Raw genomic sequence first — 72,089 nt, forward strand, 5'->3', positions numbered from 1 at the left:
CTACACTAAACATGAGTCAATCTTTCCCTTAGGAGTGTTTGATAGTATTAATAGTACTAATAGAGTGTCTGATAGTATTAGTAGTATTAGCCCAAGTATCTCGAACAAATTTGAAATCCTTAGTCAAATTAGATGAAGAGTTAAATGATTGAGTCCAGCCAAAATAGGAGCCGTTTTGTTGCACAACCCTACATCTATACAACCCATTAGTGGTTCCATTCCTTCCAAGCAAGTTAGCAATGTGTTCCTTGCCCAAGTCATGGTTAGTACTAGAAGTACTCGTCCAGTACACGTCCTAGCACTTGGAACAATATCTCCGGTGTTTTTTGAGTTATCAACAGGACTGTTGGGCCGAGATTCTCCATTTTGCGGAGTTTGCATATAATAATGTTGTTCACTCCTCGACTCGGGTCTCCCCATTTTACGCTTATACAGGTTCTCACCCTCGCTGGTCAGTGATCGACACCACGACGCTACCTACCAATCCTCGTGCCGAGGATCATTTGGAAAGGTTACGCAAGATCCAGATGGATCTCTCTACTGATCTTCATCATGCTCAAGACACACAGAAGACTTATTCGGATCGTCATCAGCTTCCCTCCTCTTTTGCCATCGGAGATCGAGTATGGCTCTTACGTCGATGAGTACGCACGCCGACAACAAGATGCTGTACACGGAGGGAGATAGGCCCCGTGGTCGTGGAGGACGAGGCAGATCTACGCATAATGGAGGCAACCGAAAAGAGTAGAATGGATAGCATAATCGAAATTTCGGGAACAATTCCGAACCCTTCGGAAGTAGGGGGAGTCATGGCGGCGCCAAAAGCTGGCAAGAGAAGGCCGCGAAAGAATGCTGGTATTGTGGCAAGAAAGGCCACAAGGAGAGCGAGTGTTGGATAAAGAAAGCCGATTTGGACAAAGCCGGATCGAGCGGAAGAGACGCAAGAAGGCGTCAAAAGTCGCACTACGCCGAGGACTCTGAATGAGCTGGAAATGGATCGGGCCCTGCCTTCGTAATGAAGTACAAGGCCAATTCAATGGCCGTGAACACCTCAAAATCAAGCGAGGTGTGGTATGTTGATTCCGGAGCGTCAAATCATATGACGAGTCACAAGGAATGGTTCTCATACTTGGAGAAGCCGGAAAAGCAAGAGGTAGTCGAAACGGGAGATGACGCCCCGCATACCATTGAACATGTCGGTGAAGTTCCCCTCAACCATGTTGGGCAGAAAGGGAAAGTCTTGAATGTGCTACACGTCCTGACAATAACAAAGAACTTGGTGTCAGTCGGTCAAATCGTTGACCAAGGGATTCAGGTTCGATTCACACATTTAGGGTGCTTCATAGAATTGGAGGGCACAGTAATCGTGCAAGGGCGCCGTGAAGGGAGGATGTTTATCCTCCAAAACAACAATGTGGGCACCGGTATGTTTGCGAAAGGGCAGAAGGTCGAGTTGGACATCGACCTGTGGCATAAGCGGTTCGGCCATATTAACTTCCCGCGGCTTCGTGAAATGCAGACGAAGAACATTGTGTTCGGCTTGCTGAAATTTCGAGGCCGGAATGGCCAAGTCTACAAAACCTGCTAGATGGGAAAACAACACCAACTTCCATTCCCCAACGAGCGTAATCGTAGTAGAATCCATTGGATTTGATCCATTCGGATGTGTGGGGTCCGGCACAGAACGTGAGTCTCGGTGGAAGCTGTTACTTTGTAACCTTCATTGACGACTTCACTCGGCACACATGGGTATGCACGATCACGAAGAAGAGCGAAGTCTTCGCATGTTTCCTGAAGGTGAAGAGCCTTGCGGAAAGGGAAACATGGCATAAGATCAGATGCCTATGGTCTGATGCCGGGAAAGAGTACTTCTCCAACCAGTTCACAAGCTATCTACAGAAGGAGGGAATTCAACGCGAATTCTTGTGTAGATACATGCCACAACAGAACAACGTGGCCGAGCGGAAGAATCGGACAATCGAAGAAGCGGCCAGGGCAATCTTGAAGAGAAGCATATGCTGAAATTCTATTGGGCTGAAGTCGTGAGGACGGTTGTCTACCTGTAGAGTCGGACTTCTGCTAATGGAGGAGTGTCGCCACATGAATTGTATTTCGGGAAGAAGCCAAACTTGGCACACTTGAGGATTTTCGGTAGCATTGCATATGTGCATGTGCCGAAGGAAAAGAGGAGGAAGTTGGACACCAAAGCCGAAAAGTGCATCTTAGTCGGCTATTCAAATGAGCAAAAGGGGTATAAGTGTTATCACCCCTAAACAAAGGAAGTACGCATAAGTCGAGATGTCGTGTTCGACGAGTCTGCTTCGTGGTACTTGCCTTCCCCTCCAGTACCTCATGAATCCATTCCGAATTCTGAAGAAGAAGTCAGCGAGGCTAAGATGCTTCCGCATGATGAGGACATCAAAGCTCAGAGAGAGAGTCCGATCTCATTTTGACTGAGTGGGCCGAATGAGGGTTTGGACCGAAATGGCCAACCAAATGAAGAGACGGCAAGTAGTGAAGACTCAACCGTGATGTCCCCGCGTAAAGAATCGAGGAGACGGTTTACGCGCAAGGAGAAAGGGAAGAAAAAGATGTCGGAGTACGATTTCGACAATGCTGAGTCAGATCGGAGCGAGTTTGACTACGGGCAATTTGAAACGGAACCTCCATGGAAGAGGTCGACATTAGCTGAAAAGGTCGTGAAATCGGGTAATCACGAATTACGCCGATCTACTTGCCTAAAGAACCCCATAAAGAGATTCGGGTATAATGAGTACATGCTGCACCGTTACGCGTACATGACACGAGTGGCGGAAGTGCGTGATTCGGAGAGCTACGCAGAAGCGGCGAAAGACGCAAACTGGCGTGCCGCGATGGAGGAAGAGATGTACTCTTTGACTAATAATGAGACTTGGGACCTGGTTGACACACCGAAGGGTATAAAGCCGATCGGATGTAGGTGGGTGTCTAACGTGAAATACAACACTGATGGCTTAGTCAATCGATACAAGGCCCGTTTAGTTGCGAAAGGCTACGTGCAAAAGCACGGCGTGGACTACGATGAGACCTTTGCGCCTGTTGCGAAGATGACTACCGTGCGTATTCGGCTAGCCGTAGCTGCGGCAAAGGGGTGGCACTTAGATCAGATGGATGTAAAGAACGTGTTCCTACAAGGTGATCTTGAGGAACATGTGTACATGGTACAACCTCCCGGATTTCTATCCGAAGAAAACACCTCGGCAATTTGCCGACTGAAGAAGTCACTCTACGGACTTAAGCAATCCATGTGAACCTGGAATGCGAAGGTTAAGCAACAGTTGCGTAGGATGGGGTTTACGACGTCGAAATCAGACTCTTCACTATTTGTTCGGCAAGGTCAATATGGACCGGTAAGTCTTCTACTTTTATGTTGATGATTTAGTCATCGCCGGTGCCAACCTGAACGAAATCCGTCGCATAAAGTCTCAACTTGCGATATCATTCGAAATGAAGGATCTTGGAGACCTTCACTACTTCCTCGGGATATAAGTGATCCGCACCCCCAAAGGCATATTGATCAGCTAACGTCATTACGTGCTGAATATGCTCTTCAAGTTCGGGATGGCAGACTGTAAGCCCATCTCGACCCCTCTTGATCGGAACGCAAAGCTTCGTTGAGAGTTGGGAAAGGCATGCTGTCCGGCACGGTTCCGACAGATTGTCAAAAGCCTCATCTATTTGACAATCACCAGGCCATACCTCAGTTACCCAGTCGGACTGATCATTCAATTCATGTCGCAGCCTACAGTCGAACACTTTCAGTGCGTGCAAAGGATATTACGATAAGTCAGTAGCACTAAAGACATGGCGTTGCTATATCAAGCAGGTGTAACCGAACAATTAGTCGGTTACACGGATGTCGATTGGGCCGGAAATGCCCACGATCGAAGATCCACGTCTGGATACGCCTTCTCATTAGGAAGTGCGACGATCGCGTGGAGCAGTAAGAAGCAACCGACAATAGCATTGTCGAGCACGGAGGCCAAATATCGAGGGGCAACTGTCGCTACGTGCGAAGTCATTTGGCTGAAGCGGCTATTACAGGATTTGTATGTGGAGGTGTCCGATCCGACGACGATCTATTGCGACAACCTCAACAATGTCCACCTTGCGAAAAACCCCGTATTTCATGCTCGGACCAAGCACATTGAGATGCACTATCACTTTGTCCGCGAGCGGGTCCTTTTAGGTGAAGTTGAACTGGTGTATGTTCCAACGGATCGGCAGGTTGCCGACATCTTCACCAAGACCCTTGGTTTCAACAAGTTACGACATTTCTAGGGTGATCTTGGGTTGCGTCACCTCGACATGCCGAACTTGAGGGGGAGAAAGGAAGAACAGGAACAAGAGCGTGGAAGGAGCGGAATTGACCGCGACGTGGAGTCAGATGAAGAATTCCATTTCGGGCCGGTTGAAAAAGCCGAAGACGGAAGCAAGGGCCGTAATCTTAGGGAAGAGCCGAAGACAGCTGAATAAGGAGTAAGTAAGGCCAAGATCAAAACGTGGTCCGACATTGTCAAAGGCCTGAAGACAGAAGAAGAATTGGAGACAACCAATTCAGATGAGAGTGGAATTGAATTGGAAGAGTTCGGTTCAATCGGAATGTTCGATTCGGACATCATGAATCGACTAAGGGCCAAGCAGAGAAAAGGGCAACGGAAGAGGAGCCAACACCACGACAACGAAGGAGCTGAGAAGGGCCAAACGAGCAGACAAGCCGACCGAAAGGGTCGAGGAGCGCTAATAAGGCGTGAAGCTAGAAGAGGCCGGAGCGAAGATCCGGAAGAGTAGGTGGAACCTTAAGTTAAGCTTGAGGGGGAGTGTTGAGTGACAAGCTCAACATTATGTGTGCAATCGGGTGCGTAAAACAGTTACACACAACATGGCCGTAACGGTGCGGACACTGAGAGGCCGTAAGTATGGTATTCCTCATAAGGAATAATTTTGGAGTTAGTGTAGTAGGCTCATTTATGAGCAGTCAAGTACTGTCAGTACTTGTGTCGGCCCGATTTAAGGGCGTGTATAAGAAGTGCTCACTGAGCACGAAATATGTACAAAGCGTTATTATTTTTGAAATAGAACAGAGTTGTCTCATGGGCCAATTTTGGCCTTAGAAGACGTTAATATATCTTTCTTTCTTTCTCTCTCTCTCTCTCTCTCTCTCTCTCTCTCTCTCTCTCTCTCTCTCTCTCTCTCTCCCTCTCCATCTCTGTGTTTTCTGTGTTTTACCGAACTGTCGTTTTCCGAACTGTGTACTTTGTGTTTCACATACGCTTCCACACAAATATTCTTTTACAAAGACTTAAGACAAATGGAGAAATCCTAAAACTAAAAAAAAAACCTCTAAAATTGTCAAAGACCTATCCTATTTTTATAGATAAAAGGTAGCACTAACCAAATTTTATGCTCACCCATTTTCTTTATAAAAAGCATCCCTTGACATAGCAACTTTAGTCTCTAAGTATGTTGACCTCATTCGACACAATTTATAACCTTACCATTTCAATATTCACATTAAGCAAAAGAAGATGAAGAAAGAAAGATATATTAACATCTTTTAAGAGGCCAAATGGCCTATAAGACCAAATAAGAGATTACATCTTGAGTGTTGTCTCGTCTTTGAGAGAAGAAAAATAGAAAAACCTTAAAACTCAAAAAATACGACTTCCAAAATCGCAAACCCCTTCCTTGACACATCAACTAAGGCTTGATTTGTACACCTCATTCTACATAATTTGTGACCTTATTACCATTTCAATATTTGCATATTATTATTGTTGTTATTATTTTCTTCATATAGAATTATGTATATTTATGTGGTTGTCCCCTTTTCCTTTCGCCTTTGGACATGTTACATCATGACATTCCACTACTACAACAATTGATCCTACTTTTGAGATCATTACCATTGTGTTATTATTATTGAACCAATAAATCATTAGGGAATGGGTTAATGGTTTGGTTTGGTTTGAGCCGAACTAGGGCCCATAGGTAGCCACAAATATGGAGCTTGGTCGAGTAATTCTTGCATTGAATAATAATGCCACAAACATCAACATTATTGCATGGGCAAGTAATATTCATCTGGTGCATTACTAGATGTCGGAAATATTAAATTTTTAATATCGAAATTTTCAAGTTCAGTAATTTAATTATTTTGGTTGTTTAAATGTACCAACTAGTAAAATTTTCACACTTCATTTATGTTGCAATTTTCTAGTAATGAAATGATTGATAATAAGGAAGTCCATTCTAAAACAAAAATCCAGCAAAATCGTATGTGACTTTAAACTATTGATGAAAATGTTATTACTAATTTTGAAAGTGGTTCAATCTGTAGTAGTGAATGTACAAGCACTTATTAAAGACCAAAAGAAAGCCATGAAGATATTGATAGAATTCTAAATATACAGATTCGAGTGAATAAACATTTCAATATTGAGATTCAAACACATTTTGATGCTACAAACTTTGAACAATATTCCATACAACTCATTTCAATGAGTTTGTGATAATACAAATGTTTTGTGAAAATAATATATCTATGATGCATGAAGGCAAACCTATTTATATTGAAACTATATGGACACCAATGTTCATAAGCTTCTCAAGGGTATGCACACATGGAAACATGAAATTGTTTGTATGACACATATACGAAGAATGACACTTGTACACATCAACCCTACTCTCAAACAATACGCGAGTGTGGGACTATTTAACAATAATATCCTAGAAAAAAGACCTTCATAGGAGAGAATGTCAAAATTACTCATTATGAGTATATAAAAGAAGAGACATGTTGAAGGAGTGTAATACTAGTTGTAACTTGTAGTAATGCAGGATTGCAAGGTTATATTGTAAAATCTCAATTTTGAGGCCCTAAATTCTTTAGATGTCACATTCATAGCTCATCCATAATTGCACATGTAATCCATAAGATAGGATTTCTATCCCTACCTGATCTCACATAGACCAATGCCAATATTGGAATGTTATCATCGATAGTTTTATCTTGTATGTAATCATTTGTTTATTTCCATTCTTTCTATGTTGTTCCTTCTCATCACATCTTTGAAGGGTTGGGTTACACAATGGCTCCAAGCCACCTCTTATCCTCCTCCTCTTTCCCCTATTTGTAACATGTGTCATCATCTGATTTCACCCTTTCATCAATCTATTGTCCATTCTCTTGTGATCCTTTTCGTGCCTACTTTTAGCTCTTGGGTGATACCTAGGTTCCTTATCACCTCCAAATTTTGTTCATCTAATAGTAAACTCTCATCCTTGAGTAATTCTCTCTCACCCCCATCCTAAACGTCATCCTTGTCCCTTAATCCAATCCTCACATCCACTCATCATTCTCTTTGTTATCACCCTTTTATCTGACCTATTGCCCTCTTCATCCAATTAGCCACTCATCTCGCTTTCAGATGTTCGTGGGATATGACATCAAGAAACGATAAAGATCTATATAAGACAATACAACTCATGCATGAATTTTTACGTGCATTTATCTTCACCATAAAATAAAATTATGCTACAAGATTGGCTTCAAACTAGAAATTAAGCATCAATGTTTATTTAAAATGGAAAACAACCACCCTTTTATTGAATTTCTAGGATGAAGTTTGCAAAGAGAGGTACAAAGCACAAATAGAAATTGTATTTAAAATCATGGTAGTTATTAATGAACCGTTATTTGCCATGATCTCATATGACTTGCAATCAACCCTTTATTTGAAGAAACGTTGTAACTATAAACCAATTACGAGTGGTACTAATCTCAAAGCCATTTCCTATAGAAACATAACAAGGACATGGATTATTAGATGTAAACAATGTATAGAAAACGTGAAAGAGAGTAGATAATGTAGCTTATGACAATGATTTTATTTTATTTTCCAAAAACACAGGACAATGAAATTAACTTGTGAAGCATATTGTGGTGTGCACACATTTCACAATATGTATATAAATTTTGTCAGTGGTCACATATGCACATATATGTTGTTCCATAGATATGAAATTAACTTGTGAAGCATATTATTGAGTTGTTTGCCCATATTTGTTCATGAAATACATACCCATATTATTGAGTTGTTTGCCTCATTGCCTTCTAAATGATGTGCCCAATGAAACAAGATAGCCCAATTATTCAAGGCTCTCTGTGACACTCTTTCTCTTGCTTTCTTGATTAAGAATAGATGTATTGACATCGAATCTTTTATTATCTGTGGAAAAACAATTAAAACATGTAAATCATGTCTGTTATATCTTTATGTCAGCATAAAAATAACATACTTGCATATATGTCCATAAGCCTTTTGGCACAACTTATTTTTAGGGGTATCTAATAGAAGGAGATTGAATTGGTACAACTTTGTGACAACTTGTCCAACTTATGTGAGATGGAGATAGAGAGTGATTGTGTCCATCAATGCATCAACTATATGGAGGTCAATTGTGTTCATATCATTGTAGCTTATGGCTTTCAACCTTATCTTACAAGAGGCCAATGTAGTGCATTGCATACAAATAGTGTGTTCTATTGTAACCAAGAACCCTATGCATGTAACTATGTTTTACATCATTTGCCCAGAAAATCATATGAGTTTAATGATAATGATTTTAGATATATAATGAGCATAGGGAGCATACCTCAAATTTGGTGTCCCAACTAATCTGATTTACAATCGATAAAGCAAAGTATATAATGTGAAATATTTTTCAATATGTCTTTATATTAGTTCGATTCTCAAGAGTGAGCTTTACAATTTTCTAAATGATCTAATATGATGTTTCCTAATAATCTACCAAAATTCTTAGTTGAAATTTGAAGGGATTGTACCAAAGGTTGGTCTTGCATAACATGTCACAAATGAAACAACTCATATTTAAATATATCTACAACTTATTTAATATAGAATCGCCCCACAAACAAGAATATGGTGCTTCAAGTAAATATATTTTGTAATAACTTTTTAGTTAAAAGTAGTTTATTACTGTGCCATACCGGTTTTTCCCTGGCAAACTCATAGTTTGGTCCCAATGCTTCGACCAAGGAATCTAAGTTTTTGAGCAGCATTTCATTAGGGAAACGATCTTTGGCATAGTCAAAGTCTTCAGTGCAATCAAAGAGGAAAAAAATGTGGTGCTTAAGATGGGGTGACATTCCCAAAGTTAGCAAATGGGTCGTTTTTGTGGTGATGTCATCCATTTGGGTGTAGGAGATGAGTTGTTTTCTTTCATCTAGATTCTTCTTGACATTGTAAAGCATTCGACTAATCGCGAACCCAAAATTCATAAGATGTTTTGGATTAGATGCTAAATGAAATCTTGGCTCTTGAGTTGTTAGGGAGTTGCTAGGGTTGTCATCCTCCTCACGCATTCTATTCATATCTTCTACTTGTGATAGTTGACGTTGTTGATGCGCCCAACTTGGGAAATGAAGAAGTTGTTGATATGCTATATAATTCATATAAATCCCTTAAAGCACATATTAGGGGATTGACTCTGTATGATCAGAAAAGGAAGCATGCATCACATTTTTTATTAGTAATATTTACTTCCATTATTCATAATGCCCTTCATCCTCCTCCCTTGACCTCTTCGACAACTCATTTCCTAAGCATTCGAAATATGTCTTACATTTTTTAATCAATATTGCCTAGTTTAAAAAGGTCCTCAATCCATTCATTATCATGTGAATCAATAAAAAAAAATTCAAGTATGATCATCATAACAATAATAATGGGCTTTTTTTTGTTGATGGCGTCTACATGGCTTGATCTTATTCGAGTAGAATTTATAATAAACTTAGCCCCCATCTCTAAGGTTTTTATTTAAATGCCTTTAGGTTTATCAATTCATATCAATATTTCCTATTTTGAAGAGGTCATTATTCTATTTATTATCATATTAAGGGGTTTGGCTTTTTATAGTCAGAAAAGGAGGCATGCATCACATTTTCTATTAGTAATATTTACAACATGTTGGCGCTCACAAGTGGAAGGATCGCGCATTCCACTTGTAGAATCTTCTTTTCCGACATGGACAGTCATGGCAACAATTCTACGAGCGTGTTATGTTAAGGTAAAGTTTGACTAAAATCAGCCTTAATTTAAACTAATTCATGTTTCTCCATATTGGTAGTCAGTAATGCACGTGATGAAACCAATGTCATAAGTCTACTAACCAAGTATATAGAAATAGAATTGAAACATATAGAAGATTATAAAGAATAGAATACACCAAGTAAAACCCAAAATTTGTATTAGTAATGTGAATTTCAAACAATACATTTTGTGAACAAAAGAGTCTATTACATAGCAAGCAAATCGTCAATGTCCTTTTCTTCTTCATCCTTTATAGAAGTCTCTTCGGCTATACGAGCATTGTCTTTCCCTGTTAGCAAAACCAACGAAATATCTTCTATAAGCTCATCATCAAGCTCTATTAGCTCCCCCGGTTCCCCGGCTAACGGAGGAATAGGATCTCGTGAAGCAGGTTGAAACTTTTCGGTATCAGCGAGGTTCTTTGCACGGACCTCCTCGTCCTCGTCTGGGCGCTCCCACAAAGCCTTAATCCTCATGTTTATAAATATAACTCCAATGCAAATGTGTTTCTAAAGAGCTTCAATGCACATGCAGACGTCGTCTCTGTGAAGAAAGTAACAAGAAGAATTAGTTTTCTAACCAAAAAGATTCAGTATTGGTTATCTCAAGATCGTTAACCTAGTTCGACGAATACCTATGCCAGAAAAGAGGTCTAATATCCAATCTCCTTCTACAGAAAACATCTCGATCCAGTGCATCATAATTCGTTGAGGAAAAACAATTAAAACATTGAATCTTTCTTTATCTATGGAAAAATAATTAAAACATGTAAATCATATCTGTTATATCTTTATGTGAGCATAAAAATAACTTGCTTGCAAGCATTTTGGCACAACTTATTTTTAGGGGTATCTAATAGAAGGAGATTGAATTGGTACAACTTTGTGATAACTTGTCCAACTTATGTGAGAGGGAGATAGACAATGATTGTGTACATTGATGCATCAACTATAGGGAGGTCAATTGTGTTCATATCATTGTAGCTTATGGCTTCCAAACCTATCTTACAAGAGGTCAATATAGTGCATTGCATTCAAATAGTGTGTTCTATTGTAGCCAAGAACCTATGCATGTAACTATGTTTTACATCATTTGCCCAGAAAATCATATGAGTTTAATGATAATGATTCTAGATATATAATGAGCATGGGGAGCATACCTCAAATTTGGTGTCCCAACTAATATGATTTACAATCAACAAATCAAAGTATATAGTGCAAGAGGCCAATATAGTGCATTGCATACAAATAGTGTGTTCTATTGTAACCAAAAACCTATGCATGTAACTATGTTTTACTTCATTTGCCTAGAAAATCATATGAGTTTAATGATAATGTTTCTAGATATATAATGAGCATAGGGTGCATACCTCAAATTTGATGTCCCCACTAATCTGATTTACAATCGACAAAGCAAAGTATATAATGTAAAGTATTTTTCAATACGTTGTCATAAAGATTAAATTGGCAATAGTGTGAAACTTGTAAGGAACATACGAATTCGAGTGTGGTTCTTCTCATGAAATATAAAACAATAATAGTGAAGATACTATTTTAATTAAGTTTAATATCTTGGTACAAAAGGATGGAGGTAGTTTATTACTATGCCATACCCGTTTTTCCATGGCAAACTCATAGTTTGGTCCCAATGCTTCGATCAAGGAATCTAAGTTTTTGAGCATGGCTTCATTAGGAAAACAGTCATTGTCATAGTGAAAGTCTTCAGCGCAATCAAAGAGGAAAAACATGTGGTGCTTACAATGGGGCGACATTCCTAGAGTTAGCAAATGGGTCGCTTTTGTGGTGATGTCATTCATTTGAGTGTAGGAGATCAACAATTTTCTTTCATCCGGATTCTTCTTGCCATTGTAAAGCATTCGACTAATCACGAACCCAAAAGTCATGAGTTGTTTTGGATTAGATACTAAATGAAATCTTGGCTCCTGAGTTGTCAGGGAGTTGCTAGGTTGTCATCTTCCTCACATTTTCTATTCATATCTTCTACTTGTGATAGTTGACGTTGTTGATGTGCCCAACCTGAGAAATGAAGAAGAAGTTGTTGATATGCTATATAGTTCATATAAATCCCTTAAAGCACATATTAGGGGATTGACTCTTTATAATCGGAAAAGGAGGCATGCATCACATTTTCTATTAGTAATATTTACTCCCATTATTTATAGTGCCCTTCATCCTCCTCCATTGACCTCTTCGACAACTCATTTCCTAAGTATTCGAAATATGTCTTACATTTTTTAACCAATATGGCCTAGTTTAAAAAGGTCCTCAATCTATTCATTATCATGTGAAGCAATAAAAAAAATTCAAGTATGATCATCATAACAATAATAATGGGTTTTTTTTGTTGTTGTTGGCATCTACATGGCTTGATCTTATTCGAGTAGAATTTATAATAAACTTAGCCCACATCTGTAAGGTTTTTATTTAAATGCCTTTAGGTTTATCAATTCATATCAATATTTCCTACTTTGAAGAGGTCATTATTTTATTTATTATCATTTTAAGGGGTTTGGCTTTTTATAGTCGGAAAAGGAGGCATGGATCACATTTTCTATTAGTAATATTTACAACACGTTGGCGCTCACAAGAGGAAGGATCGCGCATTCCACTTGTAGAATCTTCTTTTCCGACATGGACAATCATGGCAACAATTCTACGAGCATGTTATGTTAAGGTAAAGTTTGACTAAAATCAGCCTTAATTTAAACTAATTCATGTTTCTCCATATTGGTAGTCAGTAATGTACTTGGTGAATCCAATGTCATAAGTTTACTAACCAAGTATATAGAAATAGAATTGAAACATATAGAAGATTATAAAGAATAGAATATACCAAGTAAAACCCAAAATAGAATTGAAACATATAGAAGATTATAAAGAATAGAATATACCAAGTAAAACCCAAAATTTACAATAAGCCATAACCATTCAATCGAATAATAAGTCTGGTAAAGCCGTCTACTCAGGATTAGCTCTTTCATCAGGATTGTCCTCATTGGCTTCGTCAGTACGCTAAGTTGAATTGTTAGTATGTTTAGACTCTGAAACGTCTTCTAATTCAACAAGTTGCCCTGCGTCTTCATCTATAGTTCCACAAGTTTTCTAAAAGTCATCTGGAACATCTAAGTTTTATTGATATGCTTTGCCCCAACTTCTTGGTCTTGATCAGGACAACCCCAGATACCTTGGATCCTCATTTTGATGACATTAACTTGCTCAAGGTCCTTCTCTAATGCAACAGAGTTCCTGATAATCTTTAAGGCGTATGTTTTAGTAGTACATGACAGTAGAATGAAATTGCACAGGTAACATCAAACTGAAGAATAGAATATAACGTTAATCTAAATTGATGTAAGTTTTATATTATATACCTGTGTCAGAAAACTAATCTAAAACCCATTGAAAATTTGAAATAATAAAATTTGAAAAAATAAAAAATCTTGGATTTTTAATTGGAATCCAATGCGATGCACTAGATTTCAGTTGAAAATCCAAGTTCTTTTTTTTTGTAATTTTTAAAATTTTTTCCATTAAAAAATAAAAAATGGATTTTCAGCTAAAATACTATGCACTACATTATATTTTTGTATATATAGCTAGAATCTAATGCAATGCGTTGGATTAGAGTCGAAAATCCTTTTTTCTTTTTTCTTTTTCCAATGTTATTTATTTATTTATTTTCCATATAAAAAAATAATAAACGGCTTTTCAACTGAAATCCGATACACTACATCAGATCGTAGTCTATACAGCTAGACATTGATGCATTGCATCAGATTTTAGCTGCCAATCCTCTTTCTTTTCAATTGTTTTTCATTTTTTCAAAAAATAAATAAAAATATATTAAAAAAGTGGATTTCCAACTGAAATCTAATGCACTACATCGAATTTCAATTAAAAATCCAAATTTCTTTTAGGTTTTTCATAAAACAATGAGATAATAAAAAAATATTACATTTTCAACAAAATCTGAAACATTGAGTCTGATTTCAATTGCAAATTAATGTTTTATGAAAAAACATAAGAAAAATATTGGACTTTCAACGGAAATCCGATGCACTGCATCGGATTTCTGTTGAAACTCAGTGATTTTGAACGGAAATCCGATGCACTGCATCGGATTTCCATTGAAAATCCTATTGAAAATGATCTGTTTTCAACGGGAATCCGATGCAGTGTATCGGATTCCCGTTGAAAACACATCATTTTAAATGGAAAAAAATCACAATTTGTTTATTTTTAACACTTTTTTAGAGAAAAATATAAACAAATAAGAAAATTTGTAAACAAACAAGAAAAAGTGGACTTTCAATGGAAATCCGATGTAGTGCATCGGATTTCCGTTGAAAATCCATTTTTTTCAATTCCTATATATTTATTTATGATAAAAACAAAAACAATTCAAAACAAATACAAAAACAAATTCAAAATATCTGAAAAATTGGAAACAAATAAGACAAAATGGATTTTCAATAGAAATCCGATGTAGTGCATCGGATTTCTGTTAAAAACACATTTTTTGAAATTTTTATTTATTTATTTATGGGAAAAAATGAAAAAAAATTTTAAAATACAAAAAAAATATTTTAAAATATGAAAATTTGGTAACAAATAGCAAAAAGTGGACTTTCAATAGAAATCTGATGCAATGCATCGGATTTCCTTTGAAAATTCATTTTTTCAATTTCTATATAGTTATTTATGAGAAAATAGACAAACAAAATACCAAAAAAATTCTAAAAACTATGAAAATTTGGATTGAAAATATATTTTTTCAATATTTATTTATTTTTTATAGAAAAAATTCCATTGAAAATCTATTTTTTCAATATTTATTTATTTATTATAGAAAAAATTCAAAAAAATTCAAAAATATAAAGAAAATTTGGAAAAAAATACGTAAAAGTGGACTTTCAACCAAAATCCATTAAAAACCCATTTTTTCAATTTTTATTTATTTTTTTATGGGAAAAATTCAAAACAATTCAAAAAAATTCAAAAAAAAAGAAAATTTGGAAAAAAATACGTAAAAATGGACTTTCAACCAAAATCCGATGCAGTGCATCGGATTTCAGTTGAAAATCCATTTTTTCAATTTTTATTTATTTTTTTATGGGAAAAATAAAAACAAATTAAAAAACAATTCAAAAAATAAGAAAATTTTCAAAAAAATAAGAGAAATTGGATTTTCAATTGAATCCGATGCATGGAATTGGATTTCCATTGAAATCTAATTTTTCAATTTTTATTTATTTATTTACGAGTAAAATAAAAAATGTTTATTTATTTATTTATGGGAAAATGTTTTATTTTTTCAATTTGTATTTATTTATGTGTTTTCGGGAAATCCATGCAATGTATCATATTTTAGTCTATGTAGCTAGAATTCAATGCAATGCATTAAAATGCAAGAATATTTTTTTAATGGAAATTTTTAAAAAAATTCCAAGACTTACAGGAATCTGATGCATTATATCCAATTCTAGATGTATAGAGTAAAATTCGACATGTTGCGTCAAATCTAGATGGAATGAATCGGATTTCTATACGACATCAAAGGCTTACTATGAGAATCTAAGAAAAATGGAAAACATCTTTAAGACATTTTTTAGATTCTAATGATTTTGGTAGAAAGCTTCTCTCACATAATCTAATCTTGTAAATGGAAAGTACATAATGAAATATCATAACCAAAAAGTGAGGAGGAAAGATGCATCAAACACATCTACTCTTACATTGGATAATGTTTATATATTAGTGTATGACTTATCTTTGACCAAAACAAGTTATCTGTGACAGACTACAATGAAGATACTAAAAGAGGATCTGGAATGTGGCTTCAGACACAACACAAAGACAAACAAGAAGCATGACTCATAAACTCGATGAGGTTGGATTGCAATTGGATCAACATAATGCATTAGTTGCCATTGATGATGAGGATGAGACCTCATAAACTCGTACTAGTTCATCTAATGGGTATGAAGATGATGACATAAACTTGAAAAATGATTGTCCTGATACGTTAACTATAAATATTGTATTGCACATCAAGATTTGGATTCAGAATTTCTATAAATATTGGGGTTAGTCATTTTGGACATTCATTTGTAAGTTTGGCATGTCCATTATTTAGGCATTTTTTTGAACACCTAAATTTCCGTACATGTTAAAAATCAATATATTTTTGGGTCATTTTTAAAATTCCTTTACACATGCGGCACCCCTTTTTGTGAATCACCCTAATTTGTGTCATTTTTTTATGGACAGTTCTCAAAATGCGACATATTACCTGTTTCAAATGTCTCGGTGTTTTATGCATGTCTTGTACCCCACATGCATCATATGCATGATGGCATCTATAAAAGAGTGGATGAAAAAGAAAAAGGGGGCTAGGTATTAATCAAGCAAGCTTTGTACTTTATATCAAAATCAATATTAAGAAAATAAAATTGTTATCCAATTGATGATATATCTTGTTCCTCAAATCTAAAGTAAAGGTTTCAATCTTAATCTCTCTCTCCATTTCAATCTTTCTGAATTTAAAGTCAAGCGTTCTATCTTATCTCAATCTCTCTCTCTTTTAATCTATCTTAAATACTTTCTCACTAAAGCTAGTGCAAACTTTGAATCCTTTCGGTCCAAGACCCCAGCGGTTCCGCCTCACGATCCACACGTAGTGACAGATCTTCACGACAACGTCTTTATATTAGCTTTATTCTCAAGTGTGAGCTTTAAAATTTTCTATATGATCTAATATGATGTTTCCTAATAATCTACCAAAATTCTTAGTTCTTGAAATTTGTAGGGATTCTACTGAAGGTTGGTCTTGCATAACTTGTTACAAATGAAACAACTCATGTTTCAATATATCTACAACTTATTTACCATAGAATCACCCCACAAACAAGAATATGGTGCTTCAAGTAAAGGTATTTTTTAATTAATTTTTAGATAAAGTAGTTTATTACTATGCCATACCCGTTTTTCCATGGCAAACTCATAGTTTGGTCCCAATGCTTCAATCAAGGAATCTAAGTTTTTGAGCATGGCTTCATTAGGAAAACAGTCATTGGCATAGTGAAAGTCTTCAGCGCAATCAAAGAGGAAAAACATGTGGTGCTTACAATGGGGCGACATTCCTAGAGTTAGCAAATGGGTCGCTTTTGTGGTGATGTCATTCATTTGAGTGTAGGAGATCAACAATTTTATTTCATCCGGATTCTTCTTGACATTGTAAAACATTCGACTAATCACGAACCCAAAAGTCATGAGTTGTTTTGGATTAGATGTTAAATGAAATCTTGGCTCTTGAGTTGTCAGGGAGTTGCTAAGGTTGTCATCTTCCTCACATTTTCTATTCATATCTTCTACTTGTGATAGTTGACGTTGTTGATGTGCCCAACTTAGGAAATGAAGAAGTTGTTGATATGCTATATAGTTCATATAAATCCCTTAAAGCACATATTAGGGGATTGACTCTTTATAATCGGAAAAGGAGGCATGCATCACATTTTCTATTAGTAATATTTACTTCCATTATTCATAGTGCCCTTCATCCTCCTCCCTTGATCTCTTCAACAACTCATTTCCTAAGCATTCAAAATATGTCTTACATTTTTTAATCAATATTGCGTAGTTTGAAAAGGTTCTCATTCCATTCATTATCATGTGAAGCAATCAGAATTTATCAAGTATGGTCATCATAACAATAATAATGGCCTTTTCTTTCGTTTTTGGCATGTACATGGCTTGATCCTATTCAAGTAGAATTTATAATAAACTTACCCCACATCTCTAAGGTTTTTGTTTAAATGCCTTTAGGTTATCAAATCATATCAATATTTCCTAGTTTGAAAAGGTCATTGTACTATATATTATCATGTCAAGCAATCAAAGAAGATAATTTTCAACTAGGATCATGGTAACAATAATAATATGCCTTTTTGTTTCTTTGTTGTCACTTGCATGCCTTGATGCTTTTCCAAGTAGAATTTTATTGTAATAATATTCCACAATTTCCATTTAAATGCTTTTAATCTCATAGAGTCAATTTGAGATGAAGCAATCAACTAAGGTACTTTTCAATTAGGATCATGGTAACAATAATAATGCCTTCTTTTCCAAGTAGAATTTTATTATAATAATGTTCTGCAATTTCCATTTAAATGCTTTTACTCTCATAGAGTCAATTTGAGATGAGATTCAATCAATTTACCAGACAAAATGGTTTTTGAAGCCATTTATATCTATAAGTCCACTAAAACATAGACATCATTGCTCTAAAACAAGTTATACCTAACACACATTAACTCAACTCAAATAGTTTTCTCCTAGCTATATAAGAATAGTAGTCGCATAAAAGAAAAACTATTATGTCATTGTTCCCTTTTGCATTAGGTCAATGTAAGATTTTCTTTTCTCTACCTCGAAATCACACTCTATAACTTTGTAGTGGAACAACTAGTAGACTCTAGTAGTTCCTTCAAAAGCTTGTGAGGAAGATGCAAAAATGTGTTTCAACAAATAAAGTGGTATCATGTTCATTGTGTGAACGAAAGTTGGTCTATGCCTATTTAAATTTTAAAAGGTCAATATGACTCCTTCAGTAGTAATGAAGATACCATTTTTCTTCAACAAAGGTCCTTTAAATGCAAGTGGAAGGATTTGTTCGTCTTTGTGGAGAGAAATGACAAAATGGTTTGGCAATATCTACCCCCTCGATTGTTGTTTCCTCCATAGGTGGAGTTTGTTTTACCTTATGATATGATATATTGGGGGCTCTACTTTTTCTCTACTATCTTACCATCCACTAGATTGTATCATTATATGCTTTGTATACACTTACTGGATTGAATTGGAAACTATGGTGTAGTTTTGGAAGCCGGGTGGTTGTATCATGTACACATCCTCTTCTAATTCGCCTTGAAGAAAGGCGTTCTTGACGTCCATCTGGTGGAGGTGCCACCCTTTCGCTACTCCAAGTGCGATCACGGTCCGCACAGTCGTCATCTTTGCCACTGGGGCATTTAGGTCTCTTCATAATCGACTCCATGTGTTTCTGCGTAGGCCTTTGCTATGAGTCGAGGTTTGTAGTGGTTGACGGAACCGTCAGCATTATACTTCAGTTTGTATATCCATCTGCAGCCGATTGCCTTCTTCTAGTGTGATTGTGGGAGAAGATCCCATGTCTCGTTCTTGCTGAGATCTTGCATCTCCTCGTTCATCGCTTCAACCCATCGTGGAGTAAGTTTGTGCACACCCGATGTCGTACACCGATTCATGAGGTATACGGCCGTGTTAGCCGCTTCTGCCCAGTACGACTTCGGCACATGTTTCTCGTTCATCATGACTTGTGCTACTTCAAGGATGTGCCGATTCTTTCGTTCGGCCACTCCATTTTGTTGCGGTGTGTGTCGGCAACTGAATTCTCGCCGAATTCCTTCTTTTCGAAGATATGTTGTGAACGCATTGGAGAAGTATTCCTTTCCTCTATCTGACCGAAGACGTCGTACATGACGCCCAGTTGTCTTTACGACTTCGCTTTTGAATTTTTGGAAGTGTGTAAACACTTCGCTCTTCATCCTCATGGGAAGGATCCGTGTGTATCTAGAGAAGTCATCGATGAAGGTAACATAGTACCGACATCCTCCGAACATAACCGTCTGTGCCGGTCCCCACACATCCGAGTGGACTACGTCCAATAGGCCTTTGCTCATGTTCCTCTCCTTCGGGAACGGGTGCCAATGTTGCTTGCCGAATTGGCATGCTTCACATACTCCTTCAATCTCTTTCTCTTTGAAGGTCGAGAGCCCGATGACGACTCCTTTCGATTGCATCGCCTTGAGTTTGTTGAGATTGATATAGCCGATTCTTTTATGCCATAGCTCTATGTCAGTGTCGGATTTGAGGCCCTTTGCGTACATGGCCGATTTCACCTCGTTTGACTCGAGGATAAACATTCCACCTTCCCTTCGACCCCGAGCGATGAGTCGGCCTTCCTTGTCAATGAAGCAACCACCTTGGTTGAATCGAACTTGCATCCCTTGCTACACTATTTGGTCGACCGACACCAAATTCTTCGTTATGGTGGGTACATGTAATACATTTTTGATGCAAGTTTGTTCGTCGTCTTCCTCGAATGGGACATTTCCAATATGTCGAATAGGATGAGTGATGTCATCTCCGGTCTCGACATAACTGGGTCGATCCGGCTCTCGTAAGTCTCGGAACCATTTTTGACGAGACCTCATATGGTTCGAAGCACCGGAGTCGAAGAACCATACACCTTCCGGATTGGAGGCATTAGTCGAAGTAGAGGCCGACATAGAATTTGCTCTATGTCTCATCACGAACATTCTGCCAAGGTCATCATAATCGGAGTTAGATGCATAATTTGTGAGTTGTTGGCTTGTGGAAGCCAACTCACGCTTCTTCTTCCGGCACTCTTCTTCATGATGGCCGATTTTTCCGCAATATCCGCATTCGATCGAGTTTTGTTGACTCGAACCGGATTGGAGCTCCCCCTTCCAAAGGTTCCTTGATGGCTTCCGTCTTGTTGTTGAAATTGGGAGTTGTTGTCGTAAGTTGGACCTCGTCCGTCGCCTCATCCTTGGCTGAATCGGCCTCTTGTTTGACCGCATCCTCTTCCTCCATTCGAATGTGTGTACAACATGTGGCCTTCCGAGGCGTTTCTCGTTGTTCGAACATGATTCTCTTCGACCAATAACATAGATTGAAGATCAAAGAAGGAGGTCCGCACCGCACCGAATCGTGGTGTAAGGGCGTCGAGGCATATTTGCACCATTTCGTCATCCTCCACATTGACTCTTATTGAGTCGAGTGCATCACAAAGCTCCTTGATCTTGAAGGTGTAGCTTGTGATGGACATATCCATTTGTTGGATGTTGTTCAACTCTTGGCGGAGTTGAAGCTTTCTCACGGTCGTGTTGGTGGCGAAAATCTTTCGTAGATTTTCCCACGCTTCGTTCGGCGTCTCGGCTTCTCGAATGTAACCGAGCATGTGGTCGTGAACACATGTCACCAACCAATACATTACTCGACTCACCGCTTGCTCCCATGTTGCATAGTTTGCGTCTTTCGGGTTGGGCCGGTTTTCTTGTGCTCCTTTAATGTAGCTCCAATAGCCTTGACTGACAAGGTATTGATGCATCTTGTACTCCCAAGATGCGAAGTTGTTTCGGTCCAACTTCTCGCTAGGGAGAGCGCTCCCCATTTGAGTATTCATGGTGTTCGATGTAGATTTCTTCCTTCTTCTTCTCTCTTGAATACGAGTTATGTAGTCGCAATACGATAGCGATAAGCCGGTTCTTGTTGAACATCGGCGTAGAGCTCAACACACGCGGATGGGCAAGATCAAGCTACCAAACCGCTCTAATACCATGTAAAAAATCGATGGATGATTCTTGTGCAGCGAAATAGACTAGAGATATGTGTTGTGAGTGTGTGTGTATAAAAGAGAGAGAGAGAGCGAGAGCGAGAGAGAAACACAAGATAGATAGATTTGAACAACAATAGAATACTCAAGACGATGTATATTACAAAGGAGATTAACCGAACTAATTATAAAGTAGGAAGAGAGTGCTTTATATAGTCACTCTCTCTCTTCATTAACTACCGAAGCTCATGGGTCATGCGGAATGTGAAAACTCATTAGTTATGTGTCATAGAATATGATTCTATGACACATAGTTAATGTGTAGATAAGAGTGGTGAATTTTGACCTTTGAGTGCACACTCTCAAGGGTGTGTTCGCACACTATACTAAGTTGAGCTTGATTCTCAACAGCCTCAAACCAAACCAAACCGTTAAATCGTGGCTTAACGGTTTATCAGTGAAAGATAAATAAACCGTTTAGTTTGGTTTTACATGTTATGATTCAGTTTCGGTTCGGTTCGGGTCGATTTATAGGTTAAAAAATATTCCAAAATTTTCACCTCTAGGCTCTAACTTTTAAGTTTTAATTTTAAACTTCTAGTCTCTAACTTTTTAAATTTTATATGCAATATAAATAGAGTCTCCTTTTAATGTATGATTACCAAATTTATAATAAGTATAATGACCAAATTTATGGTATGTATGATGACCAAATTTATGACAAGTATGATAACCAAATTTATACTACGTGTGATAACCAAATTTATGATGATTTTCTCACACAAATTCATAATATGTATGATAATCAATATCTCTACAAAATGGTTTGGTTTAGTTTTTATTTATGATAAACCGGTTTGGTTTGGTTTTAAGGCCAAGAAAATGAACCGAACCGAAACTGAACCGGGCCCATTGATATCCAGAAGTTAAATTTTGTATGCTTAACATCAAGTAGAAGGTCCATTAAAGTCCTCCATGTTTTGTAGTTTTTCTTTGTTAGTTTGTCCAAGGTATACTTTTTGCTTGAACTTGCCATACTATTGCGCTTGTCTTTACAGAATATGTGCATAGTTTTGTTGGTTGTAGAAGGTGCAATAGTGAGATTTGGATTGTGCAACTATGCTCTGACACTATATAAGCGAGAATGGGACAAAATGAAACAAAAGCTAGAACAAAGAGGAGGGAAGTTTGATAAAAGTGTGTAACGAGATGAACTTTATATAAAGAAGACTATATAATTATAAAAAGTTAATGTAAAATAGTGTCACGGTTCACCCCACACTATATACATTATATTTGATATATATAAGAGAAGTAACAAATAGTCGTTACTTCTTTGGAACGATTATTTTGTCTTTTCTAAATACTCTTCTTGTAACTATTATTTTGTCTTTATATCCTCACAACGGTTATCTTTCTTCTCTTTAGTGAGTTTTCGTGTTAGCAAATAATCTTAACAATACAATTACGATTCATTCATACACATGTAATCATAGAAACACATCTACATAAAATCATACACATAGAGTCATTTATTCATAATATACATCTTCATACACAAACATGAATGAATGCATTATTATAACGTAATAAACGCGTTTGTGCAAGCATACAAACGTTAGAAAACGAATACGTTTGAAAAGAGAAAAATATTTATTCGTTTTGTTCTTTTTTTTTACTTTTTTATTATTAGAACTTAGCTTACCCTAGTTGTAAGTTGTAAGCTATTATGTCTTGTGCATACTTTTGGGATGCTTCTTAACAATCAAGTCATCTTTATCATCCTCACTTTAGAACTTTACACAAAAATGAGTATGAACTATAGAGATTGAATCAAAATATGTCATTATAAATTATAATCAAACATTTAAAAACTCATAAAACGTATATTCGAGAATATGAAGAAAACATGGCATAGGCAGTAGTAGCATAACTTACCACTGGGGTGACCTAATTTTCTAATAACAAAGAAAGAAAGAAAAAGAAGAAAAAGGAACATGACACTACCATAAAAATTTGTCGTGACCTAATTTTCTAATAACAAAGAAAGAAAGAAAAAGAAGAAAAAGGAACATGACACTAAACAAGAGGATATTAGAAAGTTGGGATTCAAACCCAAGACACAAGTAATAGTAGCACAACAATTTACCACTAGGTTGTGCTTAGTTATAATAATAAATAATCAAAAGAAAAAAACTATTATAATACTAATATAAAAATGGTACTAATGAGAGAGAGAGAGAAAGTTGTGAAAATTGAGAATCGAACCCAAGACATAAACAGCAATAGGATGACTCCTTACCACTAGAGTGAGCTGGATTGTAATAATAACATGTGAAAAAAGAAATAAAAAAAAGTACATATTTTTCCCATTTCAAACGTATTCATTTCCAAACTTTTGAATGCTTGCACGAACACAAATATTACGTTCTATGTGAATCACATGTATAGAGTTATTCTACATGCATACAATCATTTACAATACATATTCATTCATTTATATGCATACATAAATGATAGATTCATAAAATCATTCATTCATGCATGGATACAGTCACAAAAGGATACATGAATACATTTATACACAAGCAATCATTCACGTGTATAGAGTTACTTATTCATGATTACATGCATACATTTATGCACAAGCATTCATTCACAAGTATAGAGTTATTCATTCATGATTACATGCATAAACTCATACACATACATACATTTGAAGACATTGATACAATCATTCATTCATACACGTACAAAAGCATAGACATAACAAGTGCCTTTTAATTATGCATCCTTTCATTGGACCCCAATCCTAAGCCCTACTTTTGTTTCAAATAGGGTAATGAGCGAGAATAAAAATTAAAGTGAAAGCCTCCAACATGAGGAAACAAGGCACATGATGAGATCCAATTGGGGTCATATATTGGCAAAGACTACAATGAGCTCACCAAAAGATTCAAGAATGAGTTGGTCGATGACTCATAATTAAGAAGTGAAGGTCAATGTGCAAATGGGGCTTATAGGGGGTGAAAAGAAATACGGCATGCCAAATCAACCACTTGGAAATGATGTTAGGGATAAGGACCAAAATGAAATATATGACTTGACGATTGACCACTTGAATGCCTTGGAAAGGATCCCAAGGATAGAAGAGATACATAAATCCATTTTCAAGGGTTATGTTGAGGAAAGGACCCTAACAAGCATCTTGGCAAAAAGGAGGGTGGGTGAACTAGATTTGATGGATTGTTTAGTATGCATAGGTTATGTGTGGAAGGAATGGTTGTCATAGAGTTGGAATGCAAAAGATAAACAACCCTAGAGTTGGATGTGAATAAAGGGGGAAGTATTCTACAATATGTTTGAAGAGGAAAAGATTATCTACAATGCATAAGTGACAAGGACAAACATTTTTGCCCAAAACTCTTATGCAGACAATGAAGTGTAAGTTAAATGCAAGAATGTCAATATTTAACATTTTGCTCAAACTACGTATCTATGCAAGAATAAGGACTTCTGCATGCTCATAAGGAAAAGTAGTGGTGTATGTTAAAAAGAGATATTCTTCTATGATAAGCAAGTTCTTAAATGCTATTATATGAGCACAAGAGCTAGAACTCAAGCTCACAAGATTGGGAATTAGATTGCCTAGGCTTTGAGGAGAAATGGAATATCCTGGTGTAGTTAATCATGAGGGTGTGTGGTGGGTTGTTGTCACCTTCTCGGAAGCAACACCTTCGATTTAACCTTACAGTAATCGAATCAAGGGTCACTATGGTATGTGGTGGAGATCAGGGGAAGGAAGATTGCTTGGCAATCCGATTTCGTACCAAGAAATGATCAAAGTTGGTTAGCTATAAAACCCGATCGTAATTCGAGAAGTTATTATTTAGACATGCACTTAAGACACAAACCAGATCTTACCCAAAATTAGATGTTTATTATGTAATACGGAACAATGATTACACGATGCAGGTATTCTATGTTCCTGAGTACTCTATTCTAACTCGGGCCTACTCTTCTCTCTTCTGTCCTTCCCCCTCTGTTACATTTCTGCTTAACGTTTTATAGTTTGCTTTCCCGCTTGGCGTGCTTCAGTCTTTATTCGTTTTGGTTCCATGTTTCACGGTTGCATTATCTTCGCCACCTTCCCAGTTACAGTTGCCTACTTCAACCACATTCAAATTCATTTTATACCCAAATTACCAATCTGTCCCACATACAACACCTGGTACACCCGTGGGACAGTGGCTTCGCACATCAAACCCACCATAATCGGAAAAGATTCGCAAAATTTTTATGGTACACTCATTCCTTGGTCAAGATGTCGAGGATGCCTTTAGAGGTTGGGTGCACGGTTGTTTCCTCTGTCGTAGTTGCCGAGATAGCAAGTTCTGGCTCATTTTGTGGGGTTTTGGAATCGAATGATGCTGTGTGTGTGATTGTAATTGTTTTGGAAGAATTATGATGAGTTTTTAATTTTAATTTTTTAGATAATGTAAGCTGGGGTTTTGTGGCAAATGGCACCTCTACCAAGAGGCTGTCCAAAGGGTGGTGCTCACAACTGGAGGCATCAATCCTCCCAGTACCCATCATTCTTCTTCTTCCTCCTCTAATCCTCATCATAATCTGCATCCCCATTCCAAACTGATGATTAGCATGGAAAGGAATAATATATTCAACCATAATCACAACACCACCACGATTCTTATTAGCATTAATCATGCTAATCCCGACGCTAATCTCACCGCTAATGACAGCCTCCATTGCGGCGATGCGATTCGGATGAGTATGTTACGCGCCCCCCGCATCTTGCAGATGCCTCCTCCATTTGCCCAACCATCACCATCCTTAGTCAACAGATCAAATGTAATTATTATGGGCCAAGCAGCTAATGGTGGTCACAAGATGAACACGGTGATCCAAGGATTGATTCAAGAAGCTCCGAATCATGCAACCCAATGCCATCATGTTCATGATCATGATCACATTGATAAGAAGGTGATGATACTTCCTAATCCTGACCATAACCCTAACCCTCACCATAACTGTAATCCTAATCCTAATCCGAATCATGATAACTGCATACAACCCTTATTGGATATTCATAATCCTAATAGCAGTCTGTGTAAAAGGTTAAAGCTCATCCAACCTGAAGATCATCCTGCACTCAATCTCAACATGCAGGTTATGCTTACTCATCACAATGATAATGATGATGATAATAACACTCTTACTAATCATCATCATCATCATCAAATTCATCGTCATCATGCCATGATCATGATCATGATCATAAGTTCTCCTTATCTCTCTCATCAACCCAGTTAACCTCCGTTAAGCTCCTCAACCTTTTGGTTTAACACCCTGTGAATCATAGGGGGGTAGGTAATTTGCATGAGTACTGACACCTGTGATCATTAATTAATCCCATTTATAGCTTCTTAGTAATTCTAATTGTGTGTTAATTAGTCATAGACTTATAGCTATGCAGTTCTTATGATCATACTATATTAATTAGCAGTCTTTAGCCATTTCCTGAGTCATTGTATTAATATAGTTTAGACTTTCAATGTTTAGGGTTTAAACCCTAAACCGTAAACGAAATTAATTGTATTAATATAGTTTAGCCTTTTATTGTGTTAAACCCTAAACCTTAAACTATATTAATTAGCAGTCTTTAACCATTTCATGAGTTCATTGTATTAATATAGTTTTAGCCTTTCAATGCTTTTCATTACACCTAGCAGCATTAGATTCATCATATTTTAAGAACAAGTGTAATGAGGCATATTAATTAGCTGCATTAAACAATGAACCCAGCTAGCTCTGTAATGGCTCATTAATTACTCTCTTACCTCTCTGCATGCAAATTGCTGCAATGAGATAGACCAGCTTTAATGTTTTTCTTTTGTAATGTAAAAGCCAGTCCAGATTTCGAACAAGCTTTTGTCTTCACAATTAAATCTTTATAATTTTGCTGATTAGGATCGATTATTAGCAATATTGCCATGATACTTTAACCAGAATTGGATCTTTTGCTGTCACATAGTATTGCACTCCATTATGTCCCCTTCATTATCACAATCTCTTTTCGTTTTTTTATAATGTCTCCTTAGTTATGGCAAATTACTCATTTTCCTTTTATTGCATTGCAAATTAGAGGCACTGCTATATGCACCGGGGGCATAATGTCTTCATGTTAATTATATAGTTAAATTCAGGATCACTATTTATATAATCAAACCATACAATTTTTTAAACTAAATTTGGAGTGAATTGTGGAGCCTTTTAAGCATTATACTTCCCCTTACTTGTTTTGGGAATTTAATTCTTTTGGGAATATGTGGATGTGAGGAAGATCAAAGGAGAGCAAATTAATGGACTACTGCCAGAAAAAAAAGAAACATACATGCATAAAATCATACAAAATACGCGCACAATTGTGTAACCTAGCGAGAGGTGGATCGAGAGATATCGTTGTTCCACCCCTAATCTGCATCATCTGTTACGCCATTGTAGTGGTGTAGATAGCCAAGCTTGGATATGTGACTTTAAAGCTTTAGAGTATCATGTGTGAGTGAGTGTCATATCCCTTGTGTATTTGAGATACCTTAATAATAGTTCTTTTATATATGCTTTCTAATGGTTAACTCATGGATTCTCCATGAATCCTGATAGTAATCTAGTGGCAAAGGGTACTACCATTTGAGTGAGTTGATTCAGAGGCATTGAATGCTCCCCAACACTTGTTGATATGGGATATTCGTCATACATTAAGTTTCATTATCTATGTGGCGAATCATAGGACGATATTATGCATGGTACCTAAGGGGAGAACATTCAATCATATTGATCTTGGTTAGGAGCTTAGTATATTGTTAATAAAACTTTGTTTTGATAGAGAGAGTGTTCCTAAAGTTCGATTCCTTTCACAAGTTGTATCCAAAGAAAATGTTCTTAATAGGGAATTATTGTCGTAATTTGGCAATAAATTTGATGGCTTCCTCTTTAGATGTGTTAGCAATACGAAGATCATCCACATAAACTCCTACGAATAGGAGCTTTGTCTCTATTTTCCTCATCTATAGATTAGGTTCCAATTGATGTTGTTGAAAGTTGGCTCATAGGAGGAACTTGTGAAGCTTGGTATACCATTGTATAGGAGTTTGTTTAATAATTATCGCCTTCAATGGTCGTTGCAAGTATGGATATATTTGACTCGGTCTCCAAGACGAAGGAACATGTTGGTTTCTCAAGCGCCTAGGAACTTGTGAAGCTTGGTATACCATTGTATAGGAGTTTGTTTAATAATTATCGCCTTCAATGGTCGTTGCAAGTATGGATATATTTGACTCGGTCTCCAAGACAAAGGAACATGTTGGTTTCTCAAGCACCTCATCCATAATTGCATCATAAACATCACTAAGTGACGTTATTTATGTTCAGATTCTTGCCCTAGCTTATTTGTAGTTTTTTTTGTTGTTGTGGAGGAGGTGCAAGGCTACAAGAGATCATCAGCCATATGCTTATCTTCAAGGATTCGAACAACACATTAGATAGATGGTTGATCACCAAGTTTGAGACTTTGAGCAACATTGATCAAGTAATCGATCAATCAATCAATCAAAATCATAAGTTAGCTCATTTAGGAAGTATCTTATCTCTCAAGATTGAAGTCGAGGGTTTGAGGTAGAGTTTGTCAATGATAAGGCATCATCATTATGATCGACTTGTTCAGATATCAAGCTCAACTAGGTTTAGTTAGTTAACCATGTAACTTAATATAGGACTTACACCCTTGTACCTATATTCTCCTTACACATGTGCAACTTTTCACATAAGATCTATATATACCTCATTGCGGGTATTTTTGTATTTGGTGATGCTTATGAATATAGAGGAAAGGTCTTTATCTACACACTTGCCAATCATCCCCTATTTATATTATTCGTTCATAAGTGTAACTTCTTCTATCTCTTCCTCTAACACACGTATCACACAACCTTTCACTGCTTAACTACTCACATAATTAGTTATTAATTAACCCTTAGTGAATTACCTAATGATTAACATGGTATTAGAGCTTGTGGTTTAGTATATCTATTAAGCCCACCCGATTCGTAGTGGTTGTGTGTTCGAGATGCCGACGACAAATCCGGCTATATGCTACTGTAGTACCACTACATAGCATGTGTACGTGACCGTAGGAAGAAAAGCCATAAAGGAAGACACTACATCAACATGAACACACAAATGGGTAGCTCACTCCCAAGTGAAAAGCTAGACCGGAGCAATTATTCATCTTGGGAGTATAAGATGAACAAATATCTAGTCGGCCAAGGGTATTAGAGCTACATCAACAGTGCACTCGAAAACAAACCCGAAATCACAAACGTCAACAACCCAACATGGGAGCAAAGAGCAAGTCGGGTAATGTATTGCTTGGCAACATGTGCCCACAATCACATGCTTTGCCATATTCGAGACGCCAAGATCTCGAAAGAGGTGTGGAAGAACTTGAGGAAGATGTTTGCCGCCAACATGACCACCCACAAGCTTCAACTATGACAAGAGTTGAACAACATTCAACAAAAAGATATGCCCATGTCGGACTACACCACCAAGATCAAGAGAATTTGTGAATCGCTTGGCTCCATCAACATAAATGTTGATGAAGCCAAGATTCTTCAAGTATGCTTGGGTGACCTTGGACAACAATTCGACCCGTTAAGGACGGCAATCTTAGCAAGGGAAAGCGTTCTTTCGGTCTTTGAACTTCAATCAATGTTATTGGTTGAAGAGACCCGTGTCTGAACCAAGAGCAAGATGTCAGAAGGATAGATGTTCTTCTAAAATCCGGATGGTGACCGAGAACGAGATTGCAACGGCAGAAGAGGGCGATTTAGCCCATCTCATGAAGGGAACACAAACTTTCGGCTAGACGACGGAAGCCATCGAGGAGCTTCGGAAGAAGGGGGAGCTTCCAAGACAAACAAGGTCGGAAAATATGGCCCATTACATGCAATCATTGTGGGAAGATCGACCATCGCAAAGAGGAGTGTTGAAAAAGAAGAAACGAGTCGTCTTCCACAAGTCGACAACTCATAAACTACACCACCAACATCGAATACGATGACTATGGTGGACTATTCATAACAAGACATAGAGCGAACACTATATCAGCCTCCGACTCCACAAGCACCTCCAACTCGGAAGACGTGTGGTTTGTGGACTCTAGTGCCTCACATCATATAATGTCACATCAAGAGTGGTTTCGTGACTTAAGAATGCCAGATTGACCCAGCTTAATAGAAATGGTAGATGACACAACACATCCCAATCGGAAAATCATCAATGTCCCATTCAGGAAAGAAGGCAAACAAACTTGCATCAAGAATGCCTTGCATGTACCGACAATAACAAAGAATTTGGTCTAGGTCGGCCAAATCGTGGAGCAAGGCATGCAAGTTCGCTTCAACAACGAAGGATGCTTCATCGAGAAAGATGACTGACTCATACCTAGGGGACAAAGAGATGATGAAATATTCATTCTCGATTTGAATGAGGTGAAATCAGCCATGTATGCCAAAGGTCTCAAAACCAAGATGAACATCAAGTTATGGCACAAGAGAATTGACCACATCAACCTTCAATGGCTTCGAGTGATGTAATCAAAGGGAGTCGTCATTGGACTTCCGACCTTCAAGTCGAAATGAGTCGATCGAGTTTGAGAAGCTTGTCAACTTAGCAAACAACATCGACTTCCATTCCCAAAGGAGAGCTACGTAAGCAAAGGCCTCCTCGATGTCATACACTCGAATGTATGGGGATCGGCTCAAACATCGGTGATCGAAGGATGTCAGTACTACGTTGTCGTGAAGTATGAAAGCTTCACATTAAAAGTCTACAATAAGATAAATACGTAATGAAAATAACATTTGATAATGTTTTATATATAAAGATAATATTAACAACACATATGATAATATTATATATATGTAAAGAAAAATAATATATATATATAGATAAATATATTGTATTACACAAATAAGAGAGGACTTGAACCAATAACCCCACCCTATGACTCTCAAATCTTACCATTTACTCTATACTAGTAATATACATAAAATAAAGCATACTTTATATATACTTTATATTACATAAAGGATTTGCTTCATGATATAAGAATAAAGTTGTATGTTGTATTCAATAGTATTTTGAGATTCAAACCCACAACCTCATATACCAAAGTCGACACACCTACCATTAGGCTAGGCCCTTTCTCTTTAAGATTATATTTTCATGTTTATTGTTATTGCATATATTGTTTCATACATAAAAGCTCAAATGAGCGAGATGTTTATCATGCATCACATGTAATGCATGAACGCCAAATGGCGATCATGCATCACATGCATTTCATGCACTACATGCATGACTTGTACCCTCCAATGCATCATATGCATGGGGGCACCTATTTAAATGGTGAAAGAGAAGATCAAAGGGGGATATGTATGAGATATCAATCAAATTATGTATTTCATAAGAGATACCATAAAAATAGAGAAAGAAGGGAAGAAGTTTAACATAAACGTGGAGCTCTAGCTTGGCGGTCGTGGTGATCAACTCTCAACAAGAGGGAGGTGGTTCGAGCCTTATCTTCATCAAAATATTGAAGTGAAGATTGTAATGGTCTATGATCAAGAAAGAGAAGAGCGATTACCTTGCAAGACAAAGTTTGAAGGTTCAACGATGTGCACAATCATTTTGTAACTCTTTCATGAAAATGATTATAAATTTCATACACTTTCTCATATATTATTTTATATCTTATCTTGTCTTATCTTATATTCCTTAAAAATCCTATTTTGTCATAACTTATTGATCTCTATTCACTCTATCTCTACTCTTTCGTCTCTTCCGTCCATAATCCCAATGATTCCTTCCTCACTTTCACGTTATCCTTTGTGTGCGCAACGCTACGCTTCTAGGCGAGCCACGCCACGACAACGTTGTCACCTTCATCAATGACTACTCACGCTACCCATGGATCTTCCCGATAAAGAAGAAGAGCGAAGTGCTCTCACACTTCCAAAAGCTCAAGGGCCAAGTCGAAAAAGAAACTTGTCGGTACATTCGATACCCACGATCGGATGGAGGAAAGGATTACTTCTCTGAAGAATTCATCTCCTACCTCCAAGGTGAAGGCATACGGTGTCGTGCCTTTCGGCTCCGGATCGTTTGCGTGAGTCGGGTGGGAACCACCGGGGTTTTGGACTAGGAGAAAGAAGAATATGAGATGAGGCTAGTAATGAATAGATTATTAGAAAGAGAGATAGAAATTTCGTGAATCCCACGAGTGTATTGTATTCGATTAATCAATATTTAGATAAGAATGTGTATTTAGATTGAAAGAAAGATATAAGAAACTTGTGAATCCCACAAGTATAGATTATATTATTTTCGTGAATCCCACGATTATATTAATCGGTTGGTGTTTTCGGAAATATATCCAATTTCCAAATATTTCACACACTATTACATTGTGCTCCCCATCCTTATGTAGTGATGGGAGAGACTAAGCATAGCTACATGCTTTTTTTTCTAATATGTTCATGCACACTAAATATGCATGTGATGCTTTTCTAATCCTTGCTTTTATTTGCTAAATATAGTGCTCATGCACGCTAGATGTGCACGAGTCACTTTTTAGTTGCTTGCGTTTTTTCTATAAAATATTCACACACTCTAAAAATGCACGATTTACCTTTTAATAAAGGTAGGCGCAAATAAAGCACTTATAGTTATTAAATCTATTTATAAAACACTAAAGATAAGGTAGCATAATGGTAAAGTTGAGGTTTGGCTACGTGGAGGTACAAGGTTCGAATCTTGCCCTATGCACGTGATAAATATCTTGATTTTCTTATTTTATTTATTTATATGTAATTAAATCGGTTATATTATTTTTACTTTTTCACGTAGTGTACGAAATACACTACGACACTCGCCCCCTCCGAACCCGCACATCCTCCGGTATGTGCCGAAGTTGCCGATGCTCGTTGTCTCCCTTCATCCTCCGTTTGTCCCGCTATGTCAACTTTGTCTCTCCATTTTGAGTAGACCCATTCTTTCCACCCGAACCATTGTCGCCATCCGATCCACCATATTCTTTGTTCTCTCTCGTCATATTCTTGGCCCTTGTCATTCGTGGTAGTGTCTTTTACTGGCCTCTTTGTTGTCTTCATCAACCTTGACTTTTTTCCGGATCGCTCTCGTCCGATCGACTTTTGGTTTGATCAGCTTCCGATCGGATTCGTATTCGGCCGAATCGGAATCGGTTGTTCGGTTTTGATTGAGTCGGTCTCCTTCCGGCCCGGTTTCGATCTATCGGTTTTGGTTTCGGTTGGCTTTCTTTTCCTCGTTTTCACCAGCCTCGACCGGTCCAACCTTCGGTTGAGTCGGATTAGCTTCTTTCCGGATCGGTCTCGTCCGATCGGCTTTCGGCTAGGTCGGCTTCCATCCATATTCGCGTTCGGCCAAGTCAGACTCAGTCGATCAGTTTTGACCGAGTCGACCCCTTTTCGGGTCGGCTTTCTTTCGGGTCGTCTTTCGGCCGAATCCTCATTCGCCCAGTTCGGCTTTCGTTTGTGTCGTCTTTCAGCCGAATTCTCTTCCTTTCGGTTCGGCTTTCTTTCGGGTCGACTTTTGGTCGAATCCTCTTTTACCCGGTTTGGCTTTCTTTCGGATCGGAATCCCGTCCGGATCACCTTCCATCCTAACTGGCTTCCGACTTTACCTTTCTTGCCGCCACCTCCCGTCTCTCCGGTCTCACGTTGGTTCTCGGACACAACTGCCGAAGTCTCTAGAATTAGTGGGTAGGAATCCTCGGTATTATCATCCTCCATTGTTTCACCCATAGCCATATTCTCGGCTATCTCTCCATCGTATGCATCGGCTTCGACCTTCGTTTCGTTGCCGCCACTTTCCTTATCTTCGGTGTTATGTCGACACCCGGGCTCCAGTACCGAAGTCTCCGAAACAATGGTGAAGGAATCCCTTCGTTCGTGCTCATTTACTTTGTCTTCCTCGTTGCCCTTCCGGTCCTCCACTTTTCCACCGACACATTCCGTCTCTCCGGTCTCACGTTGGTGCACGGGCACAGCCGCCGAAGTCTCTGGAACCGGTGTGGGGATACCCTTTCGTCCTCGATCTTCCTCCTCCTCGTCCTTTGTTGGCCTCGACTTTGGTTCGGTTTTAAGCTCCCCTTCAATGTCGACTTGCGACTTTTCATGCATCTCCGAACCCTTCCGCATCAAGCTCTCCTTCGGTGGTAGTCGGTGGCCGCTTTTCACCCACTGTTGACCGCCGTTCGTGGACCATGTCCTCGTCCGCTTCGGTCTTAGATAGTCATATGTGTCTCGTATAGCTTCTTCAAAGGACTCCCACATCGGGCTTTGTTGTCGTATCTCGTGGATTCTCTCTTGAAGCTCATCCGTAGCCACCCGGTTGAAAGATAACACTTGCAATCTTTCTGAGATACCATATCGCAACATCTCCATTTTGTAGTCACGTAGATAGCGTGACACGTCCTTTCCATCGAATTGCCCGTTCTGTTGCACGAGCCGTTGTACTACTGTCGTGATCTCCGACATCTCGCGTTGTTCTTGTAGCATTCTCTCGAACATCATCATCATCATGTTCATCGCCTCTTGTTGATTCTCCATCTCCTTGCCACCCGCCTTCACGTCGGGTTCACCAACTGTGTCGTGCCTTTCGGCTCCGGATCGTTTGCGTGAGTCGGGTGGGAACCACCGGGGTTTTGGACTAGGAGAAAGAAGAATATGAGATGAGGCTAGTAATGAATAGATTATTAGAAAGAGAGATAGAAATTTCGTGAATCCCACGAGTGTATTGTATTCGATTAATCAATATTTAGATAAGAATGTGTATTTAGATTGAAAGAAAGATATAAGAAACTTGTGAATCCCACAAGTATAGATTATATTATTTTCGTGAATCCCACGATTATATTAATCGGTTGGTGTTTTCGGAAATATATCCAATTTCCAAATATTTCACACACTATTACATTGTGCTCCCCATCCTTATGTAGTGATGGGAGAGACTAAGCATAGCTACATGCTTTTTTTTCTAATATGTTCATGCACACTAAATATGCATGTGATGCTTTTCTAATCCTTGCTTTTATTTGCTAAATATAGTGCTCATGCACGCTAGATGTGCACGAGTCACTTTTTAGTTGCTTGCGTTTTTTCTATAAAATATTCACACACTCTAAAAATGCACGATTTACCTTTTAATAAAGGTAGGCGCAAATAAAGCACTTATAGTTATTAAATCTATTTATAAAACACTAAAGATAAGGTAGCATAATGGTAAAGTTGAGGTTTGGCTACGTGGATGTACAAGGTTCGAATCTTGCCCTATGCACGTGATAAATATCTTGATTTTCTTATTTTATTTATTTATATGTAATTAAATCGGTTATATTATTTTTACTTTTTCACGTAGTGTACGAAATACACTACGACAACGGAGATAATTCTCGGGCCGACATACACCCCAACAAAATGGAGTCGCCGAAAGGAAGAATCAGCACATAGTCGAGGTAACACGCGCCATGATGCATGAGAAGCACATGCAGAACTTCTATTGGGTCGAAGCGGCATCCACGACCGTCTATGTCATGAATCAATGCACCGCTAATGGAGAACACGAGCTAACTCCATATGAAATCCTTGTTGGAAGGAAGCTGATCTTGTCGCATCAGTGTTCAGAACCATTGTGAATGTACGCATCCCAAACGAAAACCGACAAAAGCTCGACGCGAAGTCAGAGAAATGTATCCTCGTAGGATACTCGTCCAATGAAAAGGCATACAAGTGCTTCAACCCTTTGACTCGAGGTTCGGGTGAGTCGAGACGTAGTTTTCGACAAATCGGCATCATGGTATGTACTCGATTAGACTTCATTCGAACCGACTCAAGAACAATTGGTTGTCAACTCGGATGACGATATTCGGCAAAGTTCTTTACCAAAGGACAATCCAAGCGCAACGGAGCAAAGTGGACCACATGACCCTACAAGAGACAAAAGCACATCGTGGACAAGTCTGAAATCAGACAAGGGCAAAGGTAAGATGCCCGAATACGAAGTCAATCGTCCCGACGAAAGTGATTCAGATGTGTCGGCTCACTCACTAGATAGTGAGTTTGGTGTACCCATTATGCGGACACCCGGAGTACAAAAGGCACTCATGTCGGCAAACGAAAAACTTCGATGCTCATCTAGAGACAAGAACCCAGTCAATCAGTTCGGCTACAACGTGTATATGGCCCGTCACTATGCCTTCGCGATGAAGGGGTTGGCCAAACAAGATCCAAAAAGCTTTACGAAAGCGGATCGTGACCACCGAGGGATGGAAAGAATGGATGACGAGATGCAAGCACTCAGCCTTCGACCATTCAATGTTATAAGCCTTCGTCACATGCTTGAGGAGGAGGAACCGAAACTACCATGGAAATGTCGATGCTGAAAGCCGAACAAAAGCCGACATCAAAAGTCGGACAATGTTGAACGCCAAACCGGATGTTGGACGCCTCAAACTTAAGCTTGAGGGGGCGTGTTGAGATATCAAGCTCAACTAGGTTTAGTTAGTTAGTTAACCATGTAACTTAGTAGTTAGGTAACTAGAATCTAGTTAGAATTGTTGACCATAAATCCTTAAATAGGATTTTGTACTTAAGTGGGATACATTCTAGATCCTCCACTCCTAAGTACATTTAATGTAGGACTTACACCCTTGTACCTATATTCTCCTCACACATGTGTACCCTTGCATATCAGCTCTATATATACCTCATTGCGAGTATTTTTGTATTTGATGATGCTTATTAATATAGAGGAAAGGTCTTTAGCTACACTCTTGTTAATCATCCCCCATTTATATTATTCGTTCATAAGTGTAACTTCCTCTCTCTCTTCCTCTCACACACATATCACATAATCTTCCACGCATAACTACTCACATAATTGGTTACTAATTAACTCTTAGTTCATTACCTAATTATTAACACACCTATTGTAACCTTGATAAAATCTTGTGTAAATTTAATATAATAGAGGTTATTTTTATCATATATTATTTGCTTCTTCAATCATACACTATATCCATCTCTTGTCCATGCTCATCTCTCCCACTTTTCGCTATGGGCTCTCCTCCTACAAAACCTCAATGGTTCGACACATTGATCATGAACTTGATGACTATATTGTTATTAGATCTCTCTCTCTTTCTCTCTCACTCTCTACAATGGAAATTGAAGTGATTAACATAGGATTAGATTAACTACACTCGATAAATACAACAAACACTTGACTAAGACCTAAAAGCACATGGTTATAGTAAAAATCCTTTTATATAAAAGGGTTCACCAAATAGTTCCTCAATTAAAAAGGTTTTCAACAAAATGACCATTTAGGGTATTTTTACAAGAAGTTAACGAAAATGATATTGTTGAGCTTCGGTGAGGATCCAAGTTTAGTGGTGTCACAAAGGTGCCTCACATATGATAAACAACAATGATATCTTTTGTTGATATATTGTCCTCGAGCCACTTTATACTTCCTTGACCAATAGCCAAACTCCAACACAAGAAGAAGAGGTTGGAGACTTGGACTGGTGGTCCAACTCTACACTCACTAACTCACAAAACCCTAAATTGTCAAGAGCATTATCAAGAGGATTCAAATGATGAAGAAAAATGGCTAAACCCTAAAACTCAAAAAATATGACCTCCAAAATCGCCAAAGTCATATCCTCTTTTTCTAGATAAAAGGTGCCACGAAAGCACATTTAATGCTCATCTATCTTCTTTATAAAAGACAACCCTTGACACATAAACCAAGGTTCAAGACTTAAGAAAAAAGGAGAAACCCTAAAAACTAAAAAAAGTATGACCTATAAAATTGCCAAAGACCTATTCTGTTTTTATAGATAAAAGGTGGAAGTAACCACATTTAATGCTCGAACGTTTCCTTTATAAATGCAACCCTTGGGCCTTGACATAACAACTTTTGTCTCTAAGTATGTAGACCTCATTCGACACAATTTATAACGTTACCATTTCAATATCCACATTATCAAGCAAAAGGAGATGAAGAAAAATAGAAAAACTCAAAAAATACAACCTCCAAAATTGCAAACCCCTTGACACATGAACTAGGACTTGATCTATACACCTCATTCTACATAATTGATCCTACATTTTGACATCATTACCATTGGATAATTATGATTGAACCTATAAATAATTAGGGAATGGCTTAATGGTTTGGTTTGAGCAGAACTAGGGCCCATAGGTAGCCACAATTATTGAGCTTGGTCGAGTAATGCTAGCATTGAATAATAATGCCACAAACATCAAATTTATTGCATTGGCAACTAATGTTCATATGGTGCATTACTAGATGTTGAAAATATTAGATTTTTAATATCGAAATTCTCAAGTTTAATAATGTAATTATTTTGGTTGTTTTAATGTACCAACTAGTAAAATTTTCACACTTTATTTATGTTGCAATTTTCTAGTAATGAAATGATTGATAATAAGGAAGTCCATTCTAAAACAAAAATACACTAAATAGTATGTGACTTTAAACTATTGACGAAAATGTAATTACTAATGTTGAAAGTGGTTCAATATGTAGTAGTCAATGTACAAGCACTTATTAAAGAACAAAAGAAAGCCATGAAGTTATTGATAGAATTCTAAATCTAGAGATTCGAATGAATAAACATTTCAATATTGAGATTGAAAAGCATTTTGATGCCACAAACTTGGAACAATATTCCATAAAAATCATTTCAATGAGTTTGTGATAATACAAATGTTTTGGGAAACTTTTATTGAAAATAATATATCTATGGTGCATGAATGCAAACCTACTCATCTTGAAGCTATATGGACACCAATGTTTATAAGCTTCTCAAGGGTATGCACACACGGAAACATGAAATTGTTTGTATGACCCATATACTAAGAACGAAACTTGTACACATCAACCCTACTCTCAAACAATATGCGAGTGTGGGATTATTTAACAACAATACTCCTCTAAATAGATGTAAGATTAAGTATTTCTTTTGTCCAACATGACCTAAAAGCAATTGTTCCTTTTAGTGGGTGGGGTCTTGTTGTTATATTTGAAGTTTGTTCAGGTTTTTATAATTAATTATATTCTTGAAACCATGAGCGAGTCCGTTTCACCAAACCTTCACATCATTGAAGTGAAAATGGCAGAATCAAGTCTTCACCTGTTACTACAGTGCAAGACCATAGCATACCATGTTATATGTAACCCTAGATCCATCTACTCCTCTAAATAGATGTAAGATTAAGTATTTCTTTTGTCCAACATGACCTAAAAGCAATTGTTCCTTTTAGTGGGTGGGGTCTTGTTGTTATATTTGAAGTTTGTTCAGGTTTTTATAATTAATTATATTCTTGAAACCATGAGCCAATCCGTTTCACCAAACCTTCACATCATTGAAGTGAAAATGGCAGAATCAAGTCTTCACCTGTTACTACAGTGCAAGACCATAGCATACCATGTTATATGTAACCCTAGATCCATCTACTCCTCTAAATAGATGTAAGATTAAGTATTTCTTTTGTCTAGCCTTAGTTACCACAAATTATGCAAAAGAATCGATTATTGATCTTTCAAATCTGGTCATTCCATGAGGTAACTTAATTTTCTTTTTTTTTGTAACTAATTATGCAAAAAATCAATCAAGTATGTATAGATCTTTCATATTTGATCATTCAATGAGGTAACAAATCTTCCTCTAGGCCAGAGTTTTGAGATACAAGTCTGCTGCATCTATGTGTGTATGACGTTTATACATCCGATATTGAAGTATACGAATAATGTGTTTTTTGTATTCTAATTGTTGTGATTTTTGGGCCTTAATTTCTCTGTTGGGAATCAGAGAACTCCGTATTTTATATAAACTCTCGAATCAGGTTTTGATTTTACATCCTTTCATTGTTATCAATTGTGCTAGATGTCTGATATAAAAGCTCAACGCAAAATGCTGCAAAATTTATATATTTTTTCTCAACATTTATGGAAGTGGAGCTGCTACTAGTCTCAGTTTTGCAGCATTTTTGATATTATTATTTTCCATTTGAAAAATGTACAAATCATTATGTGGTGAGAAAGAGGTGAAGGGAATCTAAATTGATGACCATATAATATATCCAAGCCTTAAAACCATAGGTTATCATTTTAAATGTATATTTCATGATAGATAGTACCATAATGCATCTATGCACGGTTGGCACCTCAAGTCCATGCATAACAACCAAATGAATAGGATTATATACGTAACGATACACGATACGTTGACGACTAGCATTGAACTAAGATGGTTTAGCAATGACAACAACACCCACTTATATCTCATGGCTGGACGAAGACATTCTTGCTTGTCAACTCACACTCACGTATGTATGAACCTCGGTTGGTGTTCATACAAGAAACGTCATTTGGCAATCATGTTGCCTGAGAGTGTGTGTGAGTGTGTGTGTGTGTGAATGAAGTGATGACAACTTGTGATATTTGGCGTAACGGTTGTAGTACTATCTATCATGAAATATACATTTGTAACATAAAATAAAGTTGCAATTTCCTCTTTCAATTTACATAGCCCAGAATGAACCCTATGACCTTAGATTTTATAGCCTCAACTATATTTTATAGCCTACAATTATTATATTTCATGCACAACCATAGATTGACATATTCGCATTGGTAGGGCCTCCCCCACGAATGAAAACGAATGAATACGAACACGAATACGAATACATCTTGTGCGTGACACTACATCCTCGCCTCCCCCCCTTGCATCCTCTTCTCAGCCTGCAAATTAGGGTTTCGGATGAAAACCCTCATTTCAATCGAAAACTATTTTCGACCATATTTCCTCTGCTTGGCCTGCATCCTCGCCTCCCCTTACTTAAATCCTCTATACGACGCCTAGATCCTGTTCTCGGCCTGCAAAAACTCAGGGTTTTGCTGAAACCCTAATATCAGCAGAACCCCTAATTACTTAATTATTAGTGAAATAAATAAATGTTTTGTGAATTAATTCTTTGTTTAAGTGAATTAAATAATTTTATAATACTCTTGAGGTAATTTCTAATTCTCGAATATTGCAAATATCAGATATGGTGACATATGGTGAAATATCACGTATGTGTCAATCTATGACAACAACAAATGAAAACTAAAGACAGTATTAATTATGGGGATATCAAGACAAACTAACAATTATAAAAGGAACATGGAGAAAAAAGACAAAATAATGGGATAGAAATAGGGCATTAAGTTTGTACAGAGGGTGCTTTGTATGTATACCTAATGTGGTCAGGAATGACAGGGGCTATGTGATCTATCTATCTATCTATCTATCTAGGTCAGAAATGACATGGGCTATATGATCTATCGATGTCTTTCTGTATCTTGTAGGGGCCGAAAGGCCATTTTCCTGCAGTAACAAGAAGTGATGGTTTGTTTGATGTATGAATTTGTAAATATTTTGGGTTCTTAATACCTTATACATTTGATCCAGAACATGGCCTAAACAGCACTTCCTCCTTTTAGCATGCCGATTCGTCTTCTTCTTCTTTATATCCTTCTCTCCTTTCGGCATTGCAGACCATTCATTCACATTGAAACTTGTTTTTTAACCTTGCTCTGACAGTCTAAAGTGAAAAAACGCTTCCAACAATCCGTGACCTACTATTGCTACAAGATAAGACCATAGCCTAGTATCGATAACCCTATTGACATGTCTCAGTACATGTAAGCTCCATATATTCTTTTTTTACTGATATTTTGATCTTTAACGAGGTAACTAAGCTTCATATTCCTTCTTGCAAACTAGACTCTTGAGATAGCAATCTACATACATGTGTGTATAATGTTCCAATGCAGGTATTGGTGTCAGACTATAAATTTTTTGTGGTCTCTGTATCCTAATTATTTTGATTTTTGGGCCATAATTTCTCTTAAGTGCAGAATTATAGAGAAGTAGATCTTGTATAATCTTGTAAATGGGATTTTGATTTATTATCTTTCAACTCATATCATGGTTAGTGGGAAGGAAAATCTTTTGAGCGCGTAGATATATGTACAATGCTAATCTAAAAATGCAAATTGTATATACTTTTGTCCCATTAATGTTTACAGCATTTTAGAGCTTGTAAATCTCTGATATTATTTTCCTTAGAAAATTGTGGAACTAGAGCTTCGAATTTAAAATCTAATGTAAACGAAAACATTAGAGTTGATGAACCATACAAAAGTGTTGTAATTTGTATGCAAATTATAGGTGTAGATAATTTGTGATGTCTTGAGAAAGTTTCCGTCTTGTTACTATCTGTCATTATGGAAAACAAAAACCAGAAAAGTGTATGCTCCAATCAAAGTCGGGGTTGTTATAAACACGCAATTAGATTGTTGCATTTAGGAATGTCTGAGGGTTCTCACATAGATTTGTGAATAAATTGTATGTCAAGGTGGTTTTGAGCTGAAAAATAATAGCAGAACCGAGAAACGAAATTAAAACACGAAATTAGATTGTTGCATTTAGGAATGTCTGAGGGTTCTCACATAGATTTGTGAATAAATTGTATGTCAAGGTGGTTTTGAGCTCTAAGAATCCATGGCTCTGCTTTAGTCATAATGCCTAAAGGCAGTGAGAGTTATAAGACAAACCTTCCCTCAACTGAACTTGCAGGTGTAAGATTATTTTGCTATACCATCTTGCTACATAAATTTTTTTTGCACTAAAGCAAGATACAAATTGGAAAGGGAAATGGGGATCATGAAGCTCACATCTATGCAAGGTGGAGATGGAGCTGGGAGTTATGCTCGAAACTCAGGCCCACAGAATTTTGGGTTTCATGCATATGCGAAGGCTCATCTTCTCGAAGCTGTCCAGTTATATATGGAAAACAATGCTATTGGCATTAGGGATACGGATAAGCAGAATGAAGATCATGTAATACAAGTCATGAATCCAAGATTGATTCGAATTGCAGACTATGGATGTGGCTATGGGAGGAATACAGTAGAGTATGCATAATTTATCGTTAGTAAACTCTTGGAATTGCATGAGGAAGACAATGAATTCAAAGAAGAAACTGCTCTAAGCAAACCAGAGTTCACCAAGGAGCTCCAATATTATTTCGTTGATCTTCCATCAGATGATTTCAACAACTTATTCTGTATGCTACATGATCTTGACTTTGCAACAGTTTTTCAAGGGTCATTGAAGTTCTTTTGTGCTGGGGTGCCGAGATCCTTCTACAATCATGTTTTACCGGACGGGAGTGTCGATTTTGCTATTACAACCTATGCACTACACTGGCTTTCGCAGGTTTGATACAGCCATTGAAAGGTTTTGGAGTGAGCTTTCCTAATTAAAATTCTCAAATATGTCTCTCATGCACTCTTGTTTTGGGGATGTCATATTCTGTAGAGTTAGATAATGGATTTCCTGTTAGAAATCTAGTAAAACTTGTAGCATATCCAATAACCAGAAGAAAATGTTGCATTATTAGGTTCCAGCAGTGCTTCTCGACAAAAATGCTCAGACTTGGAATGGGGGGCATGTCTGGATTCCAACAGGTGATGGGGCTGCAGCAGCAGCAGTCTCAGAGGCATATGCAAAGCAATTCCAAGAGGATGCCAGGAAATTTCTGAGAAATAGAGCTGAGGAGATGAGAAGCAATGGGATGATATTTATACTTTCGACATGTCACGCACAAGAAACTAGCCCATTGAAGCATGTACCACGAAGCGACATACACGGTGGCTATTTTGAACAAGCATGGAATGAACTAGTTGAACAGGTATGTCCATTATATGATTTGAATTTTAAAATCAAGCATTACGCTGTTTTGGTTGTATGCATCGAAGTGCTGATTATAATGAATGTTTTCATTCATCTACAACATTTGATATATAGGGTATCATCGAGGCTTCGGAGAGGGATACGTTCAACGTGCCGTACTACAACTTCTCTCGAAGGGAATTTGAAGAGGCCTTAGAAAGTGTGGTGGAGCTAGAGCTGTTGGATCTTCATGTACTCGCGAAAGGTGATCGATGGTCTGCTCTCGCATCCTCCTTTATTTGGAGAGCTTTGGAGTTCTTTCCTTCGAAGCCTCAATCAGCCTCTTGTGGATGCTCACATTGGCAAGAAGCGGGCAGGTCAACTCTTCGATCGATTGAGAGTAATAGCTACCGAGAATGCCCGTGGCATTAAAAACATCGTTTGTGACCTCTTGATTGCCATTATTCGAAAGAAATGATTTGAAAGAAAGAGCAATATTTAGTTTGAAGCCATGAAATGAAAGATTATAAGGAATTTCCCGTATAGTTGTGGTGATCTCTTGATCATAGTGTTACTTCTTAGTCTGCATGTGAAAAAAACTATTAGACTCTTAATTTCTGCAAATCCAAGAACTCATGTTGTAATCCAAAAAAATCAGCATTTATTTCATAATAAAAATCATCCACAACAAGCAACTGTGTCACAGTCAAGAGATACAAAGAAGAAATTGAACTGAAACATAACTAAAATAGAGAGAACAATTAAAATGAACGAAGTCAATTATGAGATGAATAAGAAGACACAAGGGATTAAAATATATATCACATGGAGGAAGATTTGAGCAGCTTTAAATCAAGAAGGAAGGCTATGAGAAGACAATGCATAAGAATGTGCATGTGGGAAAGGAAGGATGGGAGCATGTACCAAGTTGCCATATACCAAGTTCTTGGGTGACAGTTTCTACTTATACCCATTCGGAGTTCCGTGATCTGACGTGCCATAACATGCTCCAATTATGACCGAGTTTGCGGGCATAAATCAGATTACCGCCAACCATTGGATATGTGCGCTAATCTGGAAATTGAGGTTTTGGGCTTATGTCAAAACCCAAACACCGAAACCCGATGCCAAGGTCATAGACACAATTATAGATAATACAAAGATTGAGAGTTTCTAGACATGCATACAGAATGCCAAGAGTGGTAGCAATTCTAATCATGCAAAATGTTCAAGATTCTGCACTTTATTAACTGTGCCACACTTGTCTACTTGTCTTTAGCACAGAAAAGGATCTCTCGACCTCTATGATGTTCTCCATGAGAAACACTTCAAATGGTTCGGTTCATCATAATTATCAGGTGATCTAGTTTCACATCGGACTATCCTGATTTTGTTCAAACATTTGGTGTCTACTTCTTTGATTGGATCCATCAGCAATTGGCCAATCAATGTCTGGGTTTTCCGCAATGTCGTGCGATAAGCTTCTGGATCTGATCTTCTTGGTTTTAGACTGTTGTTGGACCCACTATGATAGTGGGACCTATCTTCTCTTCTCTTGGCATCTTTCCACATAGTTTAAACTTGAGCTTTGGAGGATTAGGTGGCCATGTTGTTGGGGTTTGGTTGGCATATAAGATCTTTATATGCTAGTACAATTTACTCGTGATTATGATGAATTAATCAACTTGAGTAGAAATATCCTTGTTCTTCAGACCTTGATTGCAAATGATGATCATAGAGCAAGAAGTATGTGAAAACATGCATGAGTATACCAAGAAAGGTAACATCATGTGTATATGGGCAATGGAATTGCTCATATTTTTACTGACTACTATACAAGGGGCATGTATCTTTGTGATCTTTTGAAGAACAAAAAGGCAACCATAAATGTGACATAAAACACGTGTTAGAAATCGCTATATTTACCATCACTTGCAAAACTTAGTATCACTTCTAACTAGAATGCAATGATAAATTTCATGGTAAACAAACACTACATTTAGGTTCGGTATGTTTCAAATACTCAAAAAACAATATGCAAAATGGAGGATCCAAAATCCCCCGCTTTCCATATATTCAAAATCTGGTGTTACTCCCCGTCATTGAGTGAAAATAGAGCGCTCCGCACTCTCTTCCTCCTCATACAGTGAGTTGTCCACCTTGATTTGGTTTAGCGTTGTGATAGGATACAATCCTTCAAATATACATACACATACACACACATACATTATCTTTCATCCATCAATCATACACGTACACTCCTTTAAATATATAGATAATGTTCCATGCATACAATTATACACACATAGTTGTAAGTGGTTCAACATACATACAAGTACACATATACATTATGTTTATACAATCATACACATATGGTCCTTCATCAACATTAATTCATATACATACAATCTTATAGGCATACAAACATGTAAACATATGTACTCATATGTTTGGATAGAGTAGGGACAATCATTCAAATACATGTACACAATGCAAAGGGACTACCCAACAGTTAGTCCCAATGGCCAGTTGTGGCCTTATATGAGGAGGATCATTTTCCTCATTTTCACCATTTCCGATTTCTGGGATCCACTTATATATATATTAATAATATATATATGCTCAAGGAGTGTGGGCACTCTCTCTTTCTCTCTAGTTGTTTTGGTAGTTACCTTGACGTATCGCAATTCGGCTCGACTTGTCCCTAAGTTTTGGTTTTGCCCTAAGTTTTCGATGGCTAAAAACCTCTTGAATTTGAAACTTAACATATGAGCATGTTCTACTCCATGTTGTTTCCGTTTTGGGTGTTCTTGTGTGATCTTGGAAATAGGGATGTAACAGTTGATATTAGAGCAAGAACATGAGTTGGAGGGGAGAAAATGTTGAAGGAGGAAGCTTATGAGGATTTGAAAGAAATATTGATGAAGGCACTGGATCGGAATCGGAAATGGAGACGATTGCGAGAGAGGGAACCCTATAGAGATTGTGATTGCGCAATTGGTCAAGATCTTGAAGGAGCCAATGAAGGTGTCATTGGAATAAGAAATCATTATGTATAACGATAGGTATTTTAACTTATTGTTTCCTAAAGAAAATACATACATTTATCTATTCCTCACGTATATTTATGTGGAAATATTATCTTTTTACTTTTGAGAAAGTTGTATGTACATATTGGAGACATGTTTTTGTAAGGTGGTATTATTTTGCGTGTCCACTCCTAGGCTATTGTTTTTTTATAGAATAATGACAAACAAGACATTGTCAACGGAGCCTTCAAATTACTTTCAAATACAAAGCACACCATGAGCAAAATGCTAGATCATTATTTTCAACTACAAAGCACACCAGGAGCAAAACACTCTCATTATTTTCAAACACAAAGCACACCACAAGTAGAACACACTCATTATTTTCGGATACAAATTAAGTACACAGATGTATGAGTTATATGTTGGATTGATCGATTGATGAATGATATCGTTCTATAAAGGTTTACGGTAGGAAGGTTTTGTCGAGTAGTTTAAGCCTAGGAAGAAACCCCACACTAGAGTCCAGTAGTATGTACATAATAATGTCTACTCACACAACAAAAACCATGGAGGCTCTGAGGAAGCAGAATGGTGGATAGAAGGGTGGTCTTCCCTGAACCAATAAACAATGGAAGTTAGGATAGCCAAAATTAGGAGAGAATAGGTAAGATAAGTATAATATATTTTAGGGTTTGTGGTTCAAGAAAGAAATTTCCTGCATATGGATCTCCCCTTAAATTTGGCGGCATCCCGGAGGTACTCTACTCGTTGTAGCCATTTTTTTTCAAACGCAGAAGAAAGATCACCACGAGTTGGAACGATAAGCACTAGTGAGTATAATTCGATATTTGATATGTTATATATGCAAAATAAGGTAAACTAATCAATCAGATTAGCCGTGATTTGGTTTGAATCTTCGTAATCAATCCATGCATTTGCGATTTTGATTTGAAACTTCCGTAATCAATCCAGGCATCTGTGTGGAGGACTAATGGAATAAGTGGCACCCCAATTAATTTGTTGTAATAAGATTTGACTAATGAGTGATATATTCATAATAAGTGAATGATCATACTGCAATGCAATCAAAGCACTAACTACCATGTGGTTCAAAACCTCCTAGTTTTGGACATTTATAGATTTGCAAAATTGTTGGGGTTTCCACTCAAGTGGAGCCCACATCCACTGGAGTCGGCTGAGCATCGAACAGTCGTGGGGCCAAAAAGGAGAAAAGTAATAATTATTTATAATTATATATACATATGTTTTTTGGTGTGTGTCTTTTTTGTGTGTGTGTGAACACAGGTATGTAGACGTTGGAAAACAAGGAGAAAAATATAAAAAAGGAGAAGAGGGAAAATAGAGTGCAATCTGATTTTCTGAGAGTATAGAGAGCACAAACAAAAAACTAAGGGAAGAAAGAAAACAGAGAGAGAGAAACAAAAAACGAAAGAGCGAGCAAGAGGAAGAGTGAACTACTGTCGCAGATGCAAAGTCTTGCGAGGGACTATATGTGCTATCGAATAACCACAATTGAACAACTCCTGTCCTGTCTACATGTTTCAGGTTTCTTCATTTTATGTTTTTCTAATTTCCGTTTTCTTTGCTTTTCTATCCACCCAGTTGGGTGAGGAATTATAATCTAGGTGATTGTTGTATCCACCCAATCGGGTGAAAATTGTAGCCCAAGGCTGTTGCCTTGAGGCTAGGACATTTTTCTACTCAAAACCTAGAGAGTTCGTACTCATTTGTACCCACTATTGTGTAGCCAAGGTTGTTTCCTTGAAGTAGATACATTCCTCTAGTGAGGTCGTATTTCACTGTACTCCAAATTATAATGAAGTTGTTTGAAACCTACGGTTCCCGTGGTTTTTCCCTATTTTGGGTTTTCCACGTTAAAAATCTTGGTGTACTCTCATTTCCGTCTTGTGGTTTCATCTGGTGTTAATTGTGTTTGAAATTTTAATCATCCTGATTCAACTCCATATTCCCATCAAGTGGTATTAGAGCCGAGGTTCATACCTTGCACAGAGATTTGGAATATGGATGAATCATTATGGGGGGTGATTAAATTGACCAGAGCCAACTACTCCATTTGGAAATCCAAAATGAGAGACATGTTGGTGTGTAAGGACATGTGGTTGCCCATACTACATGGGATAAGCAAACCCGAGAACATAGATACATCAACTTGGGATACAATGCATCTAAAAACAACATCATACATATGTTGTTTTATAGTTATGAGTCTATATAACAATTTCGTTGATGAAATCAGAGCAGATGAGTTATGGGGGAAAATCGAAACTATGTTTTAGACTAAAAATGCCTTAAATAAAGTCTCGGTGTTCAGGAAACTCGTAAGACTCAGATACCAAGATGGCTCTAGTATGACAGAGCATCTTAACACATTTCAAGGACTTATAAGTCAAACAATCTCTCTAGATATATCTGTAGCAAATGAGGTGTGGACTTTGCTATTGTTAGGCTCTCTCCTAGATAGTTGGGAAATCCTTGTTGTGACGCTTGGGACCGCAACACAACAAAAAGAGCTAACATTGGACATGCTTAAGTCGAGTCTTCTACATGAAGAAGCATGACGAAAGGAGCATGAGTCCAACTTTGACCGTAAAGCCTTAGTCATAGAAAACAACTCCTCTAGAGGAAGAAGCCATGCTAGGGGTCTACAAAATCACAGAAATAATCCTAAGGGGAGGTCAAAGTCTAGAAGTAGAAAAGACTTCAAGAAAGATTTTTCATGTCGTTATTGTGGTGGTTCAAACCATTATGAGAGAGACTGTTGGAAGAAAAAGAAAGACCAAAAGAAAGGAACCACCGACAATAAGAGCAATGACCCCACTACAGCCACTTGTGATGGTGACATTGTCATTGCCTGTGATGATGCGTGTGTTAGCTTAGCATGACAACAAACTGATTGGATTATTGACTCGAGAGCCTCGTATCACATTACTCCATACCGAGAGATGTTCTTGTCATATGCCGGTGGTGACTTTGGCAAAGTCAAAATGGCTAACCACGGCATAACAAAGGTTGTTGGCATAGGAAATATAAATCTAACCACGGACACGGGTTGCAAACTAGTATTAAATGAAGTTAGGCATGTAGCGGACATTCGACTGAATATTATTTCAGCCAGTAAGCTTGATGATGAGGGTTACAAAAATTCCTTCGGTGAAGGAAAATGGAAGCTCATCAAAGGCTCGCTAGTATTAGTAAGATGCCTAAAACAGAATTCCCTCTATGTAATGCGTGCTATGGTGTCTAGTGGAGAGGTGAATGTAGCCGATAAGGAAGTCCATATTGAATTGTGGCACAAGAGACTTGGGCACATGAGTCAAAAAGGACTCGAGGTGCTAGCTAGAAAGAACATCCTACCTGAGATAAGAGGTATGCACTTGGAGGCTTGTGTTGATTGTTTGTCCGGTAGACAACACAGAGTCGCTTTTCAACATTTGCCCCCAAAAAGAAAATCCCAGCCACTAGAATTGGTGCACATTGACTTGTGCTATATGAAAGATAAGACTCTAGGGGAGGCATTGTACTTTGCCACATTTATTGATGACTTTCTCAAGGAAATTGTGGTGTTTTGCATTGAGGACTAAAGATCAAGTCTTTGAGATCTTTAAAAACTTCCATGTAAGTGTGGAAAGGGAAACTAGGAGAAAACTTAAATGCATCCGTGTGGATAATGGGGGTGAGTACCAAGGACAATTTGAACAATACTATCGCGAGCATGGGATCAAGGTAGAGAGGAGTGTTCCCAAAACACCTCAACACAATGGTGTGGCTAAGAGGATGAATAGGACAATTTGTGAGTGGATAAGATGTATGCTATGTGAGAAGTCAAGCTCATACAGAAAAGGACTTGAACACATGACATATGTGTTCATAATTATTTGATTTAACTATACTACTATTATTGATTTGTTATATTATATTATTCAATAATCAATATTAGTTAATGATAAAGGTAATTGCATGTCATAATAGATGCATGTAAAAGTGGTTTGCATGCAGAAAAAGCGTGTCTAACAAGTGGTGTTCATGCAGAAAGTTCTTCACTAGTAACCATATATAGAGTTTTTGTTAAACACAGTGCTCGGCTACGACCGAGGAATAGGATCAACTCACAGAAAAACAGGAAATACAAAATACACGAAGACAACAGAGAGAAAGGTACACAGGATGTTTTACGTGGAAAACCCTAAATGGGAAAAAACCACGGGAGTCCTCAAACTCCAACTATCACTATAAACAGAGATGTACAATGGTAAAGCTACAAGGCAACAACCTTGAGCTCACTGTCTTCGCCACAGGCGGCGGCAATACACAGAGGCGTCGACCTCTTCCTTTCTCTCTCTTTCTCTCTCGGCTGCTCTCACTTCGCTCCCTTGGCAGAAAACATAAAATGAGCAACAACATTTAAACTGTTTGCCCTAAGTCATATTTATACACATATGACTTTCGGGCTATTTACAAATATAGCCTCAAGGGCTCTTGGCAAACATATTCACAAATATGTCCCCGCATCCGGATCTCTCTCCGGGTACATTCGTCATCCGGCTCCGTAACCGGGGTCTTCATCATCCGGCTCCGTAACTGGGGTCTTCAGCATCCGGCTCCGTAACCGGGGTCTTCATCATCCGGCTCCGTAGTCGGGGTCTTCAGCATCCGGCTTCGTAACCGGGGTCTTCATCATCCGGCTCCGTAACCGGGGTCTTCAGCATCCGGCTCCGTAACCGGGGTCTTCATCATCCGGCTCCGTAGTCGGGGTCTTCAGCATCCGGCTCCGTAACCGGGGTCTTCATCATCCGGTTCCCGGATATCCGACCATCCCATCCGGAGGGACCGTAATCCCAACAAACTCCCCCTTCACTTCGGCATTGGATGTCTCTCCAATCCGATCCTTTTCCGGCATGCTTCCAGCTTGTCGGGTGTGAGTACCTTGGTCAGCATATCCGACCCGTTCTCGTCCGTGTGGATCTTCGTCAGCATGAACTCCTTGTCTTCTATCCTTTCCCGGATCCAGTGGTATCTACGCTGGATGTGTTTCGTCCGGGAATGGTAGGCCGCGTTCTTCGCAAGGTGGATGGCACTCTGACTATCGCAGTAGAGCCGGCACTCCTCCTGCCGGATACCGAGCTCTCTAATGAAGTCCTTCATCCATATTATTTCCTTGCCGGCTTCAACAGCCGCCATGTACTCCGCCTCCGTGGTTGACAACGCAACCGTCTTCTGCAATCTCGACTGCCACGAAACGGCTCCCCCTGCATATGTCATTACATACCCTGATGTAGACCGGCTGGTATCCGCATCAGCCGACATGTCCGAATCGGTAAATCCATCGAGTTCGGGCTTACCGGAGCCGAATCGGAGGCACATGTTCGAAGTGCCCTTTAAGTATCGGAGTATCCATTTGACCGCGTTCCAGTGCTCTTTGCCCGGATTGCTCATGTACCGGCTCACCACTCCGACTGCGTATCCTATGTCCGGTCTTGTGCACACCATTGCGTACATCAAGCTTCCGACGGCAGAGGCATATGGTACTTTCATCATGTCCTCTTTCTCAGCCTTTGTCTTGGGGCTTTGCTTGCTGGACAACTTGCAGTTTGCCGGGAGGGTTGATCCGACCGGTCTTGCTTCCGACATGTTGAACCGGTGAAGCACCTTTGTCACGTACTTCTCCTGTGACAGCCACAACTGCTTCTTCTTCCGGTTCCGGATGATGTGCATCCCTAGTATTTGTCTCGCCGGACCCAGGTCCTTCATTGAGAAAGTTCGGTGAAGCGCTTTCTTCAGCATCCGTATCTTGGCCTGGTCCCGTCCGACGATCAACATGTCGTCCACGTACAGGAGGAGTATTAGAGAGTCTCCTCCTTCGAATTTCTTCACAAACACGCAGTGATCGGACTGCGTTTTGTGGTACCCTTCGTCGGTCATGAAGGAGTCGAACTTCCGGTACCATTGCCGGGGAGCCTGCTTCAGTCCGTAAAGGCTCTTCTTCAACCGGCATACCAGGTGCTCCTTCCCTTTCTTCTCGAATCCTTCCGGTTGCTGCATGTAGATCTCTTCTTCGAGGTCACCGTGAAGGAATGCCGTCTTCACGTCCATCTGTTCTACCTCGAGGTCCATGCTTGCCGCTATGCTCAGCACCGTCCGGATGGAGGTCATCTTCACTACCGGGGCAAATATCTCGTCGAAGTCGACGCCCTTCTTCTGCTGGAACCCCTTCACCACGATCCTGGCTTTGTATCTCGGGGGGTTTCCGGCATCTCCCGGTTTCAGCTTGAACACCCACTTGTTTCGAAGTGCCCGCTTTCCTTTCGGCAACTCCACAAGTTCATATGTGTGGTTCTCATGCAGGGAATCCATCTCCTCCTGCATGGCACTTAACCACCTGCGGCTATGGGTGTCAAGCTTTGCTTCTTCAAAACTCTCCGGCTCCCCCTCGTCGGTTAGCAGCACGTGCTCTGGTTCCGGAAATCTCCGGGGGGCCCTTCTCTCTCTTAGAGGATATCTCCGTTCCGGAGCTTCGGTGACCGGCTCTTCCGATTCTTCTTCATCCGAATCCATTTCGGGGTCGGGGCCGGTTCCGGTATCATTTTCATCTTCTTCGGCCGGTTCTGTTTCTTCACCGTCTTCGGCCGGATCGTCGAGTGCTAACCGGTCCCTTGCCGGTCGGGACTGCTCCTCGTAGAGTTGATCCTCACCGGTCGACTTGGAGCTCTTCATCTTCTTCTCCGACTCCCAGTCGGCGAGTGTCTTGTCCTCCATGAAGACGATATCTCGACTCCTGAATATCTTCTTGTCGACCGGGTCCCATACTCGGTAGCCGAACTCGTCGTTGCCGTATCCGAGGAATATGCATGGCCGGGTCTTTGGATCTAACTTTCCTCTCTGGTCCTTTGCCACATGCACGTATGCGAGACACCCGAACACCTTCAGATGCCGGTAGGACACTTCCTTACCGGTCCACACTTTCTGCGGCGTGTCTCCGTCCAAAGGTACTGAGGGTGATCTATTTATCACATACGTCGCCGTCGACATTGCCTCAGCCCAAAATCCCTTGGGTAATTTCGCATGTGCTAGCATACTCCGGACCCTCTCCATTATGGTCCGGTTCATCCTCTCGGCCAGCCCGTTCAGTTCCGGCGTCTTCGGCACAGTAAACTCGAGCCGGATTCCCTTCGAGCGACAGTACTCCACGAACTGCCCCCGGTATTCCCCTCCGTTATCCGCTCGTATCGCTTTCAGCTTCTTGCCGGATTCCCTTTCCACTCTTGCGTGGAGTTCTTTGAAGACGCACAACACTTGGTCCTTTGTCTTCATCGGTGCCGTCCACAGTTTTCGGCTATGATCATCTATGAATGTTACGAAGTACTGGGCTCCGCCATGTGACTTCGTTTCTACCTGACACACATCAGTGTGTACCAACTCCAATGGTACACTACGTCTCGTCGGTGGCCTTGAGTGGAAGGAGGTTCGGTTCTGCTTACCGGCCAGGCAATCGGTGCACTTCTCCAGGTGCACATGCTTCACTGGAATAAGGTTGTCTTTTGCAAGCCTCTTCATCCCCTTCTCACTCATGTGGCACAGTCTTTTGTGCCACAGCTCACCGGCAGTGTCGGCTGCCACATTCAGCTCTTCCGGACATAACCGGGCATTCATCAAGTACAGTGTGTTGTCTTTCCGGGCCCGAGCCACTATCAGGCTCCCCTTGCTGAAGTTCATTACGCCGTTCCGGATGCTACCTGTGTAGCCTTCATCGTCTAGCCTCCCGGCCGAAATCAGGTTCAATCGAACCTCCGGAACGTGTCGGACATCCTTCAGCAGCATTTTACATCCGGTCGGGGTTGTCAACCACACGTCTCCTATGCCGGCAATCCGGCACGTACCTTCATTTCCCATCCGAACACAGCCATGTTCACCGGCTGTGTAGGATGAGAAGTATCTTCTCTCCGGGGTCAGGTGGAACGATGCTCCGGAATCAACCACCCAGGTCGTCTCATCGCCGGCAATGTTTAGTTCACCTTCTTCGGTGATGAGCATGATTTCTTCCTCACTTGCCGCGAGTGCCGTCGTTCCTTTCCGGTCCTGCCCTCGCCGATCCGGACAACTCCGGTCCGTGGCTCCCCGGTATGCACCGTGTCAGGAATCAGTAGTAAGACGGAGACGGAATTAGTACTAAACGAAGGATTAGTACTACAGAGAAGGGATTAGTACTAAACGAAGGATTAGTACTATGAGGGGTGTAGAACTTCTTGAGAGAGAAGGAAGAAGTGAGCGAGACAGAGAGACAGAGAGAGAGAGAAATATATGTATTACGTGAAGAGAATGTACAACTGTGGCTAGAAGGCTTAAGACTGGCGTTGAACCAATTTGGTTCAACATAACGCCTAGTGCCCTCTTTTATAGTATTTCTAAGAGTAATCCTGAAGCTTCTAGAATGTTCCAGAGAAATCTGGAATATACATCAATTTCTAAAATAAAACATAAATGAAAATAATATCCTACAACTTATAATGTATAGTCTAATGGTAAGACCTCGACCCATGTAGCATAAGGTCATGGGTTCGAGTCTTGCCATGACACTATCCCCCCCTTAAAAACGACGAGTGTCACGAGTCGTTTTGGATTGAGGACCCGGTTTGTGTGGATATCGACGATGGAAGTCTTCGAGAAGAGCACGAGCATTGGTCACATTCTCGATCGGCTCCCAAGTACGCTCGCTGGGACTATATCCTAGCCAATCGACTAGATAGTAGAGCTTGTTGCGAGTAATCTTGGAATCAAGGATGGCGGCAACCTCGTACTCAGGTCCATCTTCAAGCTCGATCGGGGGTGGAGGTGGTGGAATACGGCCTGGAATGGTGCTTTCGCGATAGGGTTCGAGGAGAGAACTATGGAACACCGGATGAATCCGAAGGTGCGGAGGGAGTTCGAGCCGAAAAGCAACATCATTAATCTTCCCGATAATACGGAAAGGACCTAACCGCCGATAGTCCAACTTCTCACATGGGCGAGTAGTCTTGACGTGTCGTCGAAGCAGCCATACCCGATCGCCAATGTCAAAACTGGATGGAAGTCGATGACGATCCGCATAAACCTTGTGTGCTTGTTGAGCTTGCTGGAGCTGAGTAGATAGATCCGCTTGTATCTTGTGTAATCGCTCCAAACGATCCTCTGCGCAAGGATTCGTGGGCAATTCTGGGGTTTCAACTACACACCATCGGGGATGACAACCTGTGTAAGCATAAAATGGGGTAACCTTTGTTGAGGAGTGGACGGAGTTGTTATATGCAAACTCGGCGAAATGGAGAATATCTGCCCAATCATCTTGATGGTAACTTAGAAAACACCGAAGATACTGCTCCAACGTTTGATTTGTTCGTTCTGCCTGGCCGTCTGTTTGCGGGTGGTAGCCGGAGGAAAGGTTACAAGTCACTTGAAGCATTTTAAAGAAGTGCTTCCAAAACTTCGAAACGAATTGGGGTCCACGATCGCTGATGATGCTATCAGGGAGGCCGTGATGCCGACATACTTCGCGCATAACAATCTCGGCGGTTCCTTCACTGGATATTTCTTTAGTACATGGTAGGAAATGAGCCATCTTCGTATAGCGATCTACGACTGTTAAGATCGCATCGAATCCCTTAGACATCGGGAGGTCCGTGATGAAATCTAGAGCAATGGATTGCCACGGCTTACTCGGAATTGGTAATGGTTCTAACAAACCATATGGATGATGCCTTGGCATTTTTGCCCTGCAACATGTATCACAAGTCCGAACAAAATCTTCGACAAATTGTCGCATGTGGGGCCACCAGAATGAGCGTTGTACTAAATCTAATGTTTTAGTACTACCAAAATGCCCAGCAGTATATGTATCATGACAGCTTTGGACTACTTGAAGGCGACCAGTACCATTAGGAACATACAAGAGTGTCTTAAAAAATAGTAATCCATCATGGTATTGGAATTGCCGATAATCCGTACCTGGTTGTTGCGATTCCGAACAAGATGCTTGAGAGGGATCGATTTGTTTTAGAATGGCTTGGGCGAATGCATCCGTCTTCAAGTCCTCCCGTATGGTATCGATAACGCGAGAATCCATGGGCATGTCGAAGATCTGTGCTGCTTGTAGTCGTGCCGGTCCCAAGATGACTTGCTTTTGGTTATCGAAGGCTGGCTCGCCGGGACGCGGTGCTAGATATGAACGTCGTGATAATGCATCCGCCTTCCCTTGGTGCTTCCCCGGTCGATAAGTAATTTTGAAGTCGAAACGTGTGAGGAAGTGGGCCCACCGGGCTTGACGTCGATTCAGCACACGAGCATCCTGAAAGTAGGCAAGGTTCTTGTGGTCACTGAATACAGTGACTGGGTGAGGGGATCCCTCTAGGAAATGCCTCCATTGCATAAATGAATCCACTATTGCCAAGAGTTCCTTATCATGTATCTCGTAGTTGATTTCGGCGGCGTCAAACTTTCGTGAATGAAAAGCCACAGGATGTAGCTTCTCGTCATTACCATGTTGTGACAGAATGCTCCCCAATGCGAAATCCGATGCGTCAGCTTCGATAATGAATGGTTTTTCTGGATCGACATGACCCAGAATTGGAGCTGATGTAAACGCCTTTTTCAGATTCTCGAAAGCCAAGTCTGTTTCTTCAGACCAAATGAACGCTTGCCCCTTTCTGGTAAGCTGTGTGAGAGGCAGAACGATCCTTGAGTAATCTTGGATGAACTTCCGGTAAAAATTGGCAAAGCCTAGAAAACACTGCACATCCCGCACCGAACGCGGAGTCTGCCAATCCACCACCGTTTTGACTTTAGCTGGGTCCATGGAGATGCCTTCTGAGGAGATGACATAGCCGAGAAATTCCACCTGGTTGCACCCGAAACTACATTTTTCTAGTTTTGCATACAGATCATGTTCTCGAAGTCGTTTTAGTACTGATAGTACATGAGAATCATGCTCTTCCTGGGTCTTCGAATAAACCAATAGATCATCCAAGTAGATGATCAAAAAATTATCCAACAGGTCTCGGAATATATCGTTTGCCATGTGCTGGAAGACTGCCGGCGCATTAGTGAGACCGAACGGCATGACTGTATACTCGAAGTGCCCGTATCTAGTACGAAACGCCGTCTTCCATTCGTCTCCTGGTCGAATTCGTACGAGGTTATATGCTCCTCGTAAGTCGATCTTCGTGAAGAACCTGGCACCATTGATCCGTTCTAAAAGACTTGAGATAAGGGGCAGTGCATACCTATTCCTGATGGTGACTTTATTTAAGCCACGATAGTCGACAACAAGGCGAAGAGATCCGTCCTTCTTCTTGACGAAGAAAATAGGTGCGCCTGCGGGAGATTTTGAATGCCGAATGAAACCATTAGCCAAATTCTCCTCTATGTAGGCTCGAAGGACTTCTAGCTCCGTAGGTGACAAATTGTAGATTGGCCCCCATGGCGGCTCCTTTCCTGGTTGTAGATCGATGGGGCAATCGTACGGTCGATGATGAGGAAGTGTGTTGGCTTGTATTTTATCGAACACATCAGCATACTGACGATACTTCTCGGGAAGTTGAACGATGGACTCCTCTTTGGTGGTGCTGGAGGGTTGTACTGATATTGCGAAGAGAAACATGTCCTCCTTGTGCCCTTCCTCACGCAACTGATGTAGTGAAATGGTTGCAATCTTCTGGGTAGATCCTTGGGTTTGTCGAAACTGAATTTTCCTTGTCCTCCAATCTATGTCTGGGTTATGTAACTCAAACCATGGTAATCCTAAAACTATGGGATGTTCTGGAATACTAATTATATTAAATGATATTACACATGCTAGATTATCTAGGACAACATTAACGGGCTCTGATTCTTCTATGATATTTCCGGAAGCAATGGGACGACCATCAATGACTACTACGGAGGCTGGACACGAGAGTTTTCTAAGAGATATCTGATGAGCTTGGGCAAAATTCTTATCCATAAAGCAAGAGTTTGCTCCGGAATCTAGGAGTGCTAAGACATGTACTGGAGGGGTACTTTTAGTACTAACGGCTACTTGGGCTACGAACACATTGCTAACTTGCTTAGAGGAAATGGAACCACTAGTGGGCTGCACAGATCTAGGGCTGTCCAACCAAACGGCTCCTATTTTGGCTGGACTTAGTCGTTTAACTCTTCTTCTAACTGACTAAGGACATCAAATTTGTTTGCTAGGTTCGGACTGTAAGTACTATTAGGACTATCATGCACACCTAGGGAAATAGACTCGGTTTTAGTACTGTTAAAACTATCATGCGTAGCTAAGGCAATAGACTCAGGTTTAGTACTATTAGTACTAGCAGTAATTTGGTTTACCTGCCTTTTTGGCCTATGGGGACAATTTATTGCAATGTGTCCTGGTCCACCGCAGTAAAGACATAGTCGATTTGTACGACGTCGCTGCTTTTCCTCTTCGGATAATGGCCCTCGACGACGTGTTGTGTCAATCTCCATCGGAGTCGGAGTATTCGCTGGAGGTGCAAGGTATGACTCCCTCGGAAAAGGTCTTGATGTCACTGAGGCGTAGGTGGGCTCCGATCTTGCCCTCGGCATCTGTAGTTGTCGTTCCGAACGACGCTCAAATAGACGGTTGTCGCATCTTACCGCGCGACTAATTGCTTCTGTTAAGGACTTCGGCTCTTCGGGGAAGGTCAAGAGTAAATCCTTGACATCGTTGCGTAAACCGTAACGGAATTGCTCCATTAACGCTTGATCATCCCAAGGAATATCGGCGGCGAGTAGGCGAAAATCTGCAGCGTATGCGGAGGCTGGACGATCACCTTGACGTAATCGCCGAATTTTGTTGATTGCGGTTCTGATGCTGTCAGTATCTCCGAAACATGCTTTAAACTCACCGATAAATTCTTCAAAATTATTGAGCAACGGGGATTCCTTTTCTAATAGGGGAGCGAACCACGCCAACGCTGAGCCACTTAATAAAGTTCCTACTAAACCCACTCGTGATGCATCGGTGGGATATCGACAAGGATGCATTTGAATAACTAGTCGTACCTGATTAAGGAACCCTCTAAACTGCGATCGCGTTCCATCAAACTTCGTGGGAAGGCCAATCTTGGGTTCTTTATGAGTTCCTTGTGTTGCGGGCCCGTGTTGTTGCATCGCCACGATGGTTGCTTCGAGTTGTTGTACGCGTAACGCAAGTTCCCCATGCTGTTGCTGCGTTTGCTGTTTTTCTAAGGAGATTTGTTGAAGATCCCCCAGCAACCGTTGGTTTTCTTGTTCCAAAGCATGAAATTTCTCCTTCAAACATTGAAACTCCGAAAAAACGGATTGATATTCTTCAGCGCTAACAGTGGCCATGGGATGAAAGAGAAGAGGAATTAAGAGACTAGTAGGAAAGGGGAGAGATAAGAGGGAGAGGAAGGAAAAATTGGTTCAAACTGTCAGGAATCAGTAGTAAGACGGAGACGGAATTAGTACTAAACGAAGGATTAGTACTACAGAGAAGGGATTAGTACTAAACGAAGGATTAGTACTATGAGGGGTGTAGAACTTCTTGAGAGAGAAGGAAGAAGTGAGCGAGACAGAGAGACAGAGAGAGAGAGAAATATATGTATTACGTGAAGAGAATGTACAACTGTGGCTAGAAGGCTTAAGACTGGCGTTGAACCAATTTGGTTCAACATAACGCCTAGTGCCCTCTTTTATAGTATTTCTAAGAGTAATCCTGAAGCTTCTAGAATGTTCCAGAGAAATCTGGAATATACATCAATTTCTAAAATAAAACATAAATGAAAATAATATCCTACAACTTATAATGTATAGTCTAATGGTAAGACCTCGACCCATGTAGCATAAGGTCATGGGTTCGAGTCTTGCCATGACACACCGTTTCTCTCCGGTGACTTCTTCGAATCGGTGTCGTCGGCTCCGTTGTCCTTTCGGTAATGCCGACAATTCTTCCGGAAGTGCCCCGGCTTCCCACAGTGGAAGTATGTGGGTCTTCCTCTTGACTGCGACCGGGTCCCCGACTTCTCCCGTCTTTGCGGACTCCGGTTCCATTGTCTTCCCCGTTCCGATTCGGTAAGCAGCGCCTTCGAGTCGGAGGCCGGTTCTTTATCTCTCCGACGCGCTTCTTCGTTCAAAATACTTGTCTTTACCGTTTGTAGAGACAAGTTATCTTCGGTGCAGGAGGTGCTGAGAGTCACCACCAAGTTCTCCCAGCTCTCCGGCAATGTACACATCAGAATGATGGCTTGCATTGCATCCTCCAACGGGAACTTGATCGCCGCAAGCTGGTTCACGAATCCCATGAACGTGCTCACGTGTTCCACCATATTCTCGCCGTCCCGGTACTTGAGGTTCACTATCTTCCTCATCAGGGAGGTCCGGTTCAACGCATTCTTCCTCTCGTAGAGGCCCGACAGCTTCTTCCACATCTCATATGCGTTGGTGTCGTTCGCCACATGTTGTAGGACACTTACATCGACATATTGCCGGATCGTCGCTACGGCTTTCCGGTTTAGGAGCTTCCACTCCGACTCTATTACTCCCTTGGGTATCTCGGCATTGTCGATCGGTTCGTACAGGTCTCGGACGATGAGAAGGTCTTCCATCTTTATCTTCCAGTCGGCGTAGTTCTGTGAGTTCAACACCATCATGCCCGGAGGCCCACTACCGCCGCCTTCCATTTTCTGTGTTAACCTCGCTCTGATACCACTTTGTTAAACACAGTGCTCGGCTACGACCGAGGAATAGGATCAACTCACAGAAAAACAGGAAATACAAAATACACGAAGACAACAGAGAGAAAGGTACACAGGATGTTTTACGTGGAAAACCCTAAATGGGAAAAAACCACGGGAGTCCTCAAACTCCAACTATCACTATAAACAGAGATGTACAATGGTAAAGCTACAAGGCAACAACCTTGAGCTCACTGTCTTCGCCACAGGCGGCGGCAATACACAGAGGCGTCGACCTCTTCCTTTCTCTCTCTTTCTCTCTCGGCTGCTCTCACTTCGCTCCCTTGGCAGAAAACATAAAATGAGCAACAACATTTAAACTGTTTGCCCTAAGTCATATTTATACACATATGACTTTCGGGCTATTTACAAATATAGCCTCAAGGGCTCTTGGCAAATATATTCACAAATATGTCCCCGCATCCGGATCTCTCTCCGGGTACATTCGTCATCCGGCTCCGTAACCGGGGTCTTCATCATCCGGCTCCGTAACCGGGGTCTTCAGCATCCGGCTCCGTAACCGGGGTCTTCATCATCCGGCTCCGTAGTCGTGGTCTTCAGCATCCGGCTCCGTAACCGGGGTCTTCATCATTCGGTTCCCGGATATCCGACCATCCCATCCGGAGGGACCGTAATCCCAACAGTTTTGAGTGAAGAAGAATAAAAAGGATGTAAGAGCTCTTCCTCCCTATATTGTATATATATCTTTCATTCTGATACTATGATTGATTGATTCTTTTCTCTATATCTACATCATTTGTTAATGTCTATGTTTCTATATCTATACATGTATGTTACTTATTGATCTCGGAAGCCTACTACGTGTTTCGTTGTGCATGTAGAGTTTAGAATTGGTATCAGAGCCTAGAAAATCGTAGCTTGCTTTGTGTAATATGGCTGACATATCCTCTCAAATTGAGAAGTTAGACAAGAATAATTATTAGCCATGGAAGTTTCGTATGAAGAACTACTTGATAGACAAAAATCTATGGGGATATGTGTCAGGAACAATTGTGAAGCCATCCTTACCAACCAAAGGAGTAATTGATGAGCAACGTGAAGCTTTCATGCAATGGAACGAGAAAGATAAGATGATAATTTTTGTTTTGTCACAAAATATTTCAAATTCAATGATTGGTCATATTCAAGTTTTAGAAACTTTTGAGGAAGTTTGGAATTATACATCCTCTACGAAAGCACGGAAAATTCAACTAAAGAATAAGTTGGATAATATGAAAAAAACTCCCTTAATGTTTATCAATGATTATGTCTTGAAAATCAAGGATTTGATAGATGCGTTAGCATCAATTGGAAGTCCCGTAGATAATGATGATAAAGTTGCATTTTGTTTAAATGGTTTAAGGGAAGATGATAAATGGAAATCATTCATTACATCAGTATATGTTAGAGATAGTATGCCCGATTTTGATCAGTTGGTTGCTCTAATGGTAACAGAGGAAACGAACTTGCAAGGGTCAACCTCTAGTTCAAATCAGTCTCAAGTTTTCTATGCAGGAAATAGAGGAAGAGGCAGATACAATTGAAGTCGTGGAAGAGAAAGACGTTTTCCACCACAATTTCAAGAACAAAGTCAACAAAAACAAAGTAACGAGAATATAAGAGGAAGAAGAGGTGCAGGTACAAATACTCAAAGAAGAAGATATGGAGCTAGGAAAGGTAGTGTCACATGTTATGTGTGCGGAAAACAAGGTCATTATGCACATCAATGTTACCATAGAAGTCAAGGTAACAATAATTATGCTTCTACATCTAAAAATGAAGACAATTAAGAAAATTTGCTTGTTATGAATCACGTGTTGAGTAATAACGATGAAAATATTGATCATAATTGGTATATAGACAATGGATGTAGTAATCACATGTCATACAATTAGGAAGTGTTTGAGAATTTTCATGCTCCGAATGTGTTTGGTTATGTACAAACTGGGGATGATACTAGGCATAGTGTTGAATTGGTTGGGCAAATACCGTTACAAGATACGTGTGGTACTAGAAATAAGTTGATTGATGTGTTGCATGTACCCACGATCACAAAGAATTTGATTTCTGTAGGACAAATGGTGGAGAAAGGATTACAAGTAAAATTTAATTATAAAGGGTGTTTTATAGAAGATCCTAAGAAAGGATATAAGGTGATTGCTAAAAGAAAAAAAGAGGGAAGGATGTTTACTATGGATATTAAGAAAGTTGATAGAACATACTTTGCACGTGGAAATGAAAAGATTGTTGAAATTGATTTATGACATAAGAGGATTGGTCATGTGAATTTACAAAAGTTAAAAAGTATGTAGTTGAACGAATTAGTGTTTGGTTTGCCTCATTTTAAGAATAACGAGATGCATTATGTATTTGAAGCTTGTCCATTTGGAAAACACGCTAAGAAAGAAAGATTCATGAGCTCTCATGTGTTACAACGAATACATATTGATGTTTGGGGTTTGTCAAAAGAAGTATCACATGGAGGAAGCAAGTATTATGTGACTTTTGTTGATGATTATTCAAGAAAGGTTTGGGTGTACTTTATGAGAAATAAGTCAAATGTTTTTTATTATTTAAAGATATTTAAGAATCAAGTAGAGAATGAAGCAAATACTAAGATAAAAATATTAAAGTCAGATGCAGGGGGAGAATATTTTTCTCATGAATTTTCAAATTTTTTATATGATTGTGCAATAAAAAGGCAATATACATGTAGATACACGCCTCAACAAAATGGCGTTGCTAAGAGAAAGAATAGGACCATTGTCGAAGTTGCAAGGTCAATGCTTAATGAAAAGTGTATACATTACTCTTTTTTAATCAATTATTTTCATATTAATGTCCCCCACAATTTGAGAGGAATTCATGTTTATATCCATTTTTCTAGATGTGATAACGATCTGGGATAAAAACAAATTTCCATGAACAAGAAAGACAACTAGAACTCCCCCGATTGAAGAGGTCGAAGATGATGAATACAATAGAAGACTTGCAATTTGTGTTGAGTATGTGGATGCTAACAACACAAGATTCCTTATTTTAATCGTTGCTTCCCGCACAGGCCACCAAATTTAACTTGCTATATCTCGTTACGAAGCTCTGATCAAGGGCTTTCTAACGCATGTTTATGCTCAATTCAGTTATGTAAAAGGAATAGCATGCGGAAGCAATAGAAAACCGAACACAGAAACACAGGTTTAATGGAGAGCTTGAATATACACAGGATGCGGGAGAGAGAGAGAGAGAGAGAGAGAGAGAGCAAAACATAAACTCAATTAAAAAAATAACTCTAACACTCTATACATCCAACGTGCTAAACAACACTATTTATACAAGTCCATAAAGGACTCATAGAAGTACTGACAGGTACTTCAATGCTCACACAAGCATCTAACACTAACTACGAGACATTAACTACCTAGTAGTCCAGACTGCTACTAGGCTTCCGGCTAACCGGCTCCCCAGCTCACTGATCCGGCTCATCCGTCCGGATGCCGATCTGGCTCAGGCTTATTCAGCCGATCCGGATCCGGTTGAGCTTGTCGTTCAACACTCCCCCTCAAGCTCAACTTGAGGTCGGATCGTAGTGTTAGTCTCCATGGAAGCTGTCATGAAGACATACATCTTGGCTTATCATGACATTCATCTTGGCGAACCAGGAATCGAACCCATAACCTCTTGGTTTACATATTGTACTTTAACCATTGTAATAACATATGTGAGATGTAATCATAATAATTATATGTTTAGTTATTACGAGATATTTAGAACATTCTAGATTATTCTAGAATGTTCTTGAATATTTCATGATTATATTTATTATTATTATTATTCATAAATATCTAAAATATTCTAGAACATTCTAGAATACTCCATAAGGGCCTATAAATAAGAGTCCATACACTCATCACAACTCATTCGGTTCAACACCAGTCTTTAGCCCTTAGCCTACTCCTTGTAATCTTCTTTCTCATAATATAATCGCATTCCCATTTCTTATCTCTCACTTATACTTTTCTCTCTCTCGCACTCTCTCCCTCTTTCACTCTCTTTCTATCACTATCGCTATCTCTACCGCTCTCGCCATCTCTATCGTTATCGTTATCTCTATCGCCATCGCTCTCTCTCTCTGCTTCCTACTCAAGAGTCACGACAGCAGCCGGTCCTGCCACTCGGCTCCTTCTGACGTCACTCTGCCTCGCTCGCGCTCCTCGTTCGGTCTTGTCTCGTTTGCTGCGACCCTTCTGATTTTGTGCACCTTGTCCTCGTCGGTCGGCTTGTCTGCTCAACAGGCCCAATTCAGCTCCCTCACTGTTATGGCTTCGGTGCTTGCCGATTCGCCGATTCCTTCGTGTTGGTGTCGACTTTCGTTGCCTTCTCATTCTCTTGGCCTTGAATTGATTCGGTTCTTCCAAATCCGTCTGTTGAACCGAATCGACTGTCTCCGATTCGTTCTAGCTCTTGTCCGAATCGGTCGCTCCCAATTCGTCTTCCGGTTCCAGGCCCTTCACCACATCGGACCATGTCCGGGTCTTGGCCTTCTTCTTCCGGTCGGCTCTGTCCTTCTTGATTCTGCCGCCGCTACCGCTTGTTCTGACTTGTTTGGATGGGTCAACTTCCTTTGTTGACTCGGCTCCTTTTTGCGTCTTGTCTCTCCCTTTCACGATTCTTCCCTCACCGGTGCAATTGGTAGTTTCATTCCCTTTGTCTGTTCCGGTGTCTTTGCCCGTTCTCCCCCTCAAGTGTGGCACGTCGAGATGCTGAACCCCAAGCATTTCGGTGAAGTGCTGCAACTTGTCCGATCCGAGCAGTTTGGTGAAGATGTCAGCAAGTTGCCGATCCGTATGAACATACCGAAGTTCGACCTCACCGCTCAGGACACCCTCACGCACGAAGTGGTAGTGTACTTCTATGTGCTTTGTGCGAGCATGGAATACAGGGTGGTTCTTGGCGAGCTGCATGCTACTTATGTTGTCGCAGTAGATCAGGATCGGGGTCGGCACCTCGGTCCGCAGGTCTTGCAGCAGTCGCCGAAGCCAAATGGATTCACAAGTGGCAACGATAGCACCCCGGTATTCAGCCTGAGTGCTCGAAAGGGCCACTGTTGGCTGCTTTTTGCTGCTCCACGCAACAGCTGCGCTACCAAGCGAAAACATGTAGCCGGAGGTGGATTGGCGATCCGATGCATCATGGGCCCAGTCGGCATCAGTGTAGCCGACTAGCTCTTGAGTTATACCATGCCGGTATAATAGTTCCCGGTCCTTCGTGCTGCTCACATATCGCAAAATTCGATGCGCACACAAAAGGTGCTCCATGGTCGGCTTTTGCATATATTGGCTGATCACGCCGACCGGATAACTTATGTCGGGTCGGGTGATTGTAAAATATATAAGGCTTCTGACGATTTGTCGGAACCGCTTCTCATCACAGGCCGGTCTGGAGTCGGGACAGAACTTCTAGTTCCGGTCCAGGGGTGTGGAGATCGGTTGACATTTCGTCATGCTGAACTTGTACAACATATTCAACACATAGTGTCTTTGTGATAGCAATATGCCTTCGGGGGTTCGGATCACCTCGATCCCAAGGAAATAGTGAAGGTCCCCCAGGTCCTTCATCTCAAATGCGTCAGACAGTTGGGATTTGACTCGGCCTATTTCATTGAGTCATGGTCCCGTGTTGACTAGATCATCAACATACAACAAGATGCAAACCGGACCGTCCGGACCTTGCCAGATGAACAACGAAGAGTCGAACATAGAGGCCACAAACCCCATCTTACGCATCTGGTGCGTGATCTTCGCATTCCAAGATCGGGGGGTTTGCTTCAGGCCATAAAATTTATCTCCGACTGGAAACCGGGGGGTTGGGTCATAAAGACCTCTTCTTCAAGATCACCTCGAGGAAATGCATTCTTCACGTTCATTTTGTGAAGATGCCACCCCTTTGCCGCAACAGCCACCAACACCACACGAACCATCATCATCTTCGCTACCAGAGTGAAGGTCTCGCCGTAGTCGATTCCGTGGGTTTGCGCGTATCCCTTCGCCACTAACCGGGCCTTGTACCGGTTAACCGTCGACATTGTACTTTACCTTGTACACCCACTTACATTCGATCGATTTACAATGTTGGGGAGGGTCAACTAGGTCCCATGTGTCATTGGCATCAAGTGCTTGCGTTTCTTCCTCTATAGCGGCACGCCAATTTGCGTCCTTTGCCGCTTCTGCGTAGCTCTCTAGCTCACGCACTTCCACCACCTTGGTCATGTACGCATAGTGATGCACCATGTACTCATTGTACCCATACCGCTTCACGGGGTTCTTCTGGCGGGAAGACTTCGCTCTTCCGCTCAATGAGGTAGATCCATGTGTGCTGGTTGTAGTTGTCGATGAAGGAGAGGAAATATCGACTCCCGCCAAGACTCACGTTCAGTGCCGGTCCCCATACATCGAATGGATTGGATCGAGCTTGTTACGGCTCCGGTTTCGTTTGGTGGGGAATGGAAGCCGGTGTTGTTTCCCGAGTTGGCAGGCTTCACATACTTGGGCCTTCTGGCCACAAAACTTCGGCAAACCGAAAACAACTTGTTTCATTTGCAAGTCTTAAAGCCTCTAGTAATTGATGTGGCCGATCCGCTTGTGCCAGAGATCAATATCCGATTCAATCTTTTTTCCTTTGGTGAATAAAGTGGTGCCGACTTTATTGGTGTTGAGGATGAAAATCCTCCCATCTCTGTGCCCTTCAATAATCTGGCCCTCTTCCTCAATGAAGCACCCAAGGTGCGTAAACCGCACCTGCATCCCCTGGTCAACGATCTGACCGACTGACACCAGGTTCTTCGTGATAGTCGGAATGTGCAATACGTTCATCAGCTTCCCCCTTTGTCTGACGTGGCTCAAAGGGACTTCTCCGACATGCACGATTGGGTGAGGTTGATTGTCTCCAATTTCGACGACTCCCGGTTGTTCCGGTTTCTCCAAGAAAGAGAACCACTCTTTGTGGTTCGTCATGTGAATTGACACACCGGAATCAACGTACCACACTTGCTCCGATTTGGAAGTGGTCTTCTTCATCGAGCTAGCCTCATGTTTCATCACCAAGGCTGGCTCGATCCTCCCGATCCTTCTGCGTAATGCGAGTATTGCCGGTTCTCTCTATTGGCCTTGCCAGAGCCGGATCTGTCTGAAGCAGCGCGCTTCTTCTAGCACTCGCTTTCTCTGTGACACTTTTTACCACAATATCAGCATTCCGTGTCGGCCTTTGCTTGCCGACCTCTGGCGCTGCCTTGACTCCCCCTGCTTTTGGAGGGTTTGGAATTGTTGTCAGCATGTTCTCTGTGCCTTCAGTCCTACTCTTGTTGGCCGCTACCATTGCGAGCCGACTCGCCTCGTCCACCATGCCCACGGGGCCGATCCGCCTATTTGTACAGCATCCGGATGTCGATCTGTGCACTTGTTGACACACCGGCGTGGTTCTCCTCTACAAGGAGCATCGACTGTAAGTCGAAAAATGACGGCGTATTCTCCCTTGTACATACTGCAATTCGGAACGTTGCGAACTTCGACGCTAGTCCCCTGAGACAGATCTACACCATCTCGCCTTACTCGACGTTCACATCGATAGAGGCTAAGGAGTCGCATATCTCTTTGATCTTCGAGGTGTAATCAGCCACCTACAAGTGGCGTTGTCGTAAGTTGCTCAGCTCCTGTCGGAGTTGAAGCTTCCTGGCTGTGGTGCTTGCGACGAAAATCTTTTTCAGATTTCCCCAAGCATCCTTCGGCATTTTCGCATCCTGAATATAGCTCAGAAGTTGTTCGCCCACACAAGACCCGAAGCAGTATAGAACTCTGCTCTCCGACTGTTCCCAAGCCGGGAAGTCTTTGTGTGTTGAATTGGGTGTTGTGTCGTTTGCTCCGTCGATGTAGCTCTAGTATCCATGCCCGAGTAGGTACTGGTGCATCTTGTAAGACCAAGACGCGTAGTTGTTTCTGTCGAGCTTCTCAGTAGGAAACGAGCTAGCCATGCCTCTATCCATTTTGTTTTACCTGTTCTTTACGAAGGTTAGGTTTGCTTCTCGAGCTAAGGTCAGTTGCAGAGGTTCTCAACCCTTGCGCTCTGATACCATGTAAAAGGAATAGCGTGCGGAAGCAATAGAAAACTGAACACAGAAACGCGGGTTTAATGGAGAGTTTGAATATACACAATACGCACGCGAGAGAGAGAGCAGAACATAAACCCAATTCAAAAAATAACTATAACACTCTGTACATCCAATGTGCTAAACAACACTATTTATACAAGTCCATAAAGGACTGACAGAAGTACTGACAGGTACTTCAATGCTCACACGAGCGTCTGACACTAACTACGAGACATTAACTACCTAGTAGTCCAGGCTGCTACTAGGCTTTCGGTTACTGCTTGATCCGGCTAACCGGCTCCCCAGCTCACCGGCTCACTTGCTCACCGATCCGGCTCATCCTTCCAAATGCCGATCCGGCTCAGGCTTATTTAGCTAATCTGGATTCGGTTGAGCTTGCCGCTCAACAGGTTCCTGATAGAGATCGCAACAATAAAAACAATTTCGCTTCTTCTTTCCCTCTTCACTTTGGCTTTTTCATTTCTTCTCTCTCTCTCTCTCTCTCTCTCTCTCTCTCAGTCTCTCTCTCTTCCTCTCTTTTTTTCTTGTTGGTAAAAGCATGCAATTATATTAAGGGAAAAGTACCAGGATGCCCCTAGAAGTTCATCTATTTACCAGAATGCCCCTAGAAGTTCCAAATTTACCAAACTACCCCTATGTCCAAAAAATTACACTTTAGAAAGTAATTATACACTCAAATCTACAAGCCCTATTTACCAAAGATGGAAAAAATGGACCCAAACTAGCCCTATTTACCAAATATTTGAGTGTATAATTACTTTATAAAATGTAATTTTTTGGACATAGGGGTAGCTTGGTAAATTTGGAACTTCCAGGGGCATTTTGGTAAATAGACGAACTTCTAGGGGTATATTGGGACTTTTCCCTTATATTAATTGTATGTAAAATCGACTTAGCTACAACACTTCTTAGGTTCCTCTACCTATCATATGCCTATGTAGGGAGAGGGACATCCTCTAATGCTATTCAAAAAACCCGAATAAGCATTTGAAGAAATGATCCCCACATGCTCTAACATCCAAAAATTCCACATGAGAATACCTTTTAGCTTCTTTATATAGGGTTTCACCCCATGTCTATTGCCAAACATGAAAGCATTACGCATATTCCAATTGTGTTGTAGATCCCAATAACGTAAAAATTAGAACAATATCTCCATTTCATCATTTGATCCATTTTGAACATATTGAGAAAAATTCCATTCCTGAGGTCTCAAACAACAACGGGTTAAAACTTGCCAAATGTCCGATAAATACTTCCAAATGGTACATGCTACAGGACATTTGATGAACCTATGTGTACTATCCTCCAATGGAACGATGCAAAAGAAACAAGTGCCATACCCTAGTCCTCGTCTCTTTAAGGCCAAACCTAATGGGAGCCCACCAATCATGACTCTCCATATGAATACCTTTGCACGAAATGGTAGATGGGAATGCCATCCACGTTGTAATATTTTCCACCACCTTGCATTTGACTTACATACATTCCACAACTTTGCTACTTTAGGAGATAACCAACATAATGATTCCATAGGATGATGATACAATATATTTGTAGTGACCTATGACAAGCGCGTACCATCTTGTAATTGCCAATCTACCCAAGGTGCAA

At 40.0% G+C, this 72,089-nt stretch overlaps 2 protein-coding genes across 3 annotated transcripts; one reads left to right on the forward strand and one right to left on the reverse strand.

Moving 5' to 3' along the window:
- Nucleotides 1-7,599: 7,599 nt before the first annotated feature.
- LOC147866674 (uncharacterized) lies at nucleotides 7,600-12,112 on the reverse strand. Of its 2 annotated transcripts, none has more exons than XM_087317527.1 (3): nucleotides 11,770-12,112; nucleotides 8,127-8,273; nucleotides 7,600-7,838 (listed from the first exon to the last, which is right to left on the reverse strand). In XM_087317527.1, the coding sequence occupies exons 1-3, from the start codon at nucleotides 12,058-12,060 to the stop codon at nucleotides 7,797-7,799; spliced, it is 480 nt and encodes a 159-aa protein (XP_087173653.1). In that variant the 5' UTR covers nucleotides 12,061-12,112; the 3' UTR covers nucleotides 7,600-7,796. The 2 variants fall into 2 exon arrangements, with proteins under 2 accessions (XP_087173653.1, XP_087173654.1); XM_087317528.1 differs by lacking the exon at nucleotides 11,770-12,112 and adding an exon at nucleotides 9,056-9,200.
- Nucleotides 12,113-42,388: 30,276 nt separating this feature from the next.
- On the forward strand, nucleotides 42,389-45,199 carry LOC147866675 (indole-3-acetate O-methyltransferase 1-like). Its single transcript, XM_087317130.1, is given in 5 exon segments — nucleotides 42,389-42,521; nucleotides 43,411-44,052; nucleotides 44,237-44,527; nucleotides 44,644-44,820; nucleotides 44,822-45,199. Coding segments are annotated over 4 exon segments (1,197 nt in total). The 5' UTR covers nucleotides 42,389-42,521; nucleotides 43,411-43,488; the 3' UTR covers nucleotides 44,987-45,199.
- The last annotated feature ends 26,890 nt before the right edge of the window (nucleotides 45,200-72,089 follow it).

This window comes from Azolla caroliniana, unplaced genomic scaffold (genome assembly GCF_043228905.1).
Source record: "Azolla caroliniana isolate FFs.n. ecotype wild unplaced genomic scaffold, voAzoCaro1.0.p SCAF_3, whole genome shotgun sequence".
Lineage (NCBI taxonomy): Eukaryota > Viridiplantae > Streptophyta > Polypodiopsida > Salviniales > Salviniaceae > Azolla > Azolla caroliniana.

Excerpts from the sequence above, each read along its gene's own strand:
- LOC147866674 (XM_087317527.1), bottom strand. The coding sequence starts at position 12,060 with ATGACTTTTGGGTTCGTGATTAGTCGAATGCTTTACAATGGCAAGAAG. Across the intron at positions 8,274-11,769 it reads AGTTTGCCATGGAAAAACGG|ATAATAAAAGATTCGATGTC; the intron begins GTATGGCATAGT and ends GTTTTTCCACAG. Across the intron at positions 7,839-8,126 it reads CAAACAACTCAATAATATGG|GAAATGGCTTTGAGATTAGT; the intron begins GTATGTATTTCA and ends ATGTTTCTATAG.